We start from the raw sequence: 70,551 nt of genomic DNA, 5'->3' as shown, positions 1-70,551 counted from the left end.
GGTGTGAATGTTGCTTTTTAGGAGTGGTTGTTGGATATTGTAGATGATGTTTCATGGTTGATGATGATGATGATTAATGTTTGTTGTGTGAGTGGAATAAGTTTGGTGATTTATGATGAAGATGAATATGAAGATGAAGAGAAGATGATGATGATGTTGTTGTTGTATATGATATCTAATTATCTATGATATCTACAAGTACTAGTGCCATGGGATGGAGGCATGTTTTTAGTCTTTATACAGACTCCAATATTTTTTTATTTGCTTAACTTGGAAACAACTACTCTCTTCCTTTAACTTTTCTTTTACTTTATTTAACTTCATTGTTCCAAAGTTAAAATGACCTATTTTACTTTTATATTTTCAAAACTTAAATAATAGTTATACTCTTAACTATTCGCCATGCCAGGTAATCTCATACTTCTGAATTCTGATACTGAATTGTTAGTAAGTACCATATGAGCACTTGCATTTTTATAAGACGATGAATTAATAATTATTATGCGTCACCATGTGCAAATATATTAAAAATGTATTATCGTATATTCGTATAATATGGTTATTATGGTTTTATGTTTCGTTATTTAGCTTCATTCGTTCAAACTCATTTACCGTTTTAAACTTTACTTTTTCAAACCTTAAATAGTAGTTACACGTCATGACATTTAATACTAAAAAGTAAATCACCAAATTAAGGATTTTAAATGTCTATTATGTATAAATATATTATACGGTTATTTTATTTTTCTATTTAAAAGTGCTCACTCACCTTAGTTAAATTAGGTTAACACTTTATCCATGAATCTAAATGATTACATTTTGCTTAAAGAGAAATTCTATGCTTAGGTATCATAGATTAAGCAAACCCCACAACAATGTAGTGGAGTGAGAGTGTGAGTGAGTGACAAAACTTTTATCTTGGGATTTCATATTCAAAACTTTACTTTTCATGATTATTCCTTGGTATTTCTATTTATTTATTTATTTATTATTTATTTTTTTTCTTTTATAGCTTTATCTTTGGCTGCATCTGTTACACTTGCCATGTTCCTCCCAGGATCCAAGAAAGTTTCTATTTTCTAATGTGTAAGCACCCAAAGAACATCTTTTATTATTATTATTTAATTATTTAACTAACAAAATATTTGGTACAACAAAGTAAATTCCATTTGTTTAATGTGTCCGGCCCTTGTCTTTGGTTTTTAGATTTGTCTTTTGTTATGAATTATGATTTACATATTGTACTCAAATGCTCAATTTATGATAATTTAATCATGTGTGACTTATAATATGTGTATTCTTGGTAAGATCTTATATTATGTTAGACCCAAACTAATTTCCCACTATAGAGTTTGAATTGTTGTATTCCTAACTTTGTTGCATAGGATATTTAATGTATATATATTTTAGTTTGCATCTAATGATAAATCAATTAAGTTGATACATTCATCTCTTTAACCTTAGCATGCTACTTATAATATGTCTAGAGTCTAAGACCGGGTAGTGGTGCTCGAATAAGTCGACTTCATGACACCATGACTTAAGTAAAAAAAAATGATTTATTAAACAAAATATTGTTAGTTCCGTCACATATACTCATACAATAAAGAGTTATTTATGTAACCATTATCGTGATAGTAGATATCCTCGTGCAAGGATGTGGACCCTTTTTGGTGTAAAGGGGTTAGCAAACATTATCAAGGCTTATTATCGGGCATACTTGACTTGGTACGTTTCTCTCATTTTGTTGCCTCGTCTAGCTTCGGCATGTGTTGTGTTCCTTTATTGTTTTAGGGGATGACAATTGTCTTGTGGTTTGTCCGGTTGCGACCAAGGACTTGTCGAGATGTGTATACATGTTCCCGTCTTCTACTTGTTTGTTTTCTTGTACGTGTTCGAAGTTTGTGCATTTGCCCTTAAGAGTATAAGTGTGGATTGCTAGGACTTGAGTCACTTTGCGGTTCGCTTTTGCTAGTTTAATGATTTAAGACAAAAAAGATAAAACAAACAATCTTTTATTAAATTTCAAAAAATGATAAGGACCGTTCATGAACATAACACACACGCACACAATTTTACGCTTCTAAAATAAAAAAATATTAATATTAAATAGTCGGTTCGGTTACACAACCAATTTTTAGGTTCAAACCGTAAACCAAAAACTGAACTGGATTGTATACATTTCAAACCGGACAACCTTCCTCGGTTTGGTCAATTCAAGATCGGTTTCGACGTGGTCACCCCCAAGTGAAAACAACTACAAAAACTAGTGACATGGTTCTCTAATCTTCTATGATATCAAATACACAATACCAAATACAATCAACATAAGGCTTTTATCAGGATTTGTCCAACTTTATGCATATATCAATTATTAACATGTTGTAAAACAAATGAAGTATTATCTATCAAGTATTATTAATGTTTGTACATATGCATATATGCACTCCCTTTTTAACTGGTCCATTCTATTAGTACAAAAACTTTAATAAAATTTGTAACAAAGCTTACTAGCCTCTTCTCCTTTTGTCCCAACTCAGGCATACCAGACCAGACAGTGCTTGTTCCAAGATTCTGGGACCATTACTGTCTCATTGTACACCAATTCATAAAATCTATTCACGATTTTTATTCATGTTTTATTAAATAAACAACCAACTTATTCTTAACTCTCAGGTTGTGATTTAAGTTAAAAAATTTACCAGGTGCAAGTATAGGTTTGTTTGATAACAAAGTAAGAGGGATGTTTAACATGTTTAAATGAGAAACAAAAAAATGTTGAGAACTGTAATAAGTGAATAATGTATTTGTGTCTTTTGTTTTAAGTGTTATAGACTTATAGCCACTCTCTCGTTAAGTTGTTGATGCATTATGTACAAGTATAACGCGTCTCAACATAGAAAAAAATTAAGATGTGTATATAAAATAAACTAGACCTTTTTATAGAGATATTTAATTTGTTATATATTATCAACTTGAAAAATTAAAATGACAACATACGGATTAAACCAAAATGACACGTATTTTTTCTATCAAAAAAGAAATACAGAATCAGTTAAAATCACAAAATTCAGGGTAAATCATCAGTCGATATCATGGCTTCAAATGAAAAAAATTATGATCCAAAGGTTAATTTACGTACGTGTGGTTTGTTACACCAGTTTTTCCCATAATTAACTCTCGACGGATCAAAAGTTGTGCCGGTGTTAAGTTGCCCTAACTTTGTTCAGTCGATCCAAATATAAGTCGTACAGTACATCATTGGGTCAACTCTCCATCTAGATGATAAACATGTAACTCAACTAGTTGAATAGTACATGAAACACTTGGAACCAAACGGTAGTAGTTTTTAGTCCACGAAGAGTCACAAGACATGGAAACAGCTTGACGACATCCCTCAAGGTATCTCCACGGAGAATGTGCATGGTTTGAGTCCACAAAACGAAGTAATTACGATCTCATCCAATTTTCGGACGCAATAAAAAACATTTTAAGTGAAGATCACACTTTAAATAAATATATTGACGATAAGGTGTTACATTATAGTTTTGTAAAAAAACTAATAAGGTGTTACAACTTACAACAAGCCAATAACTAGTTATGAAATGACATCCTTGTTGAATTTATAGGGCCATGGAGCATTGAAGAGTCTTGATCAGCATGTGAATAACAATTGTAATCTTTTGATGAAGTGTGACTGTTCCTGTTTCAAATGTATACATCAATCAATATAATTCAACAAAGAAAACAACACTAATTTGTCCACAACATAAATAAAAACATTGCATATTAATTTCACATAAAAATGGAAAATAAATCAAGAAATTAAATTGCTACAACAATATTTTAAAATAAAAAAGAGTAATGGACTACTTTATATGTCATGTGGCAGGCAAAACAATCATATTTTGGCAATTTTGATTCATGTCCATTAGTCTCTTTGCGCCAAGGGCCACCATCAAAACCGCCACGTATACAAAATCTATTATTATTATTATTATTATTATTATTATTATGTCACATGTCAATTACACCATTGTCATAGTCGATAAAAGGATGATATTTTTTTTATATATTACTCATTTAGTGCATCTTTTTATCCGGTATAGATTTGGTGTTAATAAATTAATCATAAATTTATGACTATTAGAGAAGGTCTCCCATGCCGCTCCTACTCGGTGATCTTGGTGGATAGGGCCGGCTCTGGGTCAACGAAAATAAATTAAGGTTTTAAACTTACACTTACACTGCATTCTTGAGTTTTTTATTTAAGGGATTGGAAAAGAAAAGATAAGAATTTTTTTTTTTCATTCTTGAGTTTTTTCATTAAAAGAAAAGAAAGAGAATGGAAGGAAAAGTTAAGTCTTTTTTCCTTCAAAACTTTCCTATCAAAAATGGCCGGATTATGAAGGAAAGTTTATATCTCATTACCATATTACCAATTTACCCTATCTTAAATCCTTTTTCCATGTTGCTATGAGAATATAATTGTAAAGTTATAAATTTTTTCCTATATTTTCCTTTCAATCTAACTCAAAAATGTAATAAACACTTTCTTTTCTTTTCTTTTATTTTAACTCAAGAATATCTTTTAAGTATATAATTTCTTTTTCTTTCTTCTTCTATCCAATCTCATCATTTCTTTTCTTTGAATTTTAAACCCGAGAATGCAGTGTTAATTAAGGCATCCAAGTCTAAAAAAACATTATATATACAAATATTATAATAGATAAAGCAAATAAAATTAATGTGTTGTTGTGGTGGCAGACTTGGTTGTTTTCAAAGTATAGGTCATGAGTTCAAAACTTGTACTAGATAATTTTTTTTCTTAACAATTGTCAGTCCCAAAGTTTTATTTTGATTTAGGCATTCACATTCGTTGAGCCGGCCATGTTGGTGGATCGAGGGTTGTGCGATTATATTCCCGAAAATTCTGTTTGTATTTTCACTTCATGTCAATTTGCAGACTCGGTTTGGTATATGACCATTCGTGGTGTAAGATTCCTCTTATTTACGTTTTTTTTATTCGAGACTTACTTACATTACATTCATGATTCATCGGCTTTGCTTTGCCAAAAAAAAGAAAGAAAAAGCTGTTGAATAGTATTATTATGACAGCTTGTTGGTGCATTTGCAATGTGCATAACGAGACCGTTTTCTCCGAAGGGAATTGGTTGGTCTTCAAGGTGGTGAAGAGCATCAAACTTCTAGGATATCTTTTAGTTAAAAAAACTGGTACTCGTTCAAGTCCTTAATGTGTACGGAACGGTGTAATTTTGTTTTCTAATGTTGTTTTGTTGTTCAGACATTTGTATTCATTTTAATGAAAGTTATCGTTTGAAAAATATAAATTTAATTTACAAATCATCATCATCATCATCGTACTCAGTATATCCCACCAATAGCAATGCTATGGTAGGGTCTGAGGAGGGTAAGATGTAGACAACCTTACCTCTACCCCATAGGGATAGAGAGGCTGCTTCCGATGAGACCCCCGGCTCGATAGTAGTTTTGCATCAAGCCTTGGACATAAGGCACATAGCACTCAATCATCGGGACACCGGCTGATTGGTGCATGTGCCCTTGTCTTTCGGCTATCAACGCCACCACATGATGTCTGATTAACCTTCCCCCACTTTTAACGTTATTTTCACGAGATTAGTAAAATAACGTCAAAATTAGTGCAATTTTATTTTTGCTCACCCGAGAGTTCACACATATATACATTATATGCGTGCACCGCCAGCAGGGCATAAATTTAATTTACAAATAAATATGAAATTAGTAAATTTATTTAATAATAAATATCTAATGTGTGTTAAGTGAAAGATGTAACATTGGAAAACGATGGTACGTGATATATGGTTCCAAAAATAAAGAATAGAAGAGAGAATGTGTGATGAGACTCTTTAACAGCATGATGCTGTAAAAGCAAATGTGTAGGGTCTAGTGTGACCAATCACAACATATCACTATTTTTCACACACACACACAAATGACTTCATAGACTTTTGTACACCATACTTGTTATTACCATATGAACTTAGTGGAAAACACCATCATTCATTTCTTTTTTTCTAAATTAAGTCAAGTTCAATGTCAACTTACTCTTTTTTTTTAAGGAAAGTTACAATGTGAACATTGTTACTGAAAATTCTATGGGGTTAGATTAATACTATGTTAAGTTGTTAACCAATGTAATCAGGTAAATAGTATCCGGTGTTAGGCATGTTCAAGAGTTTGTAATAAATTACCGATGAAAACAACAATCAAAGTTCATATATCGCTAAATATAGATGTGTTTACCCTTGTATCACATTTACATGGGCAACTCATTATTTTGATAAACATAGTTAATTGCAAAGTTGCTCAAGAGTTTGTAGAGATATTTAATTTGTTAGATATTGTCAAATCTTGAAAAATTAAAATGACACCATACGGATTAAACCAACATGACACGTGTTTTTCTATCAAAAAAGAAATACAGAATCAGTTAAAATCACAAAATTCAGGGTAAATCATCAGAGTCAATATCATGGCTTCAAATGAAAAAATTATGATCCAAAGGTTAATTTACGTGTGGTTTGTTACACGATTGTGTCCATAATTAACTCTCGACGGATCAAAAGTTGTGCCGGCTTTAAGCTGCCTCTTTAATCTACTTTATTTGTATGGTTGATCAATCTTCAAAGATTATACTCAAAATAAAATAAGAAATAAAAGATGGATAAGTATAGAGCAATAATGGAATACTGGAGAATTTAGAGAAAGGATTGATGGTGGGTCCAATCTCTTGTCATATTCCATGATAGCATGTTAAGAAAGAAAAAAAGTTGCTTTTGGTGTCAAGGGTGAAAAAAGTGAAAAAAACATACCATGGGTTAAAAACCCACTCCATTTTCATATCTGAATTTATTTAATATTTAAACAAATGTCTAAAATTCAGTTTTCTTTTAAACTATTTGAAAATTTTATAACAAATTCTAATACATATAAAAATTTTATTCTAACTTTTATTGTTCCAAAACGTGTTGTTCCGAGCATGCAAATCGGCCCTGGGCCCACCACAGATCGTTCCAGGCCCATCACGCGGGAGGTAAATCAACCTCAATCAGCGGCAAGACGATTGGCGCTTAGGATCGGTTTCGAACCCACGACCTCTAGGTTATTTTTCCAAGTCTTACACGACGGGACTACTCAACTTTTATGGGTTCGCCTACTTGCTGAAAGCACAAATGGAATGGCCGATCATGAATTCTATGAAGTTTTTAAGACCTTCACTTTTGAGTGCATAATGAATGAAATGAACCCCCGGATGAGGAGCAAATCTCAGATAAGGAAGTCTGGTCTAGCTCTCGAAAGTGGAAGGCAGAAAATAAAAAAAAGGATAGCTGAAAGTGGGGAAAGTATGGCTACTCACATTGATTTACAACCAAAAATAGTGAAATGCTTCTCAGGTGAGGAGTATGAACGAGATAATACTGATTGAATCAGAATATTATTTTAATCGACTTAATTAGAAGCTCTAAACTTTCTTGAATGAATTACATTACATATAATCTCTTGAAGTGTAATGTATGAATATCTTAAAATCATAAGATGTCAATTATAAAAGTCCATAGGTTTATAACATTTGAAGCAAAGGTATCATGATATTGTCTTGGAAGTATTTTCATCCCTTTTTTGAAACTTTTATTTTGTTTGTTGGATGATGATAAATACAAAAGTCTAAATTTTAATCATCATATACCAAATTAAAAGAAAAGATCTCAATTGCATATTATTATCAAGTGCATGAGTTGTTTTCACTACAATAACTAATGGTCCCCTTGGCCCTTGAGAGTCTACATATCATCAACACTATTTTTTGGTGCCCACTTTATTTTGGCCACTTTAGTTATTGAATTAATGTTTTATTAAAATTTGGAAAAAAAACCTCTGATTATACTTTGATTATATACAAATTTAGTTATAAAACTTTATGGTTTGTTTCCTTTTGTATGTTATAAACTAGAAACGATTCATCAAAAGTTTTGATTTAGACATTAAATAATGACAAGAATTGAAAGCTTTAATTAAGTTAGTAACTAAATTGAAATGAATGAAAAGTATAGTGATTAGTGCTTAAGATCTGAATTCTAAGTATGTTGTTATGTTTGCGAAAGTGTAAAGATTAAAAACCAAAACGGTATTATTCTCTGTAAGAAGATAAGTGCATCCTCTAAAATAACAACTGATATAAAAACAATTTTTTTTTCTTATTACGTATATTTAACTCATGTGACTTGTATGTCATGCATTAGATATCATACACTTCAATTTATGTAGTCTTGAGAAAGAAATTTTGATCTATTATCTTTAGAACAAAATTATATTATAAAAAACTATCTAGTAAGTAGCTAGATGAGATGACACATCAATACAAATCAGACCTGTAAAGAAAACCATAAAACGAAAGTGTGGGCCAAAGAAGGTAAATGTGGTTGCATTGATATATATTGCTTGGTGGGATATTTGAAAACTTCGTAATGATACGGTATTCTCGAAAAAAAAAACGTACAAAGTATGCGATGTTTGATGATGTTACCTAATTTTCTTTATGATTTTTTAGTATGAAGAAAGTATTGAAAATTAATTAGTTAGAGTGATAAAAGAACCCTCTTTTACTCAAATATTTTTTTGTTTTTGCCCGTCTAACGTCAATGCCTAATAAAATCATTGTCATTTTTCAAAAAAATAAAAACCACACAAATTTTGAACATGTATTACAAGGATTTTTTTTAACAACCAACGAATCCTCCAAATTGACAACTAGCTAAATACACATGTCTTCCGATCCGGGAAAAACCCTCACCTAAGGCTAATGTTTGTGAACACTCACCCGAAGACACGTCAGTATGGTGAGATAAAATTCGTTCGGTTCAACTGTTCAAGGATCCAACTAGTGAACGTCACCTACTCGCATAGCTTCCTATTATCACCTGATGCTACTGAAACTAAATGATAGGGGCGGGAATCAAACCTGTGTCACATTCAACACCAAGTCTCTTCCTTACCACTCCACTACCCGCTCATATCTTAAAACTTAGTAATATGAAATAAATTGGTTAAGATGGCTAGTACTATTGAGCACGTAGGGCAGAGTGAGTGTTATTAGTGGTCCATTATAGAATAGAATAGGTGGAGCATGCGGTGAGAGTGAACATCTTTGTGGTGGTCTTCATATATACCACTCCATTACAAATATATATATTCAAATCAAACAAAGGCTAGTGCAATCAAGTAATATAATCTGATATTATTTGATCTCTTATTATAAGTTGCAATATTCTATTGCTCATGTGTTGAAACATGTGAATTTATTATTTGACACATTTTGTTCAAATTTATAATGAAGATGTTGGCAACCATTGTTGATTGCCTCCAAAGAAAGGTTAGTGAAAGGACCTTTCAAAAGTTACATTCAAATCTATGAAAGTTTGACGCCATTCTTAAAGACTCGATATAGCAAAGATCTAAAGAAAACTCTCTTATTCTCGTAGATCATTATGTATAATTATATTATTCAGGTCACGTAGGTTTTTTATTTAAATAATATGTTTGCACGCCATAGCTATATACATTCTTTAGTATGGTCCTAAATGAGTCGTGTTTGCAAGTTGACGAGCCAAACCCAACACAAAACTAAAAATTTGACACGAACCCGTTTTTACTAAGTACCGAAAGCAATGTATGCATATCTATAGTTACAAATAGGACCAAAATGTTTTGTTTAAAACAAGTTCATTGATTGACTTAGATTTGTAGAATTTAAATTTTGGACATCATGTGTTAGTTATAAAGGGCGTGATTTGAAATACATAAATGGTTCGAGGGTTTTCTTATACTTGAAAGTTTTACGGCGTCGTCTGTGGCCCTTAATCGTGCTACACACTGTTTAAGCAACCAAAAGAGGGAGAACTCACCGCCCGCCAGTCGTGTGTGTCAAAGCAAGTGACTGGCGACCCTAGCAAAGAATGAGGTTACATTTGATATACCAGAAGCAGCAAAGAAGCCCTAAACACTAATATCGCTTTTATCTGATTAAGTACGATATTAGTGTATACATTACGATTATCTTTAATGCATATACCGAATTCTTGTCGCTGAAATTCCACTAGTTTAATATATTATTGGTTGTCTCATAACTTTCTTCAAAATAATTTAAGATTCCTTGATGAATGGTTAACTGCCATGTGAATCTAGTCTATACCAACAAATCACATTTATAAAACTTAAATCATGATTTAACACAAAGAATATACAATAGACAAGAAGTTAAGATATTTACATACACAACTTTGTTTCCTGATTATATGAAATATAAATGCATGATAAGAATGCACAAGTCTTTTATTACATAGCATCCACTACATGTTTCTGTATGTGTACCAAGTTAAGTATTGTGTAACTTTTAATAACAAAAAAACAAACCACACGAGATTAAGGCGTTATGAACTACGTACCGACAGACGTGACAAACTAACAAAGAACGGAATATTAGAACAAAATAACATTTGAGCCCCGGTGTCGAGCAGTAAAAAAGGCGAACCAATTCACCGAATAAGAAACCACACATGGAAGACTAAAAAGAAAGTGGATTATGATAACTTATTAACTTTTACACATGTTTTAAGAGTTGGTCTACAATTAACATACTATCCATACACCACTAACATATTATACACGCAGTATAACATTTTCAACATATCATTCAGGTTGTATGCACGCTAAAGCAACAACTACCGTACTTGTTTTTAATTGTTTTATTTATTGTTTCTTAGTTGAATTTAGGTTGTTGGCTTAGTAATGGTTTTTTTAGGAGATTAGCCATCTTAAATCCGCTTACAATGACTGTACTTTCATTGACACCATTATTATAAGGCGATTCGAGATGGCCAGTCTTCCAAGAAAGTAGACAAGAAGAATAAAGACGTTAATTCAATTTTCTTGGAAAATTTATTTGGAATCAAAAGACATCTTTCTAGACTACAAACAAAGAAACGATTACGGAAAATAATCAACATGTATGTTAGTAATCCAAACTTAACTACAAAACAACTAGAAAAAGATATAATGTAATAGATGTGGTAGCTAACTAAAAGGAAAAACAAAATTGTTAACCTTCAGAAAGTAGAATAAGATGATATTCAATAACGGGTCTCTTAATAATGAGGTGCAAACAAGTTGAGTAGCTACTCGAGATTGGATCAATAACTGTTCTCGTTAAGGCTCGACGGGCCTCGAATAAGGCTTGTTTAGTTACCAAGCCCAAACTCAAGTCTTGTATGGGAAGCTCGTTTAAGCCCGTCGATCGTATATAAATTAATTAATACGTATAAGCACTTGTAATTGTAATTTAACCACAAATCATGAATTGTTTTAACAAATTAAATAGAAATTATAGAAATCAATACCCATGGATGGAATGGTTGCATGAGAGAAAAATGGTTGGAATGTTTGGGCCGTCAGGTTAATAGTAACCGGCCCATTGGTGACTGGCCTTGGATTAATAGTGCAATTTAATATATCTAGTTACTTATTATAGGTATAGTCGTATAGACTTATAGGTATAGGTACACAAACCGGTTCCAAAGTAATTTCAGTTTAAGACCGATTGGGTGCTTTTTGACTAGTTTTGGTCAGTTTAACTGCTTTGGAACCGGTTTTAATGAAGAGAGTTCAATCCCAAACTTACAGCAGCTCAATCGGTTTGATTATAAATTTTAAATGACATTAAATTTTATGAATCTTTATATTTTCAAAACTTTTAAGCATGTTTTATCATTCATTAGGTTTTTCAATCTTAAGATTTTGTTAACTTTTTTTGTTTAAACTAAATGGGCTTAAATGAAACTCGTATGTGATAGCAACAAAGGTTCAAATAAAAATAACAACCAAGTTTCATAATTATTCAATTAAACAAATCTCTATATATTTAGTTAATCTCACTTAACAAAATTTATATATTTTATAGGGTTCATAAAATGAAAACACACCATAAAAGTTGAATTAGTTTGACTTATTGTGAAGTTAGCCATTTCTTTTTAGCTAGTTATTTAGATTTTAGATGTTTGATTTACTAAAGATAAACACAACTAAATGTTGACCCAAACATAAAACAAAAAGTCCATACTTAGGTTGAATAATTGGACATTATATTCACATAACTTACAACACTTTCTTACAAAGTTACAAATCACAAATCAACAAACTGGAGTGCTCCAACATTAGAAAATCTCTAAAATGACTAAAACTTTTATATCTACTTGTATACATGTTGAAGAGCTGAGCAAACAAAACAAAATACTATTGTGCAGTAACATAAAACAACCTACTACATGGTAGCATGCGCGCGCACATATACACAAACTAAAGCTTCAAAGATAAACAAACCATCATACATAAACAGAATTCTACATATCACTTAATTCATATACAAACAAAAGCTATGTATCAATATATCAAATTGTCAATAGCAACCTGAGAAAACATTATATAAATTTTTTTTCACAAACTTTTTTGCCATTATTAATGCAGCAGCATCAAGACTCACTAGCTACATAAGTACCAAAATTTGCAAATAAAACTAATCAACTATACTTGTGAAAGGATAATGTATAAATCAACTTAAAACTGTATTGAGTTGGGTAGGTTAAATAACAGTTCGAAACGAGCTTAAACCTTTTTAACTAATTCACACATAACATGTCAACGCATCTACCCGAGATCAATCACATGAGAGGCAAATCCAATGAAAGAAAACACTAACCGTTAACCTATCAAATCAAGAATATGGGATCACCTAAAGTTGTATTCAAGTTTTAACGGAATAATGTGGCTGCTATAAGATGATCTTATGAGTTTAGTAGTTTTTATATCAGATTCAAAAAGGTTATCAAAAGACTTAAAAACAATATATCCTACAAAGATCCGATAACATATTAACGCAAACCGCCACTATTCTTCCCGTATGGTTTGGAGTAAGCTCCCTTTTCGAAAGCACTAACGACTTCACTGTGAAAACACAAAGCTCCCCCTGTAATGAAATTATTACATCACAAAATAAAAGATAATAAAAATAGAATAACAAATTGTCAGTGATTAGTCCACAAAAGTCCAAGGCAAAACACTTTAGTAATAGTAAAAGATGAACAACGAAAACATTTCGACTGAATGATCTTGAAACCGCCACTCTGCAGATAAGAAATCAGATGAACAATTTGCTCCAAGAAATTATGCCTGTCAAAAGTTAGATGCCATGGCAAAGGAAAAAAGGTTAAATTTATTTATAAAAATATAGGGATTACTCTATAAAATAGTAACCAAGTTTTGAAACTGTTCTAATCATGTCATTCATAAAAAATTTTGTTCTAATTAGGTCACTAAAGTTTCATTTTTGTTCTAATCCTAGATATTTTGCCTGGATAAAAGGTAATGTAGGTTTTTTTTTATTTATAAATAGTTTGACATTGCATAATATTATTTTAAAAAATTGAGAAAATTTTTATTTAAATTGTGAAAAACTGAAAAAAATAATCTGAAAAAAAAAACTGAAAAAATTGCCAAAAAAAAAACTAATTAATTGTTTTTTTTTTGCAATTTTTCAATTTTTTTTTACAATTTTTCACATGTAACTTTTTTTCTCAATTTTTACTAATTTTGTAAAAATTTTAAATTTTTTTTGCAATGTCAAACTATTTAGAAATTAAAAAAAAAACTACATAACCTGCTATCCAGATAAAATATCTAAGATTAGAACAAAAAGGAAACTTTAGTGACCTGTTCGGAACAAAACTTTTTGAGTGACGTGATTGGAACAATTTCAAAACTTGATTATTATCCTATAGAGTAATCCCAAAAATATAATACCATAATATTTGCAAAATAATAAAATTGTTTTTAAGAGAATCCATAATATTGAACATTTTTCATAGAAATTATTTTCTCACTAAACAAAGAGCTGTGCAAAAAGATTTAAAAGCCACTTAATAATGCTTGTATTTGAATATTGAAAATTAAGTAATTAACTAATGCTTGTATTTGAATAATATCAGTATATCACTTGCATGATTCAACTTAATAGTTAACACTTAATAGTTAAATATGAATAATTTGAGTTCACTAATGTACTTACAAAACTGGTAAATTTTGCAGCCGGTTGAGCGCTTAAAACGCTGATGTGACATTTGTTTAAGCCAGTTGAAGTTATTATTAATAAAAAGCCACATCAGCGACCTTAAGTACACCAACGAACCTCCACGTCAAGTCGTCAACCGACAACTATTTAACTGCTCATCCAGTTGCAAAATTACCGAACTTGAACACTTTATGCAAGTACAATAAACACAGATATAAGAAGTTAACAACCATACCTTTCATCTTGGATATAATAAGTAAATAACACTATTATTTGGTCTCCGACAAGAACTTCTCATATTCTTTATCCGCGTTAGATTTACTCGTCTCCAGATTGGATGGCGGAGCATCCGGACGTGGGGCCCAAGGAGCATTTGCAATGATCTGCGAAGGGTCGATAGTTGACTGAGGCGGCATGCTGGTAATATTAGCAGTAGCGGGTACACCATAATACGGCGCGTAGGCATACGCTGGCGTTGAATACGCAGGTTGATGCATCTCACCCGAAGGAACAGTTAATGAAGTCACACCAGACGATCCCGGAGGCGCAGGTACAGGATACTGCATCCCGTACGGAGGTAACGGTTGACTCATGACCGGAGGGTACACGGTGGAGCCCGGAGGAGGGGGGGGAGGCGGGTAAGCCGCGTAGGTAGGAGGCCCGGGTGGTGGCGGTTGACCCCACAGAACTGGATTACCAGGATATGTTGCAGGCGGCGGTGGTGGCGGTGCGCCGCCAGGCGGCGGCGGTTGGGCTGGATAGGACCCGGGAACCATAGGAGGCGGAGCAGGCGGGCCAGGTGGGACCACCGGTTGCGGGCGTGTTCCCGCGATTCTAACAGCAATTGATCTTCCCTCCAAAAGATGACCGTTCATGTTCGCAATAGCGGTGTTAGCTTGATTAACGTCTGCATACTTCACAAAACCGTAACCTTTACTCAACCCTGTAATATGGTCTTTAATAACTTTCGCCTTTACAATTTCACCAAAAGGCGCAAACAGACGGATCAACGTATCGTCATCCAAAGTAGCCGGCAAGTAACCGATGTACAGATTTGTTTCATCGTACTCCTTTGACGGTTTCAACACACTTGCCCCTAAACCTAATCCTAATCCACCTTGCGGTGTACTTCCACTTGCTACAGCAGCAGTACCATCGCTTCCGGAACTACCTGGACCAATAGCAAGAGTCGCGGAACTCGACTTGATCAAAGACTCGGGAACCGTCCCACCTAACTCAGCCAAAAAGTTCTGATACTCATCATCCATTTTCTTACCAGCTGTTCCTTTAACCGGACAATCAATAGTCGGATGCCCACCGTCACCGCATATTTTACACAAAACATCACTTTTAAAAGTCGAACTACGCGACGGACACGCAAACTGCCTATGCCCCGGTTCACCACACAACCTACAATACTCCTCATCCCGTATCGTCCCATTCAACGCCGCTAGCTCCCTCAACTGCTGCCGCTTATGCTCGTTAAGCACCTCGTCAACCGGCTGCAACAGCTTCTGCACCATACTCGCAGCCGCATCCACCGCTTCCTGCGTATCCGCCTCCACAAACACATGCAAATCCTCGTTCTCCGACGGGTCATACTTCAAATCCCGCTTCTGCTGCAGCCTCCCCTCCTTCACCGACCCTTTTCCTCGAATCACAATCTTCGCACCCGTCTCCCGTTCCATCCGCTTCTGCGTGTTCCCCCTCGGCCCAATAATAAGACCAATAAAATTATACCCGGGATACTCCTTCATCGGAATATAAAGCTTCTTCGAAACCTTAGGCGGGCGATAATCCGCGGGCGGTTTAAACGACGGGTTCTCTTTTAAAATCTGTGAAATAATTTCCTGTCTCTCTTTATTCAACCTCTCCCGTGCCCGATACTCCCTAGTGTTTATTCTAATCCCCATGTTATCGTAAACGGGCTCGGGGGAAGGCGACCGGGCGCCTTCGGGCCTATCGTCTAAGGGCAAACCGGACTGAAACTTTCTACTAATCTCTAACAACCTATTATTAAGTGATTGTAATTTGGGATCAAGTAATATACCTGCAGTAACATCTTTCATGAAATCAGGTAACTGTAATAACATAGGGTTTGGTGGCGTGTCATCTTCCCACCGTGACTTTCGCTTACGTGTACCGCCGTCGGAGGATTCTTCCGGCGGTGGGTCCCACCGGGACTTACGGCGTCTCGACCCGTTTTCGTGGGGTTTGGGATCTGGGTTTTGATCCTGGGACCCGGGTTGGTGGTTTGGTGGGTGAAAGGTTGGATCTTGGTTAGGGTTTGGTGGGTCTTGGATTAGGGTTTCGAGATGGGTGTGGGTTGATTCGTCCATTTGGGTGGTGGTGGTGGTGACGGTGGAGATTACGACGACGGCGGCAGCGGTGGTGGTTATGATTATGAAAGTACAAGGGAAAGAGGTGTAGTTTTTATATAGGGTTATAGATTATGGTTTGTACTTTGTATATATATTATATTATATTATTATTAGTTTTACTATAAATAATGCTCGAAATCGCTCAATGTTCGATTCGATTTTGGCTCGTTTTTGCTCGGTTAAAATTTCAGCCGTTCGGTTTCGTTGTAAACGAGCCAAGCAACGAACAAAGTTTCGCTCGGTTCAGCACGGCTCATGAACAGCCTTAATGCCGAATCATTACTATGACTATCGTACTTTATGATAACTTAGAGCATATGGAGTTATATTTTTATTTTAGGTCAAAAATAAAAAATTGGGGACTAAAGAGGGAATTTCAATCAACGTTCGTGTGGTTTTTGGGTGGGCCACGTTTGAGCAAATCGAAGGTGTCGTTTTAGGTTGTTTAAACTTTGTGTTAATCATTACATCATATATATTATCGTTTAAATTTTAGAGCCTCTTTTATATGGTCGGTTTAAACTATGAAGTGTCATTCTATACGATTTTTTAAACAATGGAGCCACTTCCAAATGGGTTGTTTAAACTTTCGAGCCACATACTATGTGGTCGTTTGACACTAGGATTTACTTTGTATATGGGTGTATAATACTAAAAATTAGTGGAATGGATATGGGGTGTTGATTTTCGACCTCAAAAAAGGTATTAAAAAATAAAGAGAGAATTTCGATTTGCGTCCATGTGGTTTTTGGGTGTGCCACGTTTGAGGTGTCATTTTAGGTTGTTTAAACTTTGTGTTAATCATTCCATCTTCTATATTAACGTCTAAAGTATAGAGCTTCTTTTCATACGGTTGTTTGAACTATGAAGTGTTCTTCAATACGGTTGTTAAAGAGTGACGCCACTTCTGTATGGCCGTTTAACTTTTGAGCCCCTTCCTATATATTTTCCAAAGCGATTCGTTTCAACTTAAAGTTCATTATGTACAAGTTTTAACCGTAAACAAATTGATAGTTAATAAAAACAACTTGACTCTAAGGCTATGCGTAGTGGAGGGGCTACAAAATGGGGCGTTTTGCGCCGTGTGGCGCCCAGTCAGCAAGGATAGGCTTTTGTTTTTGGGGTGTATTGATGTTGTAGACCTGTATATATATATATATATATATATATATCCCTCTCTCTCTCACTACAATATAATAATAATAAACAACACATTCCCCCCCCCCCCCCAAAACAAACAATCCGGCGACAAAAGCTTGCCCCCCCCCCCCCCCACACCCACAATTAGCCCCAAATTTCGCCTAGGCGGCGGTGTTGTAGACCATTTTCGCCCAAAATCGCCCAATCTTCATGTCCACTACGCATAGTCTAATCAACCACTTGTTTATTTAGATGTTATGTCTTGCCATATAAAGAGAAAGAAAGTACAAAGGTTGTATCTTCTCAATTGAGAAAGAATTAATGAAGTGTGTGAGATGAGTTTCAAAATTTCAAGTTTTTTTACAATTGTCAAATCTTCAAATATTATTCATGTGACATGTAGTAAACCTATAATAAATATTTTCAACCATAATTCATGTGACATGTAGTGAACATATTTCTATAGGTTTCCTTTGTTATTAATCTCTACATCATCTTCATCATCATTCACATATCTCTTCCAATACCAATGCTGCTTCCACACCTGATCCATCGTCTCAATCGGCACGTTCTTAGTTTCCGGTAGAAACAAATAAACGAAAACCGTCATCACTGCCACCCACCCGCCAAAAAAGAAAAACGTCCCCGACTTCAAATGGCATAGCATTGACAAAAACGTTTGAGCTACAATGAACGTGAACAAAAACCCGACCGCAACAGTAATGCTCTGCCCAGCTGATCGAATCTCCAAAGGGAAAATCTCACTTGGAATTAACCATCCTAACGGTCCCCAAGATAATCCAAAACCTGCAACCAGGTGTGTTCAGTATTCGAATCAAACTCGAAAAACTCAAGGTTAATTCAAATCTTAGCAATCAAATTTCGAATCAAATACAAATTTATGATTATAAATTAAAAAGTTGTAAGAAAATCTAAAAGTTTACTACTAGGCAATAAACTTTTTCTTTTTTTTTTTTTACCTTTTTTCTCATTTTATTATAAAAAATGTAACTTTTAATATTAAGCTAAAAAAGGTTACACATATGTAACTTATATGTCACGTATAAGTACTCATATATATATGTAACTTGGTGAACTATATATTTTTTTTAATTTGTTCTTTTCACATCTGTTACCTTATAAATAAAATAAATATAAAATATTGATTGGATGTAGTAGTTTTCTAGATATGATTAATTATGATATTCGAAATTCTATTTGAACACCCTTACCTGCAACATAACTGCAAATCAAAACCAACACTAAATACCCATCCCCCTTGCTCAAACCACCATGATCACCTAACTTTGCCGCCATAATCGCGCCTACGAGCATTTGCGAAACAAACATCTGCACTCCACCGATAGTAAATATCGTCCTACGACCAAGTTTATCGACTATCAATAACGATATAAACGTCATGCTAAGTCCCACTAGTCCAGTCACCATTGCAGACATAAGCGAAGCACTTTCGCCGAACCCTATAGCTCTAAACAGAATTGGTGCATAAAATGATATAACATTTATTCCTGTCACTTGTTGAAAGAATGGTATAACAATAGCCATGACAAGTTGCGGTCTATATTTTCGTTGCAGTACGTTTTTAAAAGGGTGTTTTATGTTTTTTGCAATGGCATTCGCAGCTGCAAGATCATCAAACTCGAGTTGTATGTCGTGTGTGCCTCGGATCTTTTGTAGCACATGTTTGGCTTTATTGGGATTATTGTTAATGAGGCTGTTTGGTGTTTCGGGTAGGAAAAGTGTGCCTATTGTTAATACCGAGGCGGGGACCGCAGCCATGGCTAGGGAGATTCGCCATCCGTAGCCGGCTTTTATTTTTTCGGTTCCGTAGTTTAAAAGATTTGCGGCTAGAACGCCTACGCCCACGCAGAATTGGAAGCCCATGTTGAATGCTCCTCTGTAATGTGATGGTGCCATTTCTGATAGGTATAGTGGAACTGACTGTTGATAAAAAAAGGTTTGATTAAACGGGTCGACACATGGTTGGCACGGTTAAAAATGTGGCTAAACGGGTTCAAGGTTCAACCTTTATGACATTCGTAACACGTTAATATGTTGTGTTTAATAGGTCAATAGATCGAAATGACATGTTATGTCGTGTTTACTTTGTCTTATTATTATTATTATTATTATTATTATTTTAACTATGCTTAGCAAATCGTGTCAATAGTTTTCTTAAACGTGTCGTGCCATTCATGTAATTGGACTGCTTATATTAAAATGTATGTGTCGTGCCATTCTTGTTATTGAACCAGTTACCTTTAATCGTGTTAAACATGTTGTGTAATCCACTTAATTAACATGACCATGTTAATGTTTAAGAAAAATGACACGTTTAGTTAAACAAGTCGTGTTAGGTTCACTAGTCGTGTTAAACGTGTCATGTCCTGTTCAACCCGTTTAACAGAAAACGACATGTTTTGACAACTCTAGTCAAAAGTAGCCTAAGATGTCTTTTTATACAAAATTCAAATTATTATTATTATTATTATTATTAGTTACTAGATCACCTGATTAGCGAAACCAACTCCTACACCAAGCAAGACACGACCGATAATAAGCATGTAAAGATTATAAGCTGCACCACCAAGAGCCGCACCAGCAAGAAAAGCGGCTCCACCAATGAGAATCGAGGGTCTGCGCCCAAAGGCTCTAGTGACCGGTGAAGCAAAAAAGGTAGCAACAAAACCGGCTACGTATAGTGAAGAAGTGAAGGATGTTAAAAGCTGGCTGTCAAATTTGCAGTAGTTGCTTATCTTAGTGTCTTTTATCATCTTTGTGTAAACCTTTGGGAAAAATTTCCTTAAAAATGGCTCCATAGAAGTCACTCCACCTTCATATTATAACATGTTACATGTACATTAAAAGTTGCATAATAAGATAAGAAGTGATGCAAATCATGCAATATACACACGCTACCCCTATGGTGTTTGTACAGGCATGTACGACTCGTATAGACATTGTGTGCCTGACATATGTGTGGATAAATAAGAGTTGCAACTTTGTGTAGCCTATACGAGTCGTATAGGCCCTAATGTCTTGTATAGTTCTTCGTGGATGAAATATATGCCTCGTATAGGCCATAATATCTCAATCCTGATCAATTTTTTTCATAATTTTCATCTTCACTCATATACACGCTACACGACTCGTGTAGGCTTTTGTCAACATCATTTGACACCATCTGACACATATACGAACCGCATATTCCTATACAAAGTCAATAGTTAAATTTAGAACCTGAAATTCCAATATCATAGCCGAATATTATTCCTCCGGTCGCAGCAACCATGCAAGACAACACAACAAATGATGTAATATGACCATTGTACTTCACCACTTCACTGCTTACTTCCGACACAACCGCCATAGTTTGCTGACTGGTTCAGGAAGAGGTGTTTGGGGAGTGTGTGTGGGGGGTGGGGGGGGGGGTATGTAATGCTATATATACATATATGTGTATGCATAATACATGTACAAATAATATAGTAAACAGATGGTTGTTAGTAGTCAATCTTGACAGCTTGAGTGTTACAAACCACTTAAACCAGTCCAACTTGACTGCTAGATACATCAAAACGACAAAACATATCAACACAGATCTTTTGATACACTTAATATCTATATCACAAGTTTTATCACTAGAAATTATATATAATTATCGAAAAAAGATTTAAAATGTATATTTAGAAGACTTAAAACTTAGAACAGTTGAAGTCTAAATGGCCCTACAGTGAGTGATGGTTGGATCATATTGATTAAAGATAATTGATTCATTTATTTTGTTGGATTTTAGTCTTTTTAGAGTCTTTGGAGTTGAATTCTGCATGATACATGTTTTGTAAGTTTATAGACATTCACTATCAAAGCAAGAACTAGGAAAGTTAACATGTCATGCTCTATCACAATCCTTGTTACACTAACAAACAATGTTAATTAACTGACATGGTGGCTAAAAATTTTTTTAAATTTATTTTGATAATTAAAGTTATAGAATAATTTGGTGATTTGTTATTTGGATAATTGGATTTTATAAAAGGATGGGTGGTAAATAATGTTCAAGTTATCAAGTATGTGCCAACTCCTAAGCTTGTATTCATGTATATTTACTTTTAGGGGTGATTCATTTAAAAATTGATAATGAATAAAAACGTAATCATATTCCACCAAACAATAAATCAACCTAATAAACCACTAAGAAAAAAACTTAATTACTAAGAAGAAACAATCAACTTCATTTGTTGTGAAATAAAATAATAAATGATGAAGACATCACAAATTAATCTTTTTAGAGTAATTATATTCCGTATTTAATTAGTTCTTTTACTTGTGATTTAAAATAAATACATGACACCGCTTTTATCTATAACAATGATTATTCTATATGATATAACTATTAATATATATTGAATACAGAAATTACTAGTTTCATGATTTTCTCTCTGTAATGAATATCCCGTTTGCATTATGTACTCTTGATGTATAATGATATTTTATTGAAAATTTTATACAACTAAAGATATTTTTAATTTGGGTGATATAAATTGGGATTTTTTTATAGAATAGTAATCAAATTTTAAAATTGTTCTAATCAGATCACTCATAAAATATTTTGTTCCACTCAAATCATTAAAATATTATTTTGTGCTCCAGTTTTAGATAATTTACCTGAATAGCATGTTATCTACGTTGTTTATTTTAAATAGTTTGACTTTGCATAATATTTTTATAAAAATTAGTAAAAATATAACTTTTAAATTCCAAAAAATTGAAAAAATAATAATCTGTAAAATTGCCAAAAAAAAAGTAGTAAGAAATCATATCTTTTTTTTTTTCTTAATTACGGTTTTATATAAAAAAAAACCACCATTTCTTTAATAGTTGAATTATTAGTCGCTTTCATACAAAAAAAAATTTAGGAACATGTTATATTGTAATTTTTCAGTTTTCGTTTTCCTTTCCTTTTTTTTTTTTGCAAGATTAAAATATTTAAAAATAAAAAATAACATATATAACTAGATAAAATAAATATTTATTTAAGATAATCTCTAAAATTTTATAAGTTTTCCTGTATTACCACTTAATCCAACCGGCAAGCGACGGGTGTTAAAATGGCAGCTGTATTACCACTCCTTATCATCGTACTTGTCTCCAAGGTAATTCCTTCCTTAAATCTGCTCTGTTTATGTAATGTTGTCGGTCCTCGGAATCATCTAATTGGTTCGAATGATTCTATTACCTGGTTATGAATTTTTATGCCAATATTTAATAATAATGTGAATTTATTCTCAGATTTGTTAATATGCACATACTGTTCTATCTTTAGTTTCTGATCTGATCACACATATTCAAGATAATTTGAAACAATGATCCAAATGTTAGGACCTTAGGGGTGTGATTTGAACAAACCGAGCCCGAGCTTCACTTAGCTTGAGCTCGGTTTGGTTATGAGAGCTCGAGCTCGAGCTCGACTTGTTTATTATTTGTTAATTAAAGTATATACGTTTTTAATTATTTTTATCTATTTTGAGAGAAAAACCTTAAACGAGCCCAAGGTCAGCTCGTGAGTCGTTTCTTCTGTCTCGGGATTGGCTCGTTTATTATTAGTGTGGTTGGTTATAGACTCAAAATAAAGCTCAATTAACCAAAATTCAGTTTTTGAGTTGTTTTGGTTTTTTTCGGTTTGGGTTCAGTTTTTAATAGTTTTATCATTTGAGCTTGAAATTTTTTGGGCCGAATAAAGAATCTGCCAAAAATATAATGAATTTGAGCCTAAAGCTCAGAGACAAAATCTTATGTTATTTAATAACTAGGATTTGCAGAAAACTCAAAATTAAATGAAAATTTATATATTCGGTTCGGTTTTTATTACAAAACCGAACCAAAAGTTTGTTTTTTACGAAAACATAAAACCAAACTGTCAGCATTTTATTTTCTTAACTATTGTTTATTTTTGTCTGTTTTTTCGACAGGTAACAGGACAAGAGGTTGAATATTCAAATAAGTTTCCGTTAGTAGTGAGCACGTGGCCGTTCTTAGAAGCCGTGAGAGCAGGATGGAGGGCCATCAATGGCGGATTATCCTCCGTTGATGCAGTTGTGGAAGGTTGTTCCGCCTGTGAGTTTCTTAGATGTGACGGTACCGGTAAGTTTGTTCAAAGTTCAAACCAATGCTAATTAACATTGATTTATTTTTATATATATTTTTTTATAAAATGAATTTATGTTCAAACAGTTGGACCTGGTGGAAGCCCTGATGAGAATAGTGAAACCACACTTGATGCCTTAATCATGAATGGGGTAACAACATGTAACATTAATTTGTGTTTTCATAATAATAGGGAGTGTCTAAATACCCCCCCCCCCCTCATTGTAAACGGCCGAGCCCGAGCTCAGCTTGTTTTTTGTTTTTGTTATTTCAATTTCGGGCGTGTTTAATTATTTTTATACATTTTGTGGAAAAAACTTAAACGAGTTCTTGAGCTCGACTGTGCAGTGTAAACTTAATACACGGTTTTTTAGGAGAGGTAACGCTAAAAAAATGCGCAAGGCTCCTATGCACTAATTTGTGTTACCATAATAATAGGGAGTGTCTGAATATACCCCTTGCTGTAAACAAGCCGAGCCGAGCCCAAGCTTGACTAGGCTCATTTTGACTTACGAGAGCTCGAGCTCTTTTTCTAAAGCTCAGCTCGTGAGTTGTTTTTTCGAGCTTGGGCTCGGCTCGTTGATTAAATATTATTTAATTAATATATGTTTTTAATTATTTTTATATCTTTAATTATTTTTATATCTTTTTGAGATAAATTTAAACGAGCCTAAGCTCGGCTCGAGCTCGACTGTGCAATGTAAAACAAATAAAAATAGTCCAAAACAGGTAAAAGTAAAAAATACACAAGGCTCGTTAAAGCTTGACGAGCCTATATGAGCTTCTCATACAAGGCTCAATCTCAGGCCTGGGTAGTTCGTGAGTGGCTCGACTCGTCTACACCCCTGCTGAATATACCTCCCATGTGAGACGGATAATATTATTTTTATGAGGGTGGGCCCACCAAGTTTGTGAGGGGGGGGGGGGGTACGTGTAGCAGCACTCTTAAAATAATAGAGGGGTACGTTTAGCACAACCCTATGTATTTTGTCTGAAAAGTGAAAACCATTAACTGCGTTTATGTTGTGACTGGTAAGATTCATATAGGCAACAATGGAGGTTGGAGCGGTTGCAGCCATGAGATATGTGAAAGATGGAATCAAAGCTGCAAGATTGGTCATGTTGTACACCGAACACACAATGCTTGCGGGTGATCGAGCTTCCTCCTTTGCCATTTCAATGGGTCTTCCGGGATCTTCTAATCTTAGCTCACCCGAGTCGATGGAAAAGTGGACCAAATGGAGAGAAAATCACTGTCAGCCTAATTTTAGAAAAAACGTTCTACCAACAAATAGTTGCGGTCCTTATCATCTAAAACAAGATTCAGACGTTGGCGACAAGACGTGTTTGGTTGACGATGCTCCTGAATATATTAGAATGAAATCGTCTAGAGTCGATTTTCATAACCATGATACAATATCCATGGCAATCTTTGATAAAGTTTGTTGCTTTTTCATTCTTGTTTACTTGAATTCTTTCTGTAATATGATCGTTTCGTTTATTAAGTCTTGCTTTGGTTTCAGTCTGGACACATTGCTGTTGGTACATCAACAAATGGTGCTAGTTTTAAGATCCCAGGCAGGTCAGTATAAACGAGGGGTGGCAAATGTGACCTATTGGGTTGAATGGGTTGTATCACAATTTATATAATGGGTCACAATGGGTCAAACTAAAAAAAGAAAATGAATGAAAGGGTTGAAATTTCTCAAGTTTTTTTTTTTATATATATATATATATATATATATATATATGGAACGAGAAAAACGGAGGAAACTTGTTAGTACTTTTACTTTTTACTTTTTGATTTATTTTCCGAGTTATGATTTTTTTCTTATTTTTTTTGAAATTTTTAGTGAGGGGTTTTTGAAATGGGTCAAAATGGGTTTTTTAAAGTTCAACCCATTTTGACCCATTTCAAAAACCCCTCACCAAAAAATTCAAAAAAAAAATAAGTAAAAAAGCATAACTCGAAATATAAATCAAAAAGTAAAAAAGTAAAAGTACTAAAAAGTTTCATCCATTTTTCTCGTTCCTAAAAAAAATTAAAATAAAATAAAATAAAAATCTTGAGAAATTTCAACCCGTTTCAATCATTTTCTTGTTTTAGTTTGACCCATTGTGACCCATTATATACATTGTGATACAACTCATTCAACCCAATAGGTCACATTTGCCACCCCTAGCATAAACTTTGACCGAGATTATTGTACTCGATTTTTCAAAAAAAAAAAAAGTTTTAGTTAATTTCAAGAATTTACCCTTTTATCTGTAGGGTTGGTGATGGACCGATTGCTGGATCTTCTGCATATGCTGATGATGAAGTTGGAGCTTGTGGTGCAACGGGCGATGGCGATATCATGATGCGCTTTCTCCCATGGTAATCTTATATTATAAGGTTTTTTGTTTTGTTTTGTTTTTTGTTAAACAAAAAGTTGCATGTAAAAGAATCATACTTTTAAATTAAGTTTTAATCAAGCAATTTGCATATTAATGATCATTTTAGTTAATATGTGTTTTAAACTGGTTTCAGTTATCAAGTGGTGGAGAGTATGCGGTTAGGAATGGCGCCAAGTGTTGCTGCGAAAGATGCAATATCAAGAATAGCTAGAAAGTATCCAACTTTCGTTGGGGCTATCTTTGCGGTTGACAAGAATGGCACGCATGCTGGTGCGTGTTATGGATGGACATTTCAGTACTCGGTCAGAAGCCCGAGTATGGATGACGTGGAGGTCTTTACTGTGTATCCTTAAGCTTGTAGGCTTGTGTGTGTATGGTTGGATAAGATGAAGATTTGACACCATAAAAGAGAAAAAGAAAGATAATTTTTGGATGGTAATGCTCAAAACTATCTTTTTTTTTTTTTTGGAATATCAATTTGTAAGTTCTTGATTGGTGAGTGTGTTGGTATGCAAAGGAATAATGCTTATATGTATGTTAAAGATGGTGACTACAATGGTGGTGGTTATTCAAGAACTTAAAAAGAATCTTGAGAGCATAATCATAGAATTCAACTAAGACAAATATTTTAGGGGTTTTTTTAATGCCTTTAAAAAAACAATAAAAATAATAAATCTATTATGCTATTAAAACAAGGTTTATTTTAATAAATAATATGATTTCTCATAATTTCTTGTTAATAAAATAATTTAAAATTAAATTAAATTACATTCAACTTTTAGAATTTCTTCTTAGTATAATAAATCAAAATTGTCCTTTCAAATGTGGTGTAGACTACACCGTGTAGTGGTAACCTGATGAATCAAAATTAAATTTAAATAATCACCCTTATTTGACTCGATCGATTATACATACTTCACACCAATATTGAATTCCATAATAAAAGTTCTTATTAATTCTTTGTAATGGTGTAGAGCAGTGTTTTAAAAACCGGTTCAAACCGGCCGGTTGAACTGTTTAAACCGGATTTCTCATAGTAGACCGGTATTTTGAGTCCGGTATTTTTGACCGGTTTCATAGAACATCGTACCGGCGGTTTTTGTCTTAAATACCGGTTCTTACCGGCATACCGGTTTTAAGCCTGTGAAATTTATGATATTTGCGGCCCATATTTTTTCAAAATTACTTTTAATCCAACAATTAACATTCAAACGTGTAAACTTTAAGATTATTTTTTCAAAATTGGGTGTTTTTCCATTGCTTTTTAATATGGATTAACTTTTGAATTATTTTTTGTTATAGGAATCATTTAGTTTTAGGTTATTTTTGGATTGAAGTTACATTTATAGGCAAATATAAGGTAAACTATTCGACCGGTTGAACCTCCCGATATAATCCGGTTCAACCGGTTGTACCAATTTTTAGCCCAATCCGGTACAAGTAAAATACCGGTTTTTAATCATTGGTGTAGAGAGACAAGAAAGAAAACAAGAAGAATAAAACAAAAGTAAACTCACCTTAATAGAACATTACCAAACATAAAGTCTACCAATTAGGAATGATTATGGCAGAAAATAAACCATGAATACTTCACACCAATTTGTTTATATATATCTTATTATTTGTGTTATTAAACTGTTTTTTTTATTAATCGCCATTTTTTTCATTCCAAGAGATTTATGAAAAATAATCCGTTAAATTTGTGATTATAATATAAATTCATAAGATATATTATTAATATAATATTATTTTTTTATGTTTTATTAACCACCCATGTATCACACGGGTTCATACATGGGTTTTGACATAGTAAAACTAATAGGAAGTTTAAAAAAGTTAATGACTTTGTTAAACAATATTATTATACCAAAAGTACCTTATATTTAACTATTTAAGAACTACAAAAGTTAAAATTACTATAAAATATATCTTATATTTATATAAAAAAATTAACTGTTATAAAAATAAAGTGTTTTATTAAAAAGTTTAGATGGATTTGACGCACCGTTACATACACAAAAACATGCTACGACGATTAGTTGATTATGTAAATATTTTCATCAAAAACAATATAATATTAATATATACATTATATTGTTAAACTTATATAAATATAACTTCAACACTTTAAACTGTTACTTATTAATCCATGTACATAACGTGATAAACAACACTTCTAATTCTACTTTAACAGGATAATGGGAAACCTTGTATGCCTCTCATCTAACTTCCATTTATGACATGTTTTCTAAACATTTTGAAAACATTTCGATTATAATAAAAAATTAGTAACTTTCCGTTAAAGTTAAAAATATGTTAGTTACATTGTCGGTTTATGACATGTTTTTTAAATATTTTGAAAACATTTCGACTATAATAAAAAAATAGTAAACTTCTTATTAAAGCAGTAACGGATTTAGATCAAAATGTCAGGGGTAACGTTCAAAATCATTTATTTTACCGTATTTCATACAATGTAAACTAAACAAAAATCGAAACACGATGATAAATAAATTCAAACACATTGGCTGCGTATTTTTCCTCATTGAATTTTAAAAACTTGAAATCGAGCCATTACACCCTCTTCTTTTACTTTTCTCATGTGTTTCTCTTTCAACCACTAAAATTAAAACATTCTTCAAATACTCATCACTCATTCAATTGCGTAAATCCGTCTTGATAAGCTTCAAATACTCATCAAACCATTTTACATCAAAAACGTCTTCGACCACTAGAATAATTTGTCCATTTAAAATCATGACCACGTTGTTGAAAAACCAATTTTAGTTAATTACCTAAATTGAGCAAGTACAAAGCCAAACTGTAGTGGTGAGTGGTGACCGGAGTTCTGGTGACCGAAGGAGGAGAAAGGCGGAGCAGAGCCGGTGGTGATCGGTGGAGTGCCGTGGTTAAAACGGTTAGTGGGTCTGTAAGACTAAATCACCTTCATTCTTTTGTTGAGGTTCTGGCACTTTTTCCTCCGGCCTTAGGCTTTACATTTGTTTGGGCTTAGTTGGGTTGAACTTTTAAATTGGTTGGGCTTAAAACACACGAGGAACGTTATTAGATTTACACTACCGATGAAAGTATGTTAGTTACATTGTCGGTTTATGACATTTTTACCAAACAATTTGAAAACATTTCGATCACAAAAAAGGTTTAGTAAACTTTCCGTAAAAGTAAAAAATACAGTAGTTACTTGGGCCAGTATGAATTATTATCGACCAATTAATCGTAAAGCGCTTTCCTTGTACTTTTATTCATTTCTTGTTACCTCTTCTCCTCCAATCCAATAACAACAATAACAAAAACACATATCTAATATCTTTCTAGATTCCTCCCTTTGATTCCCTTAAATCCGCACCAAACCCTCAAATCACAAACCCATTTTCTCTCAATTATTGACTTAAAGTTTTGATTTTTATAACACCCTTTTGGATCTTGGGGGGTTTGAGATCATTTTGTTTTTCATTTTTGAATTAAAGATTTGATTTTTATAACACCCTTTTGGATCTTGGGAGGTTTGATCATTGGTATGGATAGAAATGGTGATTTGATCATGAGGGTTGATGATGATGATATTCAAGAAAATAATAATAATAATAATAATAATCATAATAATAATAATAGCCAATATGAAGAACCCTTGATTTTTTTGAGTTGTAATTTTTTCTTGGATCATGTTGGGGAGGTTTTTGTTACCCTTAAACCAGATGGGTTGTCCTGGAAATTGATGGAATCCCTTTGCAATGTTAGTTTTTCCAGGTTACATCAAACTGCTTTTGTGCAATCTTTTTATTATTATTATTATTATTATTATTATTATTATTATTATTTAAATCTTGAATTTAATTCCTTGTTTAACTGATTTGGTTATTGTTGGTTTGCACCAGTAAACATTACTAGAGTTTTAGCATCTGTGAACATTGATATTTACCTTTGATTGCTAGAGTTTTAAACTTTATAACATGGGATATTTTGTTTGCTGATATTTTTCCAAATTTTAGCATCTGTGAACATTAGTAGTAAATTTGATATCAAGAACTGCCAATTTTAGCATATTGTTTATAAGTCTAAACTTACCATAATGTTTGATTGCAAAAGTTTTAAACTTTATAACAAGGGATATTTTGTTTCTTGATTTTTTTCCAATTTTTAGCATCTGTGATCATTAATAGTAAATTTGATATCAAAAACTGTCAATTTTAGCATATTGTTTATAGTTTTAATAATGCCATAATGTTTGACTGCAAAAGTTTAAAACTTTTTGACATGGGATAATTTGTTACTTGATCTTTTTCTCAATTTTAGCATCTGTGATCATTAGTAGTAATTTTGATATCAAGAATTGCTCTTTTCTGCATATTGTTTATAGTTTTAATATTGCCATAATGTTTGACTGCAAAAGTTTTGAACTTTTTGACATGGGATATTTTGTTACTTGATCTTTTTTCAAATTTTAGCATCTGTGAACATTAGTAGTAAAATAATAATTTGATATTAAGAACTGCCCACTTCCCTATATTGTTTGTAGTTTTAATATTACCATATTGTTTGATTGCTAAAGTTTTAAACTTTTTAACATGGGATATTTGTTTCTTGATTGCAGAAGTTTTTGTAAAAAAAAGCCCCCTTCCCCATATTGGTTGTAGCTTCAATATTACCATAATGTTTGATTGCAATAGTTTTAATCTTTTTAACATGGGATATTTTGTTTTTTTTTATCTTTTTCCCAATTGCTGCATCTGTCACATGTTTAGTTGCTAGTTTAACAATTTCATGAGATTGACCTTACATCAAACTGCTTTTGTTTCATCTTTTAGTTATTTAAATCTTGAATTTATTTCCCTATATAACTGGTTTTGTTCTTAGTTTTCTGTATTTGTTGGTTTGCACCAGTAAGCATTGCTATCAAAATTGATATCAAGAACTGCCAAATTTGTAGTTCTTTGCAAAAGTTTTTAACTTTTAAACATGGGATTTTTTTGTTTCTTCATCTTTTCCTCATATTGTATATATCAAGAACTGCCCACTTCCCCAGATTGTTTTTAGTTATAATATTACCATATTGTTTGATTGCTTAAGTTTTAAACTTTTTAATATGGGATACTTGTTTCTTGATTGCAAAAGTTTTTAACTTTTAAACATAAGACGTTATCAAGACCTGCCCCCTTCTCCATTTTGTTTGTAGTTTTAATTATTTTAGTATCTGTCATATGTTTAGTTGGCAATCTAATCGTTTCATGAGATTGACCTAGCATGTTTTGTTGTTGTTTCTTATGCTGAAGGATAGCGAGGATCGTTCAACTTGTTTAGGAATACAACTTCTATCCAAACATGATACCTCAATCAACATGTCAGATGTTTACGCTGTTGAGTTTATAGATTGGGGATTAGTACACGAAACCCTTCTCACAAACCCTGGATTCCTATTGGGTCATGCATCCGAGGTTAGAAAGTCTCATCCTTTTTGTGTATACATAGGTTCTTGGATTTCAATTTAAGTTCTAGTTTTGTCACTTTATGTGTATCTATTGCTTGTAGATGTATCGGTTCACGGTGCATGGTGTAGAGAGGTCAAAAAGTCAACCTTCTTTGTGGGCTCCAGTTGTCTTTACGTTCGGTCATGTCGATAAGCAAATATGTCAAATGTGGGTCAACAAGATAAACTCTTGTTTAAGCTTGGAAACCGACCGACCCAAGAATCTTTTGGTATGTTCTATTAAGGATGAATAATTGAATAGAAGTATAGAACACAACCGTTAGTCACTTAAGTAATCAGAATTTGTGAAACATGTCAAAAATTGTTTGCCTTTATGTTTATTAGGTTTATGTTAATCCGGGGAGTGGAAAAGGAAACGGTTATCGAACATGGGAAAGTGTAGCTCCAATCTTTTCTCAAGCTAAAGTGAAAACAAAGGTTCATGTCTTTTTTTCCCGAATTTTTCTAGCCAACATAAATATTGATTAGATTTTGATGGATTATTTTTATAGGTTATTGTTACAGAAAGGGCCGGGCATGCTTTTGCTGCTATGGCTTCTATAACAAACCGAGAGCTTAACTTGTATGATGGAGTTGTAGCCGTTGTGAGTATTATCTTCTTTACATGTAAACTTATCGGATTTTTTTACCAAATTTTTCATTTTTTTTACTATATTGATATTGTTCTTTGATTATTTGATGGGATTTAGGGTGGTGATGGATTTTTTAATGAGATTCTTAACGGGATTCTATTGCCAAGACATAAAGCACCTTATCCACCTTCCCCTTCAGATGACGATCCAACGGTTGAAACCGAAAGTGATGTATTGGTTCATGACCCAACGGTAACCGTTGTGGACCCCACGGTTTCTAATGACGACACGTCTCCCCTTCTTAAAAGTTCATCCCTCAACGAATCACAACCCGTAAAAATCAGTATGCGTCTTTCTGCACGGGTCTTTATTTGTATATTTTTTATTTGTTTCATAATGTGTGACAACTGACTACTTTTGTATATCATAAAGCAGATCAAGATTCTGAGATGTCTTTCCCAAATGAACGGTTTCGGTTTGGGCTTATTCCTTCTGGTTCTACCGATGCTATTGTAATATGGTAAATAACTATGATTTTTTTGTTTTGCATTTTTTATGTGAAAACTCGTTGAACGGTGACTAACTTTGACTTCCCATCAGCACAACTGGGGTACGGGATCCGATGACATCAGCACTGCAAATTATCTTGGGTAAAAGGGTATGCCTTGATATAGCTCAAGTTGTGAGATGGGAAAAATCACATGTGTCCAGGAACAAGCCTCATGTACGCTATGCAGCTTCCTTTGCAGGGTAGACTTTCAATTTTGAATTCTTTTTCTTTTTTTTTTTTCAAAAAAAGATGGAGTTTTTTTTAAAAATAATTAATAGAAAAATCTTCTTTTAAAAACTTTTATTTTAATTATTATTATTATTATTATTATTATTATTATTATTATTATTATTATTATATTGCTTTTGCAATCATATTTTACGTGGGAACTATCTATTATAAATGGACATAAAAATTATTTGCAAATCACAGAAACCGTTGCAGAACCTGTTAAAGAGTAAATACAAAGGAAAAAAAAGTATATTGACTTTTCTTTTTTGTTTCTTGGATGTCACCAGTTATGGATTCTATGGAGATGTTATTACAGAGAGTGAGAAGTACCGGTGGATGGGGCCCACGAGATACGATTACGCAGGAACTAAAGTGTTCCTTAGGCACAGGTGATTAAATCACCTACATAGTGTTATCATAACACAATATCCAATAGTGTTTTCTTATCTAATTTGAGTTGGCTGTTTTCATAATATTAAAAGGTCATATGAGGCGAAAATTGCATATATGAAAGCCGAACCAGAAAAGACGAATGTGGGTGCGAATGCAAGAAGAATAAAGGCATTTTGGGGTTTATCTAAAGAGTCAGAACGAGTAGTGTGTCGGGCCAAATGTGATATTTGTAGCACGGCATCAGTGGGCCCACAAGCTGAAAAACCTGACCCGAAACAAAAGTCAAATTGGGTTAGTGTTAAAGGACGGTTTCTTAGCATTGGGGCTGCTGTAATCTCCTGTAGAAATGAAAAGGCACCCGATGGATTGGTTGCTGATGCACATCTTTCAGACGGTTTTCTGCATCTTGTTTTGATCAAAGAGTGCCCTCGTGCGTTTTATTTATGGTAAAAGCATATAACTTTATTTATTTTTTATTCATCTTTTTTGGATTTATTGGTGGAAATTACTCTCTCTTAAAAAGAAACTAGTCAATCGGTCAAACAAATTGTTTTAGATTAAACGAAGGCATCAAGTGTGCATCTTTAATGCATAAAACCTCCAAAATCATTTTGTTCAAGAAAATAAACCATCGTTGAAATAATGTTGTTTTTGTAATCATACTCGACCGACTGATTATTTACATAAAATGGGTAGAAAAAACTTTAATCAAAGGATGTGTCGGGTCCACGCAACCTGATCACACGTTATATTCTTCTCTATAGACTGGTTTAGGACGTTATGTGCATGTTTTAGTTAACTTTCAACTCCTTTGACCCGTTCCTGTTTTAGTTACTTTTTCGCTTTTTTTATGCATTTAATTCATTCATGAATGTGTCAAAATGTGACTAATGACCGTTGATTTGACATATGTAGGCACCTCACTCAGCTGGCAAGAAAGGATGGCACCCCCCTGAATTTCGATTTCGTTGAACATCATAAAGTAAGTTTATTCATTAATTTATTTTATTTTATTTTTTTGCATTTTCTGAATAAAAATTCATACTTTTTGTTTATTTTCACAGACTACAACTTTCACATTCACATCTTCCGGGGAGGAAAGTGTGTGGAATGTGGATGGCGAGATTCTTCAAGCACAAAAACTCTCTGCACAAGTTTTTCGCGGCCTTATTAGTCTGTTTGCTTCCGGGCCCGAAACGTGATATTGACGATTTTCCCCCTGTTGTATTTCTATGTAAATATGTATACGGAAACTGTAGTACTGTACCCGTTTTAGTTTTTTTTTTCCAGATAAATTACTCATTTTTGTGGCGACATTGTTAAAAATAGCATGAGTTAAAATCTTTATTAAAGTTATAGATTTTTTTTATGTTAGTTTGTGAGTGTTTTACTGTTTTACATACCGTATAGCGGTATAGGTCGTCCGATTTTTTTTTATTTTTTTATTATTTTAAATATTTTTTGCAAAGTTTACCCAGTCAAAACTGAAATAGTCATTCTTCTTCTCAGTGCTCCACCAGGATTAATAATTTAATATGATTGCCGTTTATAAAACTTCAAGACTTCAATTTGTGGTCCTGTGATGACTCCAAAGTCTTTCTTTGGAATCCACAGTTCTTAAATTAATCATCTTTAATCTTATTTGTGAGTTATAAGTTATAAAATCCAGTTTCTTGATATCAAACTTGCATTATCAAGAATGTCTACACCTGCTCAGTAAGCTCTCTTAACTCTCAAAGTTATTATTTTTATGTATGTTAAGACGTAACGAATAACGAATCTTTTATTTGTTTTAAGTTATTCAACATAAAGGTTCAGTCTTGATTCTTTTTGTGAGTTTAAACTTGTTAAATGTAACCAGGTATTATAATTCGTTACCTCCTGTTGCAAAGACGTACGCAACCATCTGTTTGTTGATGTCTTTGGGCCGTCATCTACAACTTTACAGCCCCTTGATTTTAGCTCTCGATTATGAAGACGTGTTTAAGCGCTTTCAGGTAAAGATTACTAATTTGTAGAGGTGACAATCTTGAGTCTTGACTCGTTTACTGGTCAAATGAGTAAAATAAAAGAAAATATCGGAAACATCATATGAAGTTTTTGCATGATGCAGATTTGGAGGCTTCTTACAAACTTCATCTTCATCGGATCGTTCTCTTTAACTTTCGCGTTTCGGCTTTTCATCATGTAAATATTTCTTGATCTCATGCACACCTTCAACTAAATTAAATTTTAAGTAAAACTGTTTATATAGTTATTATTGTTATTATTATTTCAGATTGAAATATGGGGTGCAGTTAGAAAGAGGTCCGTTTGACAAGAGGACCGCGGATTATGTTTGGATGTTTTTCTTTGGAGCATTCGCGCTTCTGGTATGCTGGCACACCACTCCTTTTATTAAAAAAAAAATATTTTTTTATAAAGATTAATTTTTCTAAGAAAAAAAATAATTTTTGATAAGATTTTTGACATGTGGCGTGTTTTGACAGGCCATGTCTGCCATTCCGTTTCTTCGGTTTCCATGGATGGGAGCCTCGTTGGTTTTCATGATCGTTTATGTTTGGAGTCGTGAGCTCCCGAACACTCGTATTAACTTTTATGGGCTTGTGGAATTTAAGGTATTGAAAGTGATCATATGATATAAATTATTAAATATGGACTTATGGTAATTTATTTATTTTTGAAAAACTTATAATAATGAGCATGCAGGGGTTCTATTTACCTTGGACTATGGTTGCTATAGATTTAGTGCTTGGAAACCCATTGATGCCAAGCTTATTAGGAATTGTTGTTGGCCATTTGTATTACTTTTTGACTGTTCTACATCCTCTTGCTGGTGGCAACAATTTTTGCAGGACTCCATTTTGGGTGTATCCTTATCGGTTTTCTAGTAACCAAAACCGACGTCGAATATTCAATATTATATGTCGGTTTTGCAATTTTGACTCGTTTACTTGTAGGTGTGTAAACTTACCTAACGTTCAGTGAACAGCTTGTGAATTGTTCATTAAACGGACAAACATGAACAATTTTGTCTACTTGAATAAGCGAACGAACATGAATGCATGTGCCGTTTGTTTATTTGCATTCAATGTAGCTACAAAGTAACGAGTCAAATGAATCAATTATGTCAAATAGTTTAAAATAGGGGTGTGCAAAAAACCGAAAAAACCGAACCGAAACAAAAACAACGGTTTGGTTTTATGTTTTTGGAAAAACTGAAGTAATGGTTCAGTTTTGGTTTTGCATGTAATAAAAACCGAATAAACCGAACCGAAATCCTAAATTTTTATTTTTTTGATTTTAAGTAATTTATAAGAATTTAATAAATATGCAACTCAAGTATTTTTGGTCAAATGTATAATAGTCTATAGTTAACAATTAACATAATTATTTATACCTAAATTCATTATTTTTAGCCGAATTTTTTTTTTGCCTAAAATTTTCAAGCTTAAATGGCAAAAACCGAAACCGAAACGAAACCAAAATGAAAATAAAAAAAACTGAAACACATCAGTTTCAAAAAATCCAAAAAACCGAAGTTTTGGTTTTAGCCCAAAACTGCATTGAACCGCACCACGCACACCCCTAGTTTAAAAGTTACGACAAATGTTTTCTTAATGTTACAGCCTCCTATATTATAATGTTAGAAAACTTTGATATTGTTGTAATCATATTTAACACAGTAACTTTTTATTAAAGTTTTTTAAAATAACAAAAACTGGTCGAGAGTCGAGTCAACGCACCCGTTCATTTTCCCACCTCTGTCGGTTTTTCTTGTTTTTGTTGTCCTTAAATATTTTTATATAGTCACAAGCTTGTCAAGCGTTGGGGTCGCGGGTACCAAATAAATAGTCCAGTTAAGCAGCAGGAGGAGTCAACCGGAGGTGCATTCCAAGGTAGAAGCTATCGCGTTGGTGGAACCTCGAGTGATAGGAGGGACCCGTCAAATCTAGGAGTTTTAGTGGCAGGGGTCGTCGCTTAGCTGGACGTTAGCTTATGAAACTTAATATTTTAGTTGTTCGTTAACAAAATGCGTATTTGTTTTTGTAACGAACAACGGATGAATTAATATGTACTTCACTCTTGATGTTCTATTGTACTTGTTTCACAAAGTTATGAGTATCTTTTGTTTTTAACGGATTTTTCTATCGTTAATCAATTCGAGTAACCATTCTTTAGTAATCGGTTAATACCAAGTGATTGTTGATTTATTTCAGTCGAATAATTTGTTTTCCGATACAAATCAACAAATTAATATGTACTATATATATATTCTTTCACAATATTATTATAGGAACATATTTTTACACTGATAAAAAATTTCAAACTCCTAAGTTCATATTAGAGACTTAAGCATCATGTAGCTAAATCAAACATCAAAATTCTTACTTAAAACATCAAACACATGTACACAAAACAATCCAAAAAAATTAGACTGCACCTAACTTAAATCTTATTTATGTTCTTGACTTCCACTCCATGATTGCAGAAAAAAGCGTGTAGTTAGGCGTTAAGCTCTTACTAGTCAATGGTAAACCCGTCACTGGTGAGTTATCATTCTCCTCTAACCATTTCTCTATCGCCCTGCGCTCGTAAGTGTATCCATCATCAGCCACACAAGGATCCACCATAACTTCCTGCATGTATAAACTATTAGATACAATACAAATAAACTTTGTCTCATTGGCCAGAGCTAAGCTGAACTTTAAAAATGTACCACAACAGTCTCAAGTTTCGACCTATTGGCCACCAACGAGCTTTTCACTAACGGGGTTAGATTCCGTTCGTTTTTTATGAAGTGTACGATGATGTGGCAAAAAAAGTGACATGGACTGGATGTGGTAAAAAAATATTTTTAAATTAAAATTTTGTAACCAAAATAAACGAACCGAACCACTTTTTTAACAAAAATAAACGAACCGAACTACTTTTCTAACCAAAATAAACAAACCGAACCACTTTTTTTTAACATGAATAAACGAACCGAGCCACTTTATTTAACAAAAATAAACGAACCGAACCACCGTTCTTACATGAACCACTTCCGACCTAAAACCTGTTTTGACCCGAACTTTCTCGAACTGAGTTTATTTTTATTAAAAAAGTAGTTCGGTTCGTTGATTTTTGTTAAAAAAAAGTGGTTCAGTTCGTTGATTTTTGTTCAAAAAAGTGGCTCGGTTTGTTGATTTTTGTAAAAAAGAACTGGTTTGGTTCATTTATTTTTGTTAAAAAAGTGGTTTGGTTCGTTTATTTTGGTTAGAAAAATTTAGTTTAAGTTAAAAAATTTTTTACCACATAAGCAGTCCACGTCACTATTTTTGCCACATCATCGTACACATCATCGTCCACTTCATAAAAAACTAACGGAATCTAACTCCGTTAGTGAAATACTCGTTGGCGCCAACAGGTCGAAACTTGGTATTGTTGTGGTACATTTTCAAATTTGGCTTAGCGCCGACCAACAGAAGAAAGTTTGGACAAAGTTATAAACATACCTTGAGTAGCGGGCATATTAAATGCTTCGGTACGGTGACTTGAGTGCTCGACGCAGTTCTTTGCGCCACGTCAGCACCCACTTTCAACCGTTCCAACACAGGAAGAACTGCGTCTTTTAAATCCGGTCTATCTTTTCGTTTAAGCTCCGCACAACTCAATGCTAAAGTGGCTAGCTCTTTAGTTTCATCAACCGGCCACTCACCCGCTTCAGGATCCAACACATTAACTAACTCGCCATCTTCAAGCGCAGTTTCCACCACATGAGTCACTGCAATCGCGGGCCTTGCAGTCAACAGCTGCAAGATCACCATCCCTAGTGCATAAACATCTGACTTTGGAGAAACTAATCCGGTTCGTTGATACTCTGGATCAATGTAACACAAGGTGCCAGCTGGACTCGTGTCTTTGTACATCGTAGCGGTGGACGAAGCATCCGTTTGCAGCATTGTCGATAAACCAACGTCCCCGATTTTGCTTACTAGATTTTGATCAAGAAGTATGTTTGCAGGCTTAAGGTCCCTGTGCACGATCGCTTTCGGCTTTGCACTGTGCAGGAAAACTAGTGCTGATGCTACTTCCCACGCGATACGAAACCGATCATACCATTGGATCGGTGGCGTGTTGTTTTTGCGAAACAGTCTCTCTTCCAAGCTCCCGTTTACCATGTACTCGTAAACCAAGCATCCGTGGTCCACACACGCGCCGATCAGAATAAGTAAATGCGGATGCCGGATTTTGCTCAATACTTCAAGCTGCAAAATCAAATATTAGATTTATGCATACCTTATTCATGTTAATTTAATTTGTACTGGATCCCACCCCTACTAGTATTATTATTATTATTATTATTTTGTTGGATTCATACCTCTTGTTGAAATTGTTTGGTTCTATGAGCTTCTTGAGAATGAAGAACTTTAACCGCAGCAACCGTATGATGAAAGTTGGATTTATAAACGGTTCCATTGCCTCCGGTGCCTATTTTAAGATCATCAGAAAACGAAGAACACGCAGCTACGATTTCTTCCCACGTGAACTTTTGATAATGCAATGCAGCTCCGGCTGTGGCGTTTTGAAGCTTTAGTTTCTCTTGTGATTCGTGTAACGCTCTCTCTTCTGCACCTTTTCTTGATGCCTCTTCTCTTCTTAGATTTTCTTTTACATATTCGGCTTGTCTTTTGGCGGCTTCGTGTTGTTCCTTTTCTTTTTGCGCTAAAGTTTTTGCTTCTTCTTCTTTAGCTTTTAAATCCTTGAGACGAGCTGATTCCTCTTGTTGATGTTTTTGAAGATTGTTGAGCTACACAAACCAGGATGTTTTTGTTTAGTTGGGTGCGGTTATTGATACACCGGTGATGCTATACAGACACACCAGGTGACATCATCATATGGGTCGTATGATAGGGCAAAAAGTGGTCATGCATGCCATATGACATTGTGACTGGTCACGTTAGTCACTTATGTGTTAAGTTTACCGCATCACACGGCTGCATGACAATGCAAAAAAAGGTCGGGCTGCAGTGGCGAAGCTTGGACACGAATATCGGGGGGGGGGGGGGCTCAAAATTTTGGCCGAAAACGGGTAAATTTACACTACGTATAAAAATTTTCGGACGAAAAACGGCTAAATTTACACTGTTGCGCAAAAAAAGGGGCGGGGGGCACCCCTGGCCCTCAATATCCTTCGCCATTTTCGGGCTGTATGACTTTATCAATGGTCATATCATATGACTATCAAAAGGCATGTTTGATCATTTTCGCCTTATCATACGGCCCTTTAGTATAACTTGACTTTAGTAAGTCAAACGGGCTAGATTTAATTATAAAAATCGACAGAAATTTCAAAAACATTAGAATATCTTGTGGTGACTATATTTAACATACTACCAAAACATAATAACTAATACAAATATTATTTTAGGATCTACAATAAAACACGTACGAAGTATCACGTAAGAAGTCAAAGTTTGACTTCAAAAGTCAGAAGTCAAAAGTCAAGAGAAAATTTGAAGTCACCCACCCTTCTAGAAGCATCAAATGTCTCACTTTGTGCAATTGCATACATCCCGCGAAAGTGCCTGAGTTCAACTCTTAATTTTTCAATCTCAAAGTTGATATGATTATCCTGCATAACAAGTTTACTAAGTTAAAAAGATTAAAATAACACGAAAATACATTTATATTTATAAATTACAAAAATAAAAAGAAACCTGGATTTCTGAAGTAATTTCGGAAGGTGCATAAGCTATGCCATCTTGATCAGATGTCCAAGACTGGTTTTCAGTCAAGAAGCTTCTGCTGCTTGAAACTGTACTATTTGCATGAATATATTCAGATTTATTTTCGTCTCCTTCACCGCTATCAAGAAACTTGTTTCTAAAAATTTTTAAAGAACTTTCTTCAATGCGTGTCTTCGGTAGTGAATTTGAAAAAAATTGGGAGTACGATGTTGCTGAGCCTTGGTCTGTCCACTCTGTCATACAAGTCACAAATCGCAAACTATCAATCAAATAGTAACTTTGACTTTTGAAGTCAAACCTATAACTTTTCGAAATGAAAGTTGACATGAAACATGGTTTGTATTCAACACCAAAATCTTCCTATTTACACTACTCGTTGTAACCGTCAAACATGTTACAACTTTTTCTGAAAATAATTAAAGTATTTATATGAAACCGGAAATACAAAATTAGTCCCGTTGACTTCAAAAGTCAATTCTACCTGTTCTTGAACTTGTTGCAACAGATGAATTAGTAATAGAACTTGAATCACTACTATTGCTATCATATTTACTGGATCCAATGGTTTCAGAATCCGAAGCCCGAAGTGACGATAGTTTCCCTTTTGAAATAGCATAAACCGTACAAAAGCTCGGTATGCTTTCCGAGATTTTCGATGACAAATTCTTCCCTCTATAACATCCAAAAATAAATAAATTATTAAACGTGCGATGAAAATTATGAAAACTAAACTAGATTTTGGTACCTAGAGAATATGCCCTTCGATGAAGCTCCGATCACAAGCTTACTAATATTGTTTTTTACAATTTCATGTTTTATTGCCTCTACTACATCATCAGATTCAATTTGCACAATTTCAGTATCCACCTGAAATAAAACACAAACCATAAATACATAAACTAATTGATTATATAGATGATTAAATATATAAAAGATTAAACCTTTCTTCTTTCACACATATTTTTATAAGGAATGAGTTTTTGATAAGTTTGCCATTCCATCTCCTTCTTGTAAGCTGTCACTACATCCTCTCTCACTTGAGAAATAAGTTGTGGACCAACTGCAAAAAAATGTACATTTTTTATATAAAGGCCCGGTAATTTATAAGCGAGCCCGTTATGGGATACTTAAGTTTTTTGAGTTATATTTTCCTGATTACAATAACTCTCCGTTTATTCCAAATTGTGTATTATTCGCTAATTATTGATCATTTGAACTTGGCTTTGATACCAATTCAAGACTCATAAACAATAATTAACAAAGAACACACATTTTAGAATAAACAGAGAGTTACTGTAATCAGTTTTTTTGAGTTATATTTTTCTGTCGGTTATATCTTAAAAAATATTAACTTGATATTATTTGCATGAAATATTAATGGAAATATTAAACTTACTTGGTGTTGGGATTCTGGTGATTTTGGGGCGGATGTAGAATAATTTAAACAAAATCATACCCTCAGGAACAAACTTATCCAAAGCCCATCTAACAACATATTTGGTTTTTCTACTTTCACTGACAGCTAAAGCCACAACCAAACATGAAGGTGTTGCTAATTCATCAACCCCTTGAATCATTCCATCATCTTCTTCCATTTTTCTGCAAATTTAACCATAAATTTTTATAATTTTGTGAAAAAAATTCAACCCCACAAATTATAAACTTATAAAAATGATTAATTTATTTGAAACCAAGAATTAAACAAGATTCTTGAAATCCAGAAAGCTAGACTAGTATGTGTAATTGGGTACCAAAAAATATTGTTTTTTTAATATGTAAACATCATATAGATTATTTTAAAACAAACCCAGAAAAGAAATGTGATAAAAATAATTAATTGAGTTAAAACTAAGAATTAAACAAGATTCTTAAAATAACAGCTGGAAATCAAGAAAGCTAAATTGGGTACCAAAATTTGGTGTTTTTTTAATCTGAAAACACCATATAAATTATTTAAAAACAAACCCAGAAAAGAAATGTTATAAAAATGATTAATTGATTTGAAACCAATAATAAAAACAAGATTCTTGAAATAACTGCAGGAAATCAAGAAAGTTAGAAACTGAGCAAATATGCACAATTGGGTACCAAATATTATTGTTTTTTTTTTAATTTGAAAACATCATATAGATTATTTTAAAAAAAACCCAGAAAATAAATGCTATAAAAATGATTAATTTATTTGAAACCAATAATAAAACAAGAATCTTGAAATAACTGCTGGAAATCAAGAAAGCTAGAAACTGAGCAAATATGTATAATTGGGTACCAGAATTTAGTGTTTTTTTAATCTGAAATCACAAAATAATTATATAAAAAAACCCAGAAAATAAATGTTTGTTTAAAGATTGAAGAAGTGATAGACACCATGGAAGTTTGAAGGTTTCTCTCTCTAGAATCTCTTGGATTTAGTGCTGTTTTCTCTCTCTGGAGTGAGTACCTGTGATATTGCTGAAAGATGGGAGAGAGAGAAACAAACTTCCAATACATTAATTAGATAGATGTACATATATATCTGTTTTTAGCCAATTCATTTTTTTACTATAAATATACTTTGAAGTGGTGTACACGGTTCGGTTAGAAAGAATGCGTTTTTTTAATGGAGACCTAACATGGGTGATTTAATAGAGGAAAACTGAAATCTTTGTAATCTTCCCTTCAATCATTAGGGCGTCCGGGTTTTACTGCCAGTGAACCTTTGGACGAGTGAGTTTTCCCTAAATTCGGAGATAACTTTGAGGAGCTTAAGAGGTTCGTACAGTTGGGTTGGGTCAGCTAGCGATGACATTTTGTCATTGGGTCACCTCGTACGGAGTACCTAGGCAATTAATTCCATGTTTGTGGCCGTTAAAAAAAGGGAGGGGGTCGGTTTTGTGCTAAAATTGAACTTAAGCCGAAACTTCGGTTTTTGAAGTTCAAAAACCGTTCGGTCTCGGTTTTTTTTTTGTTTGTGTTTGGGTTTTGGTTTCGCTTTTTCTTGTTTTTGTCATTTAAGCTTGAAAATTTTAGACCGAAAAAAGTTTCTGACCATAAACAACGAATTTGAGTCTAAATCGTGTTGTTAGTTAATAACTTATTAACTACAGTTTTGTTTTCTGAAAAACATAAAATCGAACCATCAATTTTGTTTTTTATTTTATGCACACGTAGGAATGGTAAGACACCTGGTTCTCACCGTGCAATAGTCTTTTTATTGTTCACCAACAATGAAACATGAATAATTAATACCAAAATAATTATTTAATATTATTAATTATTAAGTTTTAGTTGAAGCTATTAATTAATTACAACTTGACAACATGTGACAAAGGAGTTTGGATCATATATTATCTACCTTCTAATTGTCTCATTTGACTTGTAATTTCCAAAGAATTTACATGTAATATTTTCTTAAAATATGTTGTTTGTTGCTTGTAACCTTCTATTTAAAACTATAATACAGGATGTTGCATTGCATTTAATAACCAACCATTGATTTAATCTATGTTAGTTTAAGATAATGGAAAGGGTGGTTTGTTTTTAGTTCATGTGTTAAAACCTAGGATATTTAATTGAATAAGGCTTATAGTTTTTTTTACAGTCAATGATAGCAACGAGGTTTTGTATATTTGGTTGTGTAGAGACGAATAAAGGTTTCTTGTTACCGGTGAATTGTTCATGTTTTGATATTATGCGACTATAATAATCAAAATGCGTGTTTGATAAGTCATTTTACAAGAAAGTAGACACTTAATTTGATAATAATTTATTTCATTATTGCATAGGTTTAAATTGTCAACTTGATGTTACTCTTCTCGGGTCATCGTTTTCTTATTAAGACACTTTTGTTTCATATACCATAGCATCGTTGACCAAGGGACATTGTATACGAATGGTATTTTGCTTTGATATATCAATGTTTTATTGCCTACTGACTTAAATCGATTTACTGACATTTTCGCCTATCTTAAATTCAAATTTATGAATTTTTGTATGCATGGATTACCTTTTAGAATTCTTTTTTTTAAGTAAAGATGGCTTTATTAAATTGTAGTTGTAGAGAGCATGAGTTTCTCACGAGAGAATCAGGTTCAATCTTCACTTACATCACTTGGGGGGGGGGGGGGGGGGGGATGAGTTGCTCAATGAAGGAATACTAAGATCTTTTTGATCTTCAGTTAGATCCTGAGGACGTTCGAGTTTTATCAACAGTGGGCTTTCGGGCGGGTGAGTTTTCCCCAGAACTGGAGATAACTTGAAGGCTATTAAGTGCTCCGTACGGCTGGGTTAGGCTAGCTGACAGTGACCTTTTGCCATTAGATCACCCCATACGAAGTACCTAGACATTCTATGCTTGTTGGTCGTCCGAATAAAATGTATTATTCTTATAATACGGGGGTGTTTGGGATTGCTTATTTTCATCAACTTATAACTTATAAACTTTTTGAAAAGTAACAAGGTGTTTGGGATTGCTTATATTATGACTTATTAACTTAATGAAAAATTATAAAATGATAAAATAAGGAATCCCAAACACCTCCTATATATGTTTTTATACAATTTAGAAAACAACTTTTAAAAAGAACCAAAAGTTGGTAGGGGACTTCTAACTTCTTGACTTTTGGAAATGATGAGGTAGTTAAAAAAGTGGGGACCAGATATTTAGCAATAATTCATATCTCATACTGAAACATGTTGGACTCGCCAGCAAAATCTCAACTGCCACTTGTAGACTCGGTCTTTTCGTCAAAATAACTGTTTTTCTTTTTATCTTTAGTTAAATTAGATAAATTTTTTTAAAGATAAATTAAATTAGATAATTGATTATTAGCATCTAAACGCAATTCGTCTTTAGTCCAGTAGTATGGGTTGATGATTAAGAATTAAAACTTGGCTTAAAGGGGTTCTTTCATAGTTGTGGTATGGTGGGTTTTCTATTTGATGGTGTTTATGAGAAATGAGTCGAGCCTAAGCTCGATTAAGCTCGAGCTCGGCTCGTGAGTAGATTTTCAAGCTCGAGTTCGGCTCGTTTATTATTTATCAATTATTTTTTATTTAATTATAGTTATTTTTATATATATGTTTTTCTATTATAACTTTATGTAAAATAATATATATTATTTAGTTATTGATCATTATTTTTTCATAACATTATACATATTAATTAATAATTATTAAATATATATTTAAATATAAATGACAGACTCGTTTAGGCTCGCAAGCTGGCTCGAGCTCGATAAGTGAAATTCGAGCTCGTTTATTAAATGAGCTTACTTTAAGCTCAGGCTCGGGCTCCGGCTTGATTAAGCTCGGATCGATCGAGCTTTTTAACGAGCCAATCTCGAGTAGCTCGCGAGCAACTCAGCTCGTTTGCACTCCTAGTGTTTATAGGTGAGTCAGACCTAAAATGTCAAAATCATTGTGGACGGTTAACATCTCATTTAAGAATTGCTCACTTGATTATTGTGGATAGTTTCAAACATTGCTTAAAAATATTAGCATCTAAATTTCAGTATTCATTGAAGTCTTTTTTATTTTTTATCAACACTCTTTAACACGGTTTATTAACATGTTTAGCACAATAAATTTTAAAACTTTTTTAATGTGTCATAATGATCGTTGTTGTTTGTTTTGTGTTTGATCGTCCAGGTTTATCGGCTAATTCGGATGTTATCAGAAACTGAGTGATTTGTATACGTATTTATATATGTTAGATGGGTGATTAATTTTCATTTAAATATAGTCCTACTAAACTTAGTAAGCTAATGTTTAATAAACTTACGTACAGAAGAACCCTTGTCGTGGTCTAACAATAATAAATTAAGTATGCAAAGAATTTAGAGCAAAAGATATGCAACCCGATTGAATAGGTTGAAATGGATTTTAATAAGTCCACTTTATGCCATCTTCTCGATTCTCCAATCGAGAGTTTACTAAACTAAAAACATCTCTATGATGCATTAGAGAACGCCGATACACCAATGGTTTTGTAAAGGTAGGGTCCCAAACCTACCTCTTGGTCAAGAACACGTCTCCGCCGGCTGAATAGCCAAGCGCCAGATACACATCATGGCGCTAGATACAATATCACCAGGCGCTAAACATTCTTTGACACCTCGGGAAATAGCATGCCAAAGATCTCCATAAGCATGACACAAAAAATGAGATATCATCATGGAAAAGGACACACTGCCAATAACGAATTGACAACACATAGTCCATAGTACAAGACGTCAATGTTGGACGGCCATACTACCCACCAACTCACTTAATGCACGTACAAGCATCCTGATTGGTGGATTACCCGACATGGCAGGTGGTCAACTGGTCATACCCTCTTTCTCTTTCCATCCGGCTATAAATACCCGGCCCATTACCTCCAAACGGTAAAGGATTCCAACTCTGGCATAAGAATACTCCCTACCATCTCGTGGAGTGCATTGTTTACTTATAATAATACACGCATACTGATTCTCACGCTGGAGGGTAGTTATGAAGAGACCCCTCATCTCCTTCTCGTAATGAGCTTACGGTGTTATGTTTTGTAGGTGATTCTGTTTATACTAAACTCTTCGTGAGAGATACTTAATCTTCACCCTAGACTAAGTTATTAGGCCTAGGGAGATTTCATGGATCTTTTTATTCATCACATTTTCTCTCTTATTCTTTGCATTTTATCTTTTCTGATATTTGGTCTTTAATCTTCTAAAATGATATGATAATATCAAAGTACTAAGAGAAAAAACTACTTGACATAGAGATATAACTTTTCTTTCTAAGATTTATAGTAAACTTTTCTTGATTTATATTTCAAACCTTTAAGAATTACTTGAATTTACCAAATAATGTGTGTGTAATATTTTTAGTGGAAATTTTGTTATATATATACTAACTTATTTTAACATAGGTCCAAGGGATATCTCTATGTTAACTTTTTCAAGAAACTTAATTTATGTTATGAAGATATCTTTCCTTTCATTTATACTAAAAGTTTTTCATTTATATATAAACTAGTTTTTATCCCTCGTATTATGGGGGTTGTTTTATATTGTTTGTTCTAATATTTTTTTATTTTTTTTATTTATATTTTTTTTATTTTATGAAAGTTAATAATATACTTATGGTTTGATGATAAATTATTTCACAAATAAATGAGATGTTATAACTCAGTTTAAAAGCTTTATGGTTTTGATGAGACCCAAGACCCGTTTATTTTTTTACTATGAAATTGGTTTTTTAATTATAAATAATATTTATGAAAGTTAATAATATACTTATGGTTTGATAAGACCCAAGACCCGTTTATTTTTTTTATTATCAAATTGGTTTTTTAATTTAAATAATATATAAAACTTTTTTAAAATAAATAAGATATTATTTTTTATTATATCCTATTTTATAGGATTTTTACATAAATAATTTGGTGAGAATAATTTTTAATTTAATGAGATGTTATAACCCGTTTAAGGAATACATGAGAAGCCTCTATTTAAAAATCAAGCAAATCTGGTGACTCCAAAAAAAGGGGGAGCGACCACATCGCGACACGTAGGATTTTTATGTCTTCGTTTATATATATCATAGATATGTCTTACTTTTTTTTTATTTCTTTTTGTAAAAACTTAAATATATTATACTTTTTTAACATGTACAAGAGATAGCAGCTCCATCCTAACTTCTTGCACGCGCAACTTAAGTTAATTCTTTGTAACACCCCGATTTCACGTAGCCTTTAATTGAAGTTATAACTTAAGGATCGAGGTAGCATGCAAATGAAACTCAAGGAGGCATTATGTAAGTTGGAGTGGATTAATTACTTTAAGAACAAGGTGCTATTTGTTGAACTTGAAGGGTCTAAGGTGGAACATTGGTTTCAAATTCCACTTATTATTTATCCTAACCATAGGGTTTTAGAGTCAACCATAAGTTCTTCAACTCAAGGTATTATTCATGCCACCAAATCTTATTATTATTATTATTATTATTATTATTATTATTATTATTATAATAGTTTTTGTCTAATTCACCTTTAGACGAAATCTCACTCCAGCCTTAGGTTAGTTTCGAGTTCCTGAACCGCATAACGTTGTTATTCGGGGTTAAAGACGATTGTTTGCGAGTCCTTACTACTTTTAGTAATCCGCACGTATGCATGCACAGGTACTCGAGCATATTAGATTTTAGGATTCGGGTTCGCTTTGGTTTCTAGCTTAAGCGTTAGGTGAGTTCTCGATGCCCTATTTTAATGCTTTTAATAACTTTTAGGGTTGATATTCCGGGGCGTAGAATAAGAGTGTCATACCCTCAGTCATTGCCATTTTTTTCACTTTATAGTGTAAATTTTAGTGATTTCATCCGAAATTTTTATAGGTATTGACTCCGGTCATCCCTCAGTGACTTCGGTCACCCCTATGGCTTAGCCCAAGCTTCACCACTGGTTGATTTATATGTTTAATGGATTTAAGTATATGATTTGTACGTATGATATTATTAATTATATATGGCTTAAGTTTATAATTTTAACGGTCGTGCACGAGTTAATTAGAATAAGTTTAATTATTAGCAACTTACACCATGCCATTAACTCACATTATGTGTGTTAACTATTGATACAGATTCTTTTACAATGATTCAACAAAGTGATCAATCAAACTCCCAGTTTGAAGTCAACATGAACACTACAAAGTCAACATCTTTCGGCCACACCGGTCAAAGGTCAACCTTCTCAAACATACATGTGAATAGAGGAACCACTCATATATTCTACAAGACCAAAATGTGCCATAAGTTTTTAGAAGGAACGTATCGTAACGCTAGCGGATGTACTTACGCACACGGCCCTAGTGATCTGCGTGAACCGCCGCCAAATTGGCAAGAACTTGTGATAGACAATAATAATAGCAATAATAATAATAACAACAATAGTAGTAGAGGTGGGAATATTTGGAATGATGATGAGAAAATAATTCACCAAATGCGGCTTTGTAGAAAGTTTTGTAACGGGCACGAATGCCCGTATGTAGAAAAGTGTGCTTTTATCCATGAAAGTCCTGCGAAGTTTAAGATTGAAGCGGTAACGGATTGTGGAAGAACAAGAGAGAGTTCTGTTATTAATATTCAAATTGTTGCTGTTGACTATGGTCAAAGTAAAACTGAGGCTGGTCAAATGTATGGCAAATGGGAAACTAACGGCCATAACATGTTTGCAGATAAATGTCACTTTGATCATGGGCTTCCAGGTATAACTCCATTCATTTTGTGATATTACAAAATTATTTACTGTCACAAATAATGAAAAGTACCATTTGCTTGTGACATATCATATATATACCTTTGAAAATAGTTAAAATATTATATTTATCCATTTCAGTTTTAAGGGTATATATGATATTTGTAAGATTGTAATCAAGTATATATATAAAATTGTACTTTAGTATAAACGAGTGGGTACGTATTAACTTGTTAATAAAGTTGAACGTATATTTTCTTGGTTTAATGAAACGAATAAATATCATATTTTATAACAAATATAGTTGACATGTAAAATCAACATTTTCAAGTTAAAAATGGGTAAATATGAAATTTTCGTTTAAGAGAAATAAGGGTAAAGTTGTCATCTATTGACTTGTTTTAATGAAAATGGTAAATATGATATTTTAACTAGTTTTTAAGGGTTTACATGATTTAATTGCACCATATAATGTATCTTTGTAACCATCAATATTAATAGTAAACTTGTTTTTATCAGAGCTACACAATCCGATTGGACATGCTGGCGGTTCAGTTGCAACCCCTATGATATGCGGTCCCGCCACCGAACCATTGGTTGCTGGTTCAGCCACTCCGGTTATTGTTGTACAACAAGCTATTGGAAAAGGGTTCTTGAAATTAGCAAATAGGAAGCTAAACGGTATCTATGGAGACTGGATCGATGATGAGGAAGAGGAGGACGATCAAAGTTAGCTATAAAATAATTTTTATATCTTTAACCGCTATGTATTATAAGCAAGGCCCAAAGTATTCTTTGACTACCATTGAGATATGAATCGAATTATTTAAGTCGTGATTGTGGATATATTTTTAATTGCTTCTCTTATATTACAAAATATCATATTTATTTGTTTTCTTTTTCTTTTTCTTTTTTTTTCTTTTATCATAGTATCACCTAGCTCCGCATGGTCTATAATAATGACGATCGATGTCTCAAAATTCAGTCAGCCTGCTTTATTATTTTCGTTTGTTTTTTATTTAATTATTTGAGCAAGTCGTCTCTACTCTGCCTATTCAAAATGCACATGAGGTGAGCATGGGTCTATTTTGTATTTTGCGTTTAAACCGAACTAAAATCGAAATTTCAGGTTTATTGATGAGTGGAAATTAACCAGTCCGTTTCAGTTTTACATAATGACTTTGGTTCGGTTATGAGCGGACAGTTTTGATTTACATTAACGCTACAAATGTTCAAGCTTAAAACTGGCCTAGAAAAATAAACGGTATGGTATAATAATTTGAGCGTGAAAGTTTAGGTGTAAGTTTTTGGTAGTCGCTTATTAATTTAGTACTAAGTACGGGAACCTAAAGTTTTTGGATTTTAACATTTGTTGAATATAATTTAATATTAAAAAAAGTTATAAATCTCGTTAAGTAATTGGATTTAAACATTTTTGTTGAATATAACCACTAACATATACTCCGTATATTATAAAAACATATTTATTTGTATACAAAAGGTTATACCAAGAGTATTTAGAAGGAGATTAGTTCAAGAGTCTTTAGAAGGAGATTAGTTCTAGTGCCTGCCCTAGAAATATGGACGTCTAAACGCATGAATAATATAACCCCGTCAATCTATATACAACGAATGGAAAAAAGAAAACAAAATCCAGAAATCTATTCGGAATCAAGAATCAACAAACGAAGCACCAAAGCAAACTCGACCGCCTAGATCTATGTAACCTTGATGCTCCGTTTGTTCTTTGCATTAGATTATGATCTACATGTGTAACTTTGATGACATCACATGTATGTTAAATCCGAAATTTGTTGTGTGTGAGCTTGTTTTTGGTAGATTACATAAAATTAAAAAACATAAGTATAAAGTGAATATGCTTTAGGGTCAATCTCAAAAGACATGGCTATATAGTACACGGTTTCGTACTTTCTTTACTGCATATGCCATGTGCTAGCTACCTAGCTCTCACATAATTTATTGTGATGTATTCATTTTAACAAATGTGATATATATATATATATGAGAGAGATATTTTGAGAACCATGTTGAGTTGTAAGAACTTTAAGAACTCAAATTTGGACCACACATTTAATTAAATGATATGAAATATGTGGATGAGATTAAATGTAATTAAAAAATGAAGCAGGAGAGAGAGAGTAAGTATTTTTGATGATTACACAAGTTTAACTGTTAGTTACACATGTGTAATAAGGCGATTCGGTGTGTAATAAAATACCGTAATTTTTTGTACATCACTTACACTTACGTATTACACATGTGTAAAAAAAATCCGAAAAAAAAAAATTGTTACGTCGAGTTCTTAAAACTCAAAGTGGTTCTCAAAAGAAATCAATTATATATATATATATATATATATATATATATATATATAATAATTTCCTAATGTATATATATGTAATAATGGTGTGGCGGAAGAGGCAGTGGCATGGGCGTTGGAGAAAAGGTGGAACATCGACTGACAGGTGGTGTTGGCGTTAGTGGTAAAGGCGTAAAGCATGTACACTTCCGGCCCATTGTATTCCATTCTTGATATAAAATCCATTTTAAATATAAAACTTTAAAGATCATATAAACGCTTGTATCTATTGATTTGAAGTCTTGTGGTTCTTGTTTAAAAGGGATTTGATACGGATTAGTTATTCTCAATACTAAATAAAAGTATACATCAATAATAACATATAAATATGTATTATGATCAATAATGTCATCAAAATCTAAGTTTGGTTGATTTAATCATATTTTAGGAGACAAATTGGTCCACAAAACTTATCAACCATCTTTGCCAGCTAAATATTTAAAAATATATTTTTATATAATATGTGAGAGAACATATTATAATAAATGGAAGACTTGATTTGTCATATCTAACAGTTGTGTTGAAAACAATACATCAATTGAATATTCTAAATAATTGGCAATTTTCATGTTTCTTTTCTTGGTGAATAAAGAACACCACCACCACTCAACAACATGGGTCAACCACCAATAAAGGCTCTGACTTGAACCATTCAAGATCATGTCTTGACCCATATCAACACCCTTATCATTGGGCTATGTATAGGTTGTAAAAATCACGTCAAGAATCGGTTAATCGCTAGTCGATACCTTGTAGAATATTCGCTGATTAATTGTTGTTCGGTCAAAAGTGAAAAATTTATATATTATATAAAAAATTTGTAACTTTAAAAAGTTACATATGAATTCCAATCTGATTAATTGCTAGTCAAAGTTTAACAACCCGACTAGTGTCTAGTGAGTTATACAAAATTGGGTATAGTACACCCGAGCCGCTTGTAAGTTACTCAAAATCAACTATGATCTTCAGGACGACTTTCGCCCAATTTCTTCAAGCTTTTTGCAAATTTGCTTAATGTTGGGGCGAAGAGAAGGCGAAGGAGAACAACAATCTAATGCCAACTTAACAAATGTGATAATAATATCTTCATTAACACAACATAATCCACCTTTACCATCATCTTCAAGAACATCATGAGGGTATATATCCGACACTCGATTATCCAACATTGCATTTCTTATCAAAGTTGGCAAACGCATATCTTGATCAGGGTTTGCTTTCCCATTTACCGGTTCCTTACCGGTAACTAACTCAAGTAAAATCACTCCAAGACTGTAGATATCAGTTTGAGTATTGTAATCTTTTGTTTTAGTTAATTCGGGCGCTTTATAATCTTCAATATCAGCATCTTCCAGCATTTCTTGTAATGTTGTTGGATTTAAGAAAAGATGTATGCCAAAATCAGACACAAAAGGTTGATAATTTCTTCCTAAGAGTATGTTTTTCGACTTGAGATTCCCATGGATTATCGGTTTTTCGAAGCTTGTATGAAGATAATCTAATCAATGCCCATTTTTTTCTTGTAAATAGTTTCCCATTTGCGCGAGTCACCATTTTCTATCTGTTCAATCATATCATATCATAACAATCAGTTTATATTGTTTTGAGATTTTTGATTAAATATGCAAAGATAATAACAACAACAACAACAACAACAATAATAATAATAATAATGACAAAGAATTAAACTGATGCTCAAATCAAAATCATTTCCAATACAAACTCTTACAACAATTCAATTTTTTACAAGAAGAAAGTTGGCAGGTAGTAATAATTTAGACATAATATTATTGTAGGCAATAGAGCCAAAATTTGACTTTCTAAGGTCAAACAAGTTATTTTAGAATATGAATTTGATTGGGAATAAATATTGATTATAAGCATAAAGGGGAAGAAAACAGGTTCAAGAAAACTATAAAGTTTGGAAATTTATTAGGAGTGTGCAAAGTCGGTTCGGTTCGGTTATGGAGGGCTTAACCATAACCATAATCAAGGTTCGATTATGGAAGACTAAGTAACCATAATCATATATGAATGTTCGGTTAACCGTTGGTTATGGGTCGGTTCCGGTTGATTGTCCAATGTATTTTTTATGTTCTTTTTCCGGTGTTCTAATTAAAATTGGTTCGGTTATGTTGTAAGAGATAGACATAAAGGTATAAAATTTGAAAATTGAGGTATAAACATGGAAATAGAGGTTTAAAACGTGTTTGATTCACGTTCGGTTAAAGTAAGTTAACTGAGACACAATAACCGTAGCCATAACAGAATGGTTAGTTAACCATAACCGTCGGTTAATTTTTTCGGTTATGATTCATTTTTTTCTCACGCCTAACTTTTACCAATGTACATACAAAACTGCATTGAGCACTGTAATGTACAACCACTTACTAAAAATTAAAACACTACTTCATTAAAAATCTTTAAAGCAAAACAAATCTCCTTTTAATCATGCTCATCAACAAAAACATGATTAGTCCAAAGTCTTTAAACAAAACCCAAAAGTAAAAAAATCACTTTTTTTTTCAAAATTATGCAAATCAAGAAATCAAATATTAAATAAAAAATTTTTAAAAAATCACCTCTAATAAACTGAGCCAAATTTCCACTCTTGTAAAATGGATAAACCAGAAGCTGTTCACCTTTATTCCCAGAATAATATCCAAATAGAGGCACCAAATTAGGATGTCTAACTGACCCCAAAAGTTGTACCACATGCATCACATCTTGTACTTTCTCAACACTACAAGCTGGTCTCAAGAACCTCAACAACAAAACAGAATCATTCAACATGTTAGCTCTATACAAAATCCCATAACTTGACTTACCAATCACTTCACCTGGTGCATCCAATATATCAAAACATGTTAACTCTTCACCACCTTCAAACTTAATAAAGTCACCACTTTGTTTATAATTATATTCTTCTTTATCATCACATGGTTCTTTTTTTCTTGAAGACCATGTTTTTGTACACAAACATATCAAGAAAAGAATCATAATAATAAGTAATAATACAAAAGAAGAAGTTAGAGTGACAATAAGTATAATTATGTGTTGTTTCTTCATTTGGGTTGGTGAATATGAATGAATCAGGATATGGGTCGGGTTAAAGATTCAAGTTAGACCCATATTGGTGTATGTGAGAGAGGAGATATGAATATTGGTTGGTGTTATCAAAAGACAGATAGAAGCTTTTCTTGCCTTCTACATTCAAGAGAAGACAGATTAGAGAAGGGCGTGGGCCATTTTCTCAACTATCATGGGAATAGTTTTATTATTACTATTGCAACATTTGAATACATAGAAAATGAAAAATGATTTTTGAAAAATGGATCAAGAAAATTAGACTATTGGTGACGGGATTAAAAAGGATTTGAATCTCGTCTCCTCCGTCCAATTTTAAAGTGAATCACGTTTTTTCTGTTCAAATTTTAAATGAATTTCGTTGTTTCAGTTCAAATTTTGAGATAAAATTGTTTGTGCTATTCTCTAACACTCTTTCATTCTCATTCAACCTCTTGTTATTTTATTATTCGTCGTCGTCATCATCTTCTTCTTCTCTTCTTCCTCATCTCAATATTCGAACTAGATCTGAGCAAATTTTGGGTGAAAACATGGTGAATTATCATTGGATATTGTGTTGGAAAATATGGTTGAGCCATCGGTGACAACCGGTGGAGGTGGGTAATGTTCCTAATGCGCCTACTCGTAGCCGGAGGTATTCCGGTTTGAAGGAGATGATGAAGAAGATGAAGATGAGGAAGGGGAAAAAGAGAGAAAAAGTGACAAAATGTTTTTCTTAACATTTGAACGGAAAAGACGGAATTCACTTAAAATTTGGATTGAAAATACGGGATTGACTTTAAATTTGGACGGAGCAAATGAGATTCAAATCTATTTGAATCATGTGGCCACAATTCAGATTTCTTGGTCCATTTTAAGAATATTGATGATTACTGTGTCATTTTCTATTTTCTTTCTCTTCAACTGATCCATTTAAGAGTTTTCATTTTTTTAAAGTTTAGTAGTCTCAATTGTTATATATAGAAATATATATTGTGTTGTGCTATTCATATTTATTTATATTTTTGATAATTTTTTTATTTATTATTACAGTAGCCATCATCATGGTTAAAGACTTATTCTATCTAGCATATAACTTCACTAAGTTATTTCAAACACATATATTAAAATTACATGCAAATATGACAAACAAGTTGCCTATCAATCATATATAGAAGGGAAAACACCATTAAAAAAACAACACTTTTGTATATTCTCACAAAAATCATTAGATAATTTCTTACACGTAAAATTATCTTCACCTGTAAAATTAAAAAAAAAATAACATAACTTATAATAGCATGTGTTTTTGGCTCATTTCTCATCCTTAATCAAGGCCTCCCATTTTCCTTAGGTTCTTTTGGTGGTGCGGTCTTTTTCTCATTATTACATGCTTTACATTATGTTCTTTCTTTACACATTTGCCGCACCTCATGGTTATAGTTTACTAATTTCCGTCTTAAACTCTTTGTTCTTGTTATTGTCCTTAGTAAATGGGTCCAATAGTCACTAAATGCAAGGCTATAAAAACTAGTATTAGTTACATAACTTTTATTAACTGTGTATAATTAAAGTTAAACTTTTCTTTTGTATATAGTGACTTAAGTAATAGAAATGTACATTATAATTAGTTTATATGATTATATCCCTTTTACTTGGTTTAAATCATTAACTGAATTTAGTTTCTTTTAAGGTCTTAACTTTGTAAAGCAATATAACTTTTCTTTCGTTCCTTTTCTTCTTTCAAGATATATACAATTTTATTCTTGTATAAATAACATGCCACCATCGTATCAAGAATGCTGTTTTGCTTGTATATTTTATACAATACATTATAAATAATTTGTCTAGGGCCGTCCAAACCGCTCGTCGCTCACTCGGAAAATGCTCAGTCGTTTTTTCGCTCGATTGAAAACGAGCTGCTTTGCTAGGTTCGGTTTGTAAACGAGCCAAGCAACGAGCAAAGGTCTGCTCGGTTCGGTTCGGTCCGGCTCGAAAATTTTTAATTTATTTTATATATAATTATATAGGAACAAATATATAATATATAGACAAACACATAAATATAAGCTTACAATTATCTTTACCCCTTAAAATTTTTCATATTCCATCAATTTATAGTTTTATTTGTTTGTTCACGTTTTTAGAATACTATAAGTTTGTTTACATGATCATTATATCTCACTTTAAACTTATTTTTAATTAAAATTTACAGTCTTGTACATGTTTTTCTACTAATTTATTTATAAAATATATTATTTACAACATTCAAATTTGTTTTTTATTGAAAATTTAAAGTGAAAAATAAATCAATAATGCTCGAAATCGCTCGATGTTCGATTGAAAAATGCTCGATTCGATTTTGGCTCGGTTCGAATTTCAGCCATTCGGTTCGGTTTTAAACAAGCCAAGCAACGAGAAAGTCTTCGCTCGGTTCGGCTCAGCTCGTGAACAGCCCTAAATTTGTCGAAGTGATATGTAAAAGAAATAGTACGTAAACGATAAAACCTTTAAGAAACTAAAAGGTCCATTATGGCCCACAATGAGACCACTGGAAGTATTCGATGATTGGTCTATTGTTGTAGAACTAGGCCCACTTTAAGCACACACCTGGCCCACCTTTATTATTGTCATGTTACCATCTTTTATTTTTTGTTTATTATTATTATTATTATTATTATTATTATTATAATTATAGAAAAAAATATCAGTAAAATTTGTGGTTTTGTATTTAACCTAGACCGTTACAAGTGAAATAATGTCACTCTTTGAACATGTTTAGCTAAGTGTGTTGGTAATTGGTCAAATGCGAATCCGCAAGTTGGTCAGTTGGATAAAGGAGCTACAACTTGATATTACATAAATCCCTCTTCCTAGCATATTCTCTTTCTATATTTACCTTTTTTTCATATACATTTTTTTGTATTTTATGTCAAACATAAGTACATAACGCAACAAGAAATGCGTATCGGCTTATTTATGTCAAGTTCAACTGGTCTACAACAAGTGAACACAACATGTTTAACACCACATTTCTAATTTGAGGTAATTGAGGTTCAGCATAAATAGAGGTGCACAAATCAGGTTTTTCAAATACCCGGGTTCGAGTATAATCGGGTATTGGCAAAATTCGGGTCGGGTTCAGGTCCGGGTATTGTCTCTAAAAACCATACCCTATGTAACAAGTTCGGGTCGAGTATAGAACCGGTTATTCTAAAACCAGGTATTTGAATACCCTATTTCCGGGTATTGGAAAAACCTTATTTTCGGGTTTTTTTTGGGTTTTTTCCAGGTTTTTTCCGAATATATATTGGATTTTTGAATGGGTTGCACCTTTTAGGATTATTTTTCCAGGTATTTTTCGTGTATTTGAAAAACCCGGTTCCGGGTATTTGTAAAACCCGGTTCGGGTATGGAACGGTTCGGGTTTTCGGGTATTACCATGTACAAATCGGGTCCGGTTACAGGTACGGGTCTTGGTACTGAAATGCATATCCTATCCGTACCCTACGGGTAGGTTCGGGTATTAAAAATCCGGGAATATGAAAAACCGGTTCCAAGTATTTTTATCGGGTCCGGTTCAACGTTGGTTTTTTTTTTTCACCTCTGAGCATAAATGAATCTCGTCTTTTCAAAAGTAATGGGCCTTGGGCTTACAATAAAAAGAAAATTGTAGTTATTTGGGCCTGGACGGGTGCAATTTTCTACCTTGGGCCTTGGGCTTTTAATAAATGATAATTGTGTTTGGGCTTGGGTGGGTACATTTTGTGTGCTTTTAACTTTAAATAGTACATTTTATTTAAAAGGTTTGTATTATTAAAAAAATACTATTGCTATGCGAAATTTAATCGTTTAAGAAAAATTTTAACGCTAAAGACCTTATGCCGAGAGGTGGTACCGGTACGCCCTTTGGTCCCTCAAGTTGCGGATGCTTTGAAGGTCAAGTAATATCTATCTTGATTTGAAGACTCAAATAATCACACCACATTTGAGAAGATTTATTATATTGAAGTTGGTTCTATCAAAGATAAATGAGCTATATATGTATTTAAAAATTAATAACGTTTGTTATACTTTGCCACTTTGGTGATGTGACCACATAGTCTATGACCACACTTCAAAGTTCAAGTTGTTATTTGATGTCGTTTGATTGTGGTCTCACATATTGTGAACTCAATCATGCTGGTAACACCCTTGTGTGTACGGCGTACCATATTTTTTGTGGCTGGGTCATGCTTTTGTGTTCTATGGGACAATTTTGTCTCCTCGCAGGCCCAACTCCGAGAACAGTTAAAAAAATTTAGGCCGAATGTGAAATTTTTTTTGGACTTTAATAGAATGGGGTATCTTGTTCGGTTTAAACAATTTAATTTTTAAATAAGCCTTAACTTTTTGGGCCTTATGATTTGGTTGTGTAAAAAACATTTTGTTTTTTTATAAAAATAAGGTTAAAATGTGTGAAGTGAGGTTGAAACCCACAATCTTTTTGTTGAAATACACCCATTTGCCACAAAAAGCTAATGGTTGTGTAATTAAGTTTAAACATTATATATACATATTGTTTTTCATATATATATATATATATATATATATGATTTTTTAAGTTGGGCCTATTAGGGTGTCGGCCAGGGTCCGTCGACCACCCAACCCTCCTTATAGCCGGCCCCGTCTCCTCGTAACATTTTATTTATTGTTATAACAACCTTTATCAAACATAAGTAAAAATCATAATTATTGGATTTTTATTATCATCATTATCTCTGTATTAATTACTATTAATATATTTGACAATCTTCATCGAGAAAGTCATTGGTTTCCTACTCGCCATATTGGCAGTTTAGCATCATTGCCACCACCACCACCACAACGACGACATAATGATCACTACAATGTTTGCCTCTGCCCACCACCTACACTCAATCAATAACCAATTTTAACATAACTTAAACAAATCATCAAATGCGAATGAATTTTAATACGATTCAATTCGATTATATTATTAAAGTTAGTTGTAACCGAATTTTGTTTAATAAGTTGATTGGTGTTCGCATATAAGTCTAATGTGACAATTGACAAATATCCAATAAATTGCTTTCAATGCTCATCTAAGGCAAAGCCACCGGTTTTGTGAAACTAGTCTACTCAATCCGACACATGTACCATCTTTCATGCTTTAGGTACAAACATTAGTACATAACCACTTGACATCAAAACCGGACCTACATGTTGTCTTTGTACAAGTGGAAATATCACCTCGTATGGTCATATGTATGTATAGAAATAAATAGAAATATATTTTTCTATTGTATATATTAAATTAATGTGACAACATGGTCATGTTGATAAGTTTGAGAAACTGACTTAACGATTGAGTACGATATTTAATATTAGTTTATTTAAGAAACTAAAATTATTTTTAAAACTATACCCTTAAATCTTTTTAAATTATATGTCTTTTAAAAAACATATAGAAATTTAATAACAAAAAATAAGCTAGTCAGGGGCGGATTTACTTGAGGTTGAGATCCTACCCCTCAACTTTTCCGGCGAAGCGAATTTTTTTTTTTATTTTTTACGTTTTATGTAGTATGTTACCCCTAAAAAGGTTTTAGGTTTAAAAACTTTTCAACTATACCTTTCAAAGTTAGAAAACCTGCAATAACTTTAAGTCCATGGAGGAAGAGAGAGAATGAAGAGTGGGGGAGATGAATAGGAACTTGGGTTTACTAAAAAAAAAAGGTAAATTATAAGCAAACTTAATATTAACCCTTTTTAGTTTAACACAGTTACAAATAATACCCTTTAATTTGATTTGAATTTAAAATCATCTTATAGTTAAATATTTCACATTACTTGTTAATCAAATATTCTAGTTAAATTTAATAAATAAAATTAATATGCTTATATGATATGTTTTGTTTTTAGATTAGTTATCTAATTAAATATTTTTTATTTGTTATTAATGGTTTACAATTGTCTTTTATCTTCCTATTTAATTCAATATCGTGTTTATCAATATTTTTGTTGAGTAAACTCTAAAACTACTCATTAACAATATGTGTTTGATCCGATCAAAGGATCATTGTATTAATATGTTAATAAGTTTGAATTAATTTTACAATATCAATAAGCAAACAAGTTTGGGTTATTTTGGGGTAACCCATTATAAACCAACTTGTTTTGATCCGCCATTGTAAACGGGTTAACTGGACGTCGGTACGCTTGCAACACGAGGTCGGGCCCAGGACACGCCAAACGTGTAACTAGACAAATGTACAAACGAAACCCTATATTGGGTTCCGCCATGCGCGAAACACGTAATTAGGCACCGGTAAAAAAAGTTCTTAATGCATGGTTAAGAAAAATTTTACGTTACCCCTGAAATTGTTGTCTAGATCCGCCACTAAAGCTAGTCAAGCTCGTACTTGACAAAACAACCCATGAACCTAGCTCAAGTTTTTTCTACATAATAATCAACAAAATATTGAGCTCGAACTTGAGCTCTAGTAAGTCTAAATGAGTCGACTTTGGGCCTAATCGAGCTCGAGCTCAACACAACTTATTTACACCCCTATTTATCAAGCTAAACTAACCCTTTTTTTTCCTAATTTTATTACTGTTATTATGTTGTAAAATTATGTTGTAAACTATAATTAACTTATCAAATATATCAATACAAGATCTATAAAATATGTAAATAAAAATTGGTGTTTTTTAAATTAATTTATTATTTCTTTTATAAATAGACAAATTTGTTTTTAGTAAACAGTTAATACATATCTTTAGTGAACATGTTAAATGTTTAATAACAAGTTGGATTTGTTTTGGATGAACCATGTGTCCTTTAGCTAACAAGTGGGGTTCAAATTATTAATAAAGTACAAATTTATAAAATTTAACAATGTGGGGCAGGTTGTGGATATCACAAAATGCCGACTTGTTTTTGTTATTAGTGGCGGCCTTTCCAACAGTAGAAATATTATATTGGATATAAATATGGGAGTGGCGGAGTCAAAAATTTATTACTATGTGTTCGAGATTTTGCGGTGCTTGACTTTTTTTTCGTTGTTAAAAGTTTTTGGGCAGGATTGGTCGGGTCGGTCATTCGGTTAGATAAACAAAATACAATATCACTATTATAACAAAGGTAAATTGTCCACATTAAGTAAAATATAAAGTTATATTAAATAAAAAAGATATTACGTATGATTGCTCCCCGTTTTTCATGTTTTGAAAAGATTCATAGCGCTTTCAGTTGCGGACAATAAAAAGAACACATTTACAATCCCGAATGTTGTTTAATTTTTATTTATGTATTAAGTTTAAGAATGCTAATTGAGTTGGGTTTGTTGACACATTTTATGAATAAATATATGAGTTATTATTGGACCCATTTATAAAGTTAAGTTAGTTACTAATTTTTATAGGTTTTTAGTGCTTTCTATACTTTATAAAAAACTATTCCTTACTAAAATAATTTTTTCAAAAAAATGGGTCAAATATTTTTTTTAAATAAATGATATTGGGTTCGCTAGCCAAAAAAATGAGCTCGCTCGTTAATTTGATACTATATGTTATATATAAAACCGAAAATGGACCGGGTTTGACCGAACCCAGTATAATTTAAAACTATTGATTATATTTAAAATTCTTAAAGTATGGTACATGGATAGTGGGTGTTGCAAGCACATGACTTGTGACAAAAGGTCATTTGTCAACTATGAAGAGAAGTTTGAAGGTCCAATTGCTTTTGGTAGTGAAGAAAACGGTGGTAAAATTGTTGGAAAATGAATCTTGACAAATGAAAAAGTCACATTTGACAATGTCTTCTATGTGGAAGGGTTACAGTATAACCTTTTAAGAATATCACAGATGTGTGATAAAAGTTATAAAGTTGGGTTTGATGATTCTCATTGTTTCAATCTTATACCTGATTTTGTAATCCCTCCGGACATGATCATGATGATGGCCCCAAGGAATGGCAATTTGTATGAACTAAACATGAAGGATGCTGTTTCAAGGGGTGGTACCTTGATATAATGCTAAATATTTATGTTTCTCGTGTATATTTTAATTAATATTTTAATAGTTTTTGTTCGATTTTAGTCGAGATTTGTATACTACTAACGTTTTTATGTTTCGTAGGTTCCAGGGTTTGATCGCGATGAAAAAGGGCGAAAAACGAGTTAAAACGAGCCGAAACGGAGATTCGGAATGCATCAGGAAGGAACCGGACAGAGAACCGGTCAGACCGGGCCTGTCTGACCGCCCCCCATAGAAAAAGCCTAGGCGCGGCGCCTAGGCACAGCTGGGCTAAAATTAAGTTCGTTTTTGGTTATTGTCGGGCCTGGTTTTCGCTAATTAAACACCTTTAACTTAAACCTAAAAGAACCCTTAAGCAGCCAGCCGATTTTGGAGTTTTTGGAAAGATATTTTCGAGTTCGTTGGTGATTTTGAAGGCGAGAGAACATCCGGTGAAGAGCTACACGTTCACGTTCGAGTTTACGGGTTTTATCATCTTCGATTCCCCGTTTCTTATACTTTCACCATGTTTTCGTTATTATTTGTTTTGTGTGATTTAGACTTTATGATGCTAGGCTAAATTCCATAGACTGCCTAGGTCGTGATGAACCTTAGTTCGGTTTGATTTTTATTTGGTTTTCGTTTCGTTATGGATTTTATGTTCTAAGTAAATGGTTGAGTTTTATTTAGTTGATGCGTATGATTGCTTGGTTTTGTTTACTTGAATTTATTGTTTCACATTGCCCTTGTTGATTGTTTCATATGATAGGGTTTTGTTAGGTCATTTACTGTGTGTTCTTGACTAGTTTATGATTGATATCGATTAAGATCATAGAAACAATAAGATCAATTAAACAAATAAAAGTGAGCTGCTAGTCTAAAAAGCTGTAAAGTGATAGGCTATCAATAGATATTTGCTTGTCGGGATTGCTAGATTTAGTTCTTCGTAAGGAGTCCATCTAGATTTGATTGTCAGCTTAGTCTATTAAGTTAATTGGGTTTGCTTTGCTATCTTTTGAATTCCGCGCTGTAAGGTAGGTTTTCGTCATAAAAGATACTTAGACATAAGCGATTAAATAACCGTAAGAAAGTTTAATATAAAACTGGTGAGTCTTAAAACTTGTTAGAAATCCATAGGCGTCTTCTTGAAGTTCAAGGGTCCTGTTCGGGTTTTCTGTCAATGGTCTATTTTATGATCCCGGTTCCATAACTTGCGTTTTTCCATTTAAATTAATAACCGTAACTTTGGGGATTCCGGCCTGGGTAGTTAATCTAATCATCTGAATTAATCCAAGTTTTCTTAATTGTTTTCTTTAGTTTAAAGTAATTGAGTTTAAGTTTAATTAATTAATTAATTAGTTTAAAGTAATGATTATGTTTTATTATTATTTATTAATTAGGGTTTGTTTTAATTAGTTTTTATAATTAGTTTAAATCCCCCTCAAACATTATTATTAAATAGTCACGTCTTGTAGTTGAGTCTAATTAGCTAGTTTACGTAATTAAAAGAGTCTCGTTGGTTCGATATCCGGACTTACTTAGCTGTACTAGAGTCGACCGGTTCACTTGCCGGTTAGTAGTTTAAGTTAAGTTTAAGGGTCTAGAGTATTACTTAGTGTCTAGATTAGTTTATTTTTAGTTAATAATTTTATTTGACTACTTCAAGCACATCATACCTGTTTTTGTTTCTAAAGCCACTGAAAATGAGTCAAAATTGTGGCATAGGATACTGTGCCATGTGAATCTTAAGAACATGAAAAAACTTGCGAAGGGTGAGCATGTCATTGGCCTACCTATAAGAGAGTTTAAATTGGATGATAATTGTATCTCATGTCAGAAGGGCAAGCACCACAAGTCTTCTCACAAAGCGAAACTCATCAACTCAACTGATGAAGTGTTTGAGATGCTCCACATGGATCTCTTCGGTCCTGTAAGTGTCCTAAGTATAGGCAAGAAAAGATACTGTCTTATGATCATTGATGATTTCTCAAGAAATACTTGAGTTTATTTCCTAAGTACAAATGATGAGACTACTGGGTTGATTAAGAGTTATGTAACCAGGATTGAGAATCAACTGGATGCAATGGTAAAGATAATGAGAAGTGACAATAGGACAGAGCTCAAAAGTGGAGTAATGGAAGAGTTTTGTACTATAAAAGGAATTCTTCAACAATTCTCTGCTCCTAGAACTCCTGAACAAAATGGTGTAGCAGAAAGAAAAAAACATAACACACATAGAAGCATTCAAGAACCATGTTGGCTGATGCTTTTCTGCCTGTCACTTTTTGGGCAGAAGCAATTAACACAGTAATCATACCCCCCCCCCCCTTATATTTAGTTTCTAGACATTTTCTAAAATCTTCTCCATGGTGGAATTCAATGGTAAAGTGGTCAAGGTAATTCCCTGAAACCGAATTATACAGAAAAAACTAAAAATTGTTTTGTTGATTAATGTATAATAGTTGATTACGACCCAGATTTTTGTTATGATATGTTAATCTCTAAACCCTATATATTATGCATTCATCAAAGAAACGATTTTTAGTTTTTTCCGTACAATTCGGTTTCACGGAATTGCTTTGACCACTTTACCATTGAATTCCACCATTGGGGAGAGTTTAGGAACCGTCTAGAAACTAAATACGAGAGGAGGGGGTATGATTACTGTTGTCGACAGAGTAAATGCAGACTTGTTTTGGGCTTGGATAATGCTCTCTAGGGTTATAGAAAAAAAACTGACTTAAATTGACAAAATTTCAAACTTTGGACTAAATTGGCAAAAGTATCAAACCACAAGGACGAAAATGACCAATAACTCAAAATAAAAGGGAGAAAGACAAAAATACCCTTAAACTAACGGCATAGCTGGATGCCGTTAGGCGGATAGGACGTCATTGGCTAATATATAAAACTATAAGGACTAAATTGACAAAAATACAAATTTTGGACTGAAGTGTCGAAAGTAGCAAACCACAGGGACGAAAATGGCCATTAACTCTTATTTAAATAAAAGTTGATGAATTATAAAGCACTTGATATAGCTTACTTTTAGAAACTTTAGACATTATAATTACTTGGATTATCAACGGTAGTCGGTTTTAAGGTGAGGTAGCGTTTTTGGATAGATTTACATAAGTTGGGACATTTTTCGAGGACGTCGGCTTTATGGACGGATGGGGCTGATCAGTTTTACACGTGTTAAGACATGTGTTAGGGACGTATATGTAGCCATATAAACGTCTCTTGTTCGAGATGTGTACATATAAATAAAATAATGTAATATGCGAGATTAAGACATTAAGCTACTTATTGTTCGTTTAAAAAGAAAATATATAAAACTTCGTCACCAACTTCACAACAACCTAGCCACCATTCGTCAAATCTAATATTAGTGATTCGTCAAAGTTTAAATAATACATTAGTGATGTCTTTTATGTTACTCCCCCCGTTCCATTTTAAATGTCATGGGACCTAAAACACACAAATTAAGAAATGTTTGATTATTTTATTTTATGAGCTGTAAGATGACAATAATGTCCTTTAAGTTATTATGGCTAAAAATTATTTTTCTTCCTTGGCTAAAAAATCCACTATATTTAATACTAAGGGCACAATTGAAAATTAAATTTATATGTATAAAAATAACAATTTGACAACCAAAAATAGAAAAATGGACATTTAAAATGGAATGGATGAGTATTAGTGATTTTAAATAATACATTTTTTATTAAATTGCTTATTTTATAATCAGGATATTGTAAATTGCATCGAAATACTACATTTGAATTCAACCCTACAAGGATATTATTATTCTATTATTATACCTTTATATTTTAACTAGGGTATGGAATAACTTGTTACTAAACATAATCAACTTAAACATCAATTTAAACAAACATAATATTTCTTTAACTATTAAAACTTGATAGATTTACATTGTCATTTAACACATCACCATACCAACCAAAAAGTAATAGATTTACGTTGTCTTAATATTAAAACTTCCAAATTGCAGGAAGTTAATTTGAGCATAACAAACATAATAAATTTAAACAACAAATTCAAACAACACAATACTTATTCAAACTTTCGGACCAAAACGTTAACCATTTACATTGTCTAGATCTTAAAAGGTAAAAGTTACATTAAGTTAATGTACATCGAACAACCAAAAAACATCAACAAAAGACATAAACATGTACTTTCATATTAAACCACCATCAACTTATTCAAACATTTTACCAAAAGAAACTAATTTTGTTTCACCACCTGAAAATATAATCAAACAATAGCATCCAAATTAAATATACCATAATAAAATATTTAATAATGAGTAACATTTGAACATCAATAAAGTTGTTTTTATTAAATTTTTGTTTTTATTAAAACTGTAAGGCCCCGTTACCGGTGCCTCACTTTAACGTTGGATTTACTCATAAACGCGGTTCATAATATCAGAGTTAACAAAAACATTCGCGGAATATTAAAAACATTCGAACCATTTCATTACATAACCATATTTCTTGTCTTAACGATCATTCCAAATCATTTAACATAAAAATTGTCTTTAAAATAACATAACACTTCCTTGAGATGCCAGCTTCTTCAAGTCCATGTCATGTGTCTCCCCTTATGCAAGTTGCCTCATTCTACTCACCTGCATGCATACTAAAAGTCAGCTACGGTGAATGAGTTCTAGTTAATCAGACGACATACAATACATCCACATACTGACATATGCACCCGAAGGTACACACCATCTTATTTGCTTACATGCGTGCATACATTCGTACTTTCATCTTTTCTTCCATACTTACCTAATACTTCCATTCGTACATATATGTTTTAAGAGCATTTCGCTCTATTAACTTCGCCTATATTATTAGGGTCGGTTCCCTACATTCGCCGATATTATTAGGGTCAGTTCCCTACATTCTCCGATACTATTAGGGTCGGTTCCCTTCATTCGCCGATACTATTAGGGTCGGTTCCCTACATTCGTACTACTATAACTTACCTGTCCTTTACATACTTTCCCTGACAATACGTGCAATCTCCGAATAGCGTTCACGTACCATCAACATAACATACATACATTATTCATACATCATATATATTCATACATACATCATTCATACATCATACAGGGTCCAAGGGGTCCTAGCCCCTAGCAGGGTCCAAGGGGCAGAGCCCCTGGCTGGGTTCGAGCTGCCAGGTCAGCTTGGAAAAATTTTATTTACATTAACAGTCTCAACACATTTTCCATTAGGTTTTTAATTTATTTTCTAATTCGCTAACCCATTCTTCATAACGAACTAAGTCTGATTCGCTATCCGATTCGTTACCTTAAATGCAAGCAAGCTTAACTTAAGCGTACTTAACTTAAGCGAACTTAAGTTAAGCGAACTTAGCAGTAAGCGGACTTATTAGTAAGCGAACTTAGCATCATGCGAACTTAGCATCATGCGAACTTAACAATGGCTAACTTGACATCAGGCGAACTTGCAGGTAGCGAAGTTAACCACAGACGAACTTAGATTTAGCGAACTTATATACCTCGCGAACTTATTGGGCGAAGTTATTCAGTAGCGGCTACGGGTTTGTTTACAGCCACTCATTCCAATCCTATCGCCTCGTTTTGGCTCGTATTTGACCCATCCATAACCCCGACACCTTATAAAGGTTTGGTATAACCCGCATTCACTTCCCAAACATCCCCGACTCGATGCTTAATCCGTTTGTAACAATAAGCATGGACCTTTAAGGCTAAAAGTTTAATACTAGATCTAGAGTTTATTTTAGACGAGTCATATACAGCCGTAAGTTCGTTTATAACATCAAGTTTGCTACTTTAATACCCGTTTATACCCGATCTAGACTAGGTTCAAGTTTCAAGACTAAACGTTTTTAAAAACGTAAACCTTAAAGGTAAAACGGCTTACCTTTATGCGTTCTTCGGTCTCGGTTAGCTTGCTTATGGACTCTAGATCTTGTGTATGGCTCGTATAGCAAAGATCTATCAAAACTAACGTTCGCTCGATTCCGTTTCACCCCTTTCTCACTCGCGGCCGTATGTGGTGGTGTAGGATGTGTGTGTGTGTGTTGAGTGTGTAGAGAATAAGATGGAGATAAATGAGGATTTAGGGTTTTGTGGTGGTTTAGGGGATATTTATATCCCTTAAAGCCCATGGACCTAAGGCCCATTCCCTTTTAATCCATCTTAAGTAATCCAAGTCCATGACTTTTCTTTATTTAGTACTAATAAATAATTTAATGCTTGACAACTTAACACGACTTTCTTTATTAAATATAAAAATTTGGGATGTTACAGCGTGAGTCTCTTTTTAACTCCTGAAAAGCCTCTTCTTGTAACTTATCCCAACTGAATACTATCGACTTTCGGATCATAACGGTCAACGGTGCGGCTATCATGGAGAAACCTTCGATGAATCTCCTATAGTAGCCAGCTAACCCTAGAAAGTTTCGTATGTCAGTCGGATTCTGAGGAGTTTTCCAATTTTGGGTCCATGGTAATCCCTTCAGGATTAATCACGTGACCTAGAAATTGCACTTCTCGCAACCAGAACGCGCATTTCGAAAACTTAGCATACAACTTCTCTTTCTTCAG

General features: G+C 33.1%; 8 protein-coding genes and 1 pseudogene across 15 annotated transcripts in view; 4 read left to right on the top strand and 5 right to left on the bottom strand.

The window, feature by feature from the left end:
* LOC143550572 (uncharacterized) overlaps window positions 1–147 on the bottom strand; it is a 3,196-nt pseudogene extending 3,049 nt beyond the window's left edge. The window contains exon 1 of the transcript XR_013138342.1: window positions 1–147. This exon is cut by the window's left edge and continues 2,138 nt beyond it. The product of XR_013138342.1 is annotated as an uncharacterized LOC143550572 (transcript).
* A 12,709-nt stretch (window positions 148–12,856) lies between these two features.
* LOC143550562 (splicing factor-like protein 1) lies at window positions 12,857–16,518 on the bottom strand. Its single transcript, XM_077041186.1, has 2 exons — window positions 14,415–16,518; window positions 12,857–13,281 (listed from the first exon to the last, which is right to left on the bottom strand). The coding sequence occupies exon 1, from the start codon at window positions 16,516–16,518 to the stop codon at window positions 14,449–14,451; it is 2,070 nt and encodes a 689-aa protein (XP_076897301.1). The 3' UTR covers window positions 12,857–13,281; window positions 14,415–14,448.
* A 1,518-nt stretch (window positions 16,519–18,036) lies between these two features.
* On the bottom strand, window positions 18,037–21,116 carry LOC143550570 (hexose carrier protein HEX6-like). The gene is made up of 4 exons (XM_077041199.1): window positions 20,962–21,116; window positions 20,232–20,554; window positions 18,933–19,662; window positions 18,037–18,507 (listed from the first exon to the last, which is right to left on the bottom strand). The coding sequence occupies exons 1-4, from the start codon at window positions 21,089–21,091 to the stop codon at window positions 18,161–18,163; spliced, it is 1,530 nt and encodes a 509-aa protein (XP_076897314.1). The 5' UTR covers window positions 21,092–21,116; the 3' UTR covers window positions 18,037–18,160.
* A 1,700-nt stretch (window positions 21,117–22,816) lies between these two features.
* LOC143550571 (putative isoaspartyl peptidase/L-asparaginase 3) lies at window positions 22,817–26,720 on the top strand. 2 transcript variants are annotated; one of them, XM_077041200.1, is made up of 7 exons: window positions 22,817–22,877; window positions 23,694–23,865; window positions 23,956–24,020; window positions 24,916–25,308; window positions 25,392–25,450; window positions 26,141–26,245; window positions 26,399–26,719. In XM_077041200.1, exons 1-7 carry the CDS (start codon window positions 22,833–22,835, stop codon window positions 26,616–26,618), a joined length of 1,059 nt encoding a protein of 352 aa, XP_076897315.1. In that variant the 5' UTR covers window positions 22,817–22,832; the 3' UTR covers window positions 26,619–26,719. The 2 variants fall into 2 exon arrangements, with proteins under 2 accessions (XP_076897315.1, XP_076897316.1); XM_077041201.1 differs by lacking the exon at window positions 22,817–22,877 and having other exon boundaries at window positions 23,749–23,865; window positions 24,906–25,308; window positions 26,399–26,720.
* A 3,150-nt stretch (window positions 26,721–29,870) lies between these two features.
* On the top strand, window positions 29,871–34,888 carry LOC143550569 (ceramide kinase-like). 5 transcript variants are annotated; one of them, XM_077041197.1, is made up of 12 exons: window positions 29,871–30,030; window positions 31,554–31,715; window positions 31,810–31,977; window positions 32,093–32,185; window positions 32,260–32,352; window positions 32,458–32,683; window positions 32,773–32,860; window positions 32,941–33,090; window positions 33,409–33,510; window positions 33,604–33,960; window positions 34,430–34,496; window positions 34,579–34,888. In XM_077041197.1, the coding sequence occupies exons 2-12, from the start codon at window positions 31,620–31,622 to the stop codon at window positions 34,714–34,716; spliced, it is 1,578 nt and encodes a 525-aa protein (XP_076897312.1). In that variant the 5' UTR covers window positions 29,871–30,030; window positions 31,554–31,619; the 3' UTR covers window positions 34,717–34,888. The 5 variants fall into 5 exon arrangements, with proteins under 5 accessions (XP_076897312.1, XP_076897311.1, XP_076897310.1 ...); XM_077041196.1 differs by having other exon boundaries at window positions 29,877–30,016; XM_077041195.1 differs by having other exon boundaries at window positions 29,877–30,030; window positions 31,559–31,715; window positions 32,776–32,860.
* A 190-nt stretch (window positions 34,889–35,078) lies between these two features.
* Window positions 35,079–37,646, top strand: LOC143550568 (derlin-1-like). Its single transcript, XM_077041193.1, has 7 exons — window positions 35,079–35,230; window positions 35,376–35,511; window positions 35,628–35,701; window positions 35,793–35,886; window positions 36,004–36,132; window positions 36,224–36,384; window positions 37,325–37,646. The coding sequence occupies exons 1-7, from the start codon at window positions 35,214–35,216 to the stop codon at window positions 37,497–37,499; spliced, it is 786 nt and encodes a 261-aa protein (XP_076897308.1). The 5' UTR covers window positions 35,079–35,213; the 3' UTR covers window positions 37,500–37,646.
* Window positions 37,647–37,906: 260 nt separating this feature from the next.
* Window positions 37,907–43,753, bottom strand: LOC143550567 (U-box domain-containing protein 35-like). 2 transcript variants are annotated; one of them, XM_077041190.1, is made up of 10 exons: window positions 43,688–43,753; window positions 42,644–42,846; window positions 42,189–42,307; window positions 41,993–42,114; window positions 41,729–41,919; window positions 41,218–41,480; window positions 41,028–41,132; window positions 39,879–40,307; window positions 39,013–39,765; window positions 37,907–38,154 (listed from the first exon to the last, which is right to left on the bottom strand). In XM_077041190.1, the coding sequence occupies exons 1-10, from the start codon at window positions 43,735–43,737 to the stop codon at window positions 37,975–37,977; spliced, it is 2,415 nt and encodes an 804-aa protein (XP_076897305.1). In that variant the 5' UTR covers window positions 43,738–43,753; the 3' UTR covers window positions 37,907–37,974. The 2 variants fall into 2 exon arrangements, with proteins under 2 accessions (XP_076897305.1, XP_076897307.1); XM_077041192.1 differs by having other exon boundaries at window positions 37,908–38,154; window positions 43,615–43,734.
* Window positions 43,754–49,852: 6,099 nt separating this feature from the next.
* LOC143550561 (zinc finger CCCH domain-containing protein 39-like) lies at window positions 49,853–51,189 on the top strand. Its single transcript, XM_077041184.1, has 2 exons — window positions 49,853–50,465; window positions 50,975–51,189. Exons 1-2 carry the CDS (start codon window positions 49,853–49,855, stop codon window positions 51,187–51,189), a joined length of 828 nt encoding a protein of 275 aa, XP_076897299.1.
* Window positions 51,190–53,800: 2,611 nt separating this feature from the next.
* On the bottom strand, window positions 53,801–54,193 carry LOC143550560 (putative kinase-like protein TMKL1). The gene has a single exon (XM_077041183.1). It carries the CDS (start codon window positions 54,191–54,193, stop codon window positions 53,801–53,803), a length of 393 nt encoding a protein of 130 aa, XP_076897298.1.
* Between the last annotated feature and the right edge of the window lie 16,358 nt (window positions 54,194–70,551).

This window comes from Bidens hawaiensis, unplaced genomic scaffold (genome assembly GCF_021521415.1).
Source record: "Bidens hawaiensis isolate Kalapana, Puna unplaced genomic scaffold, B.hawaiensis_p1.1 tig00016054_1, whole genome shotgun sequence".
In the NCBI taxonomy this organism is placed as follows: domain Eukaryota; kingdom Viridiplantae; phylum Streptophyta; class Magnoliopsida; order Asterales; family Asteraceae; genus Bidens; species Bidens hawaiensis.
Note: the sequence above shows the minus strand (reverse complement) of the source record. Positions and strands in the feature narration are given on the sequence as shown.

Excerpts from the sequence above, each read along its gene's own strand:
- LOC143550561 (XM_077041184.1), top strand. The coding sequence starts at position 49,853 with ATGATTCAACAAAGTGATCAATCAAACTCCCAGTTTGAAGTCAACATG. Across the intron at positions 50,466-50,974 it reads CTTTGATCATGGGCTTCCAG|AGCTACACAATCCGATTGGA; the intron begins GTATAACTCCAT and ends TGTTTTTATCAG.
- LOC143550562 (XM_077041186.1), bottom strand. The coding sequence starts at position 16,518 with ATGGACGAATCAACCCACACCCATCTCGAAACCCTAATCCAAGACCCA.
- LOC143550568 (XM_077041193.1), top strand. Across the intron at positions 35,887-36,003 it reads TTGGAGCATTCGCGCTTCTG|GCCATGTCTGCCATTCCGTT; the intron begins GTATGCTGGCAC and ends GTGTTTTGACAG. Across the intron at positions 36,133-36,223 it reads ATGGGCTTGTGGAATTTAAG|GGGTTCTATTTACCTTGGAC; the intron begins GTATTGAAAGTG and ends ATGAGCATGCAG.
- LOC143550570 (XM_077041199.1), bottom strand. The coding sequence starts at position 21,091 with ATGGCGGTTGTGTCGGAAGTAAGCAGTGAAGTGGTGAAGTACAATGGT. Across the intron at positions 19,663-20,231 it reads GAGTTGGTTTCGCTAATCAG|TCAGTTCCACTATACCTATC; the intron begins GTGATCTAGTAA and ends TTTTATCAACAG. Across the intron at positions 18,508-18,932 it reads GATTTGCAGTTATGTTGCAG|GTTTTGGATTATCTTGGGGA; the intron begins GTAAGGGTGTTC and ends ACCTGGTTGCAG.
- LOC143550560 (XM_077041183.1), bottom strand. The coding sequence starts at position 54,193 with ATGCTGGAAGATGCTGATATTGAAGATTATAAAGCGCCCGAATTAACT.
- LOC143550569 (XM_077041194.1), top strand. The coding sequence starts at position 29,999 with ATGGAATCCCTTTGCAATGTTAGTTTTTCCAG. Across the intron at positions 31,716-31,809 it reads TATTGGGTCATGCATCCGAG|ATGTATCGGTTCACGGTGCA; the intron begins GTTAGAAAGTCT and ends TATTGCTTGTAG. Across the intron at positions 32,684-32,772 it reads ATCACAACCCGTAAAAATCA|CAGATCAAGATTCTGAGATG; the intron begins GTATGCGTCTTT and ends TATATCATAAAG.
- LOC143550571 (XM_077041200.1), top strand. The coding sequence starts at position 22,833 with ATGGCAGCTGTATTACCACTCCTTATCATCGTACTTGTCTCCAAG. Across the intron at positions 22,878-23,693 it reads TCATCGTACTTGTCTCCAAG|GTAACAGGACAAGAGGTTGA; the intron begins GTAATTCCTTCC and ends TTTTTTCGACAG. Across the intron at positions 24,021-24,915 it reads ATGCCTTAATCATGAATGGG|GCAACAATGGAGGTTGGAGC; the intron begins GTAACAACATGT and ends AGATTCATATAG.
- LOC143550567 (XM_077041190.1), bottom strand. The coding sequence starts at position 43,737 with ATGTATTGGAAGTTTGTTTCTCTCTCTCCCATCTTTCAGCAATATCAC. Across the intron at positions 40,308-41,027 it reads CATTTGATGCTTCTAGAAGG|CTCAACAATCTTCAAAAACA; the intron begins GTGGGTGACTTC and ends TGGTTTGTGTAG. Across the intron at positions 39,766-39,878 it reads CCAAACAATTTCAACAAGAG|CTTGAAGTATTGAGCAAAAT; the intron begins GTATGAATCCAA and ends TTGATTTTGCAG.